Here is a 72,089-nt window from a genome sequence, read left to right on the forward strand (position 1 = left end):
AAAGTTAGGTAATTGTCAATGCTGTAAAATTACCCATGCATATAACTTGTAAATAAAAAGCTATAATAAAAAAAAGTAGTGTCACTATTTTGGCACATATTCATATTGTTTAGTTATGAGTACTGAATATTGCTCCAGATATTTGCTCTAGCCCACTTGGTTTAAAATCTTGAATTGAGTAAAATGCTCATGATGTGGACCAAAGAAATATTGCTTGCCTGTCTCTATTGCTGTCACTAAGAACATCTCTTACAATAATCCTGCTTCCTTCTTTTTTCTTCCTTTTCTCTTCTCTGGCAGAAAAATGGATGTTCTCATATTCTGTCTGAACTTTCCAAGGTCATATATCAAAAGTTTCTGCCTGCCTGGCATAGTCCTTCTCTTCCATAGTCCTCTTCTTCTTCCTCTTCCTCTTCCATAGTTCTGGTCCATCTATGTCCATTCCTTGAGAGACCCAGGAACCAGCCTGGATGGGAGCAGCTTGAGGAAGGTAAAAGGGATCTTTGAACATTAGGATAGTTACAGGCTTTTGGTATGAGATTGGGCCTTAGATTGGGGGAAGGGAGTGAAGGGGACATAGGGGCAACAGGGTTCCAGGTAGCTAGGCTTGGATGGAACCTCAAGGGTCAATTAGTTCAACCCAAGCAAGCTTCACACATATAATCTATATCAAATTTCTTGCTTCTTCAAGAATAAGGAAGAGGACAAAGGGTAGAAGGAAATTTGGAACAGTTTTTTTTTTTTAATGAATGTTGAAAATTATGACATGTAATTGAAAAAAACAAAAACAAAATTCATTCTCCTAATACTCATGATGTCCACTCGAGACTTGGACTGCCACCTGGTGGTTTGGACTCCTGTTGCATAAAAATTGAACATGAAGCTGCTTGCCTTCTCAGAATGAGGAGTTTCTTTTCACTCTGAAATTATTGATGGTTTTGGAATAAGGAAGGGATAATCAAACATATACCCTAGGAAAACTTTATTAGCAGAGTTTTGTATTGGCAGAAGTTGGAAGACTAAATAGTAGAATGATCTTTATCCATATGAGAGAGGATGCAAGCTTGAATTAGGGTATCGGTCTCAAGAGTCAAGAAAGGATGACATGACAGAATCACAAAACTCTCCAGTTGGAAAGGACTTCAGTGACTAACTACCATGTGCGGAAGACCTTCAATAACTTCCCAGGCAAATGGCTATTCAGCTTCTGTGTTCAGATATCTGAGTGCTTCTCAAAGAGACCCATTCTGTTTTGGACTAGCTTTCATGGGAAGAAACTCTTTTCTGCCATCAAAATTAAATTCACACTTTCCATCCATTGTTCTTATGTCTGCCCTCTGAGATCAGAATGTAACTAATCTGAACCCTCTTCCACATGATAGCCTTTCCAAGACTTAACTCTCAAGTCCTTCCTGAGTTTTCTTTTCTCTAGCTTAAACTTTCCTCAGATCCTTCAGCCAGTGTTCTTATGACATAGACAAGACTCTCCACAACTTAGATGTGAATATTCTCTAGCTTATCAGTGTCCTGCTTACCATAAAATTTACAAGTGACTACATTATTCCATAGACTTTCACCTCCCTATTCCTAGGGAGCCATGAGGCTCCTAAGTTAGCCCAATAATCCATCAACTTTTTTGCTGTCACATTAAACTACTGCTGCCTCATTGGGCTTGCTGTCTACTAAAATCCCCAGATTTTTTTTCCTATCAATTGCTGTTTACCTATCCTTTCTCTATCTTACACCTAGTAAGTTGATTTTAGTCCCCAAAAAAACTTCATTTTAATACTTTAAAATTTGCAAACCTCTATCTATCTATCTATTCACTGTATATACATATCCACCACTCTATGCCCCTACATATCTTTTTTCTTCCCTTCCTTCTTTCCTTGGTTCCTCCCTCTTTCTTCCTTTTTATCCATCCACTTATTCACCTATCTATCCTTGCATCTAGCTACAGATCTATATATCACTTCTGATACAATAACTCTTTGAAGTAGGTGCTATGTTTATTCCTATTTTAAGGATTTAAAATTTTTGACTAAGAAAAGTTAATATAGCTAATAAAGATCCAATGATTTATCCACTGCACCACCTAGTGGGTAAAAGATTATACAGTCATCTAGAAAATTGAAGCTAATATCTCTACAATTGAGGAAATTCCTGTTGAATTTTGTCTAATTAGATTCAGCCCAATATTCTAGTCCCAAAGTTCTTCACTTTTGTATGTGTCATGAGTCCCTTTGGAAGTCAATCTGATGAAGACTCCATTCCTTAAAACAATGTTTTTAAATGCAAAACATAAAATGTATGATTACCAAGGGAATCAATTATATTAATATATAATCAAAAAAATAAAGCAACCCTGGGTAAAAAAAGAACTCCACTCTAATCTGTAAAGACTTTTTGAAATCCTGACTCAAGTCATTCAGTGTTAAGTGGATCCTTCCCTCCTTTGTGTCTTGAGGAAATCTGATGACAATGCCATCAATCTGTATCTAAGTCATTAAGGACAAAGATAAATAAGTCAGGGCTAAGCACAGACCCATGGGCACTCCTCTGGAGACATCCCACCATGCTTTCATGGAATCATCACCAACTACTCTTTGAAACTAGTCATCCTGTCATTTCCTTGTTCACAAATCATCTTGGGCTCCCTGTTGTCTCCACAATAAAATACCAACTTCTCATCAGGGCTTTCTAGGCACTCTGCACTCTGGGACCAACCTGCCTTTCCAGCTTTATTTCATTTTTCTACTTTTTATGAATTCCACCTTCAATCCAATTGAAAATAATCCATTCAATTCAACAAATATTTTTAATTGTGTGTCATATGCAAGAAACTGTGCTTGCTATTCCAGCAAAATTGGATTATTCGCAATGGCCCAACTTTGACATTTCATTTCCTTCCTCCAGACTTGTGCACACACTGCCTCCCATGCCTGGAATGGACTCCTCTGTCATCTTCACCTCTCAGAATTATTGATCCTTCAAGGCTCAGATTATGTGCCATTTCTAACAAAAAAAAATCTTTACTGAACCTCAGTAGTTTTCTCTCTTTTTCCTCTCCTCTCTGTACTCCTCCCTCTCTTTCATTCCATCCCTCTCCCTCTCTCTCCTCTCTCCTTTTCTTTACATCCTCCTCTTACATTTTCTTTTCTTCCATCTTCCTCTCTTTCCTCAAATTAGCTTGAATTATACATTTTTATACTAAATTGTGTCCCCCTCATCCAATATAATCCAAACTCTTTAAAAGTAGAAATTTTCCATACAAACAAGATTAAAAGAAAAGCACAACGCAGGAGAAAAAAATACAGCCAGTGTTTCTTATAAAGGTCTCATCTCTAAAATAAAAGAACTGTGTCAAACTTATAAGAATACAAATCATTCCCCAATTGATGAAAGATCAAAGGATATGAACAGAATTTTCAGATGAACAAATTAAGACCATCTATAGTCATATGAAAAAAATATTCTAACTCACTCTTGAATTACAGAAATGCAAATTAAAACAACTCTGAGGTACAACCTCATACCTCTCAGATTATAGGAAAAAGATTATAATAAATGTTGGAGGGGATGTGGGAAAACTGGGACACTAACATTGCTGATGGAGTTGTGAAATGATCCAACCATTCTGAATAACAATCTGAAACTATGCCCAAAGGGTTATAAAACTATACATACTCTTTGAACCATTAGTGCCATTGCTGAGTCTGTATCCCAGGGAAATCATAAATGAGGAAAAAGAATTCACATGTGCAAAAATGTTTGTAGCAGCTTTTTTGTGGTGAAAAAGAATTGGAAAATGAGTAAATGTCCATCAACTAAGAAATGGCTGAATAAATTATGGAATATTGGTCTATAAAAATGATAAACAAGTTAATTTTGGAAAGGCATGAAAAGATTTATATATGCTGAGCAAAACAAGCAGAACCAGGAACACATTGTACCCAGTAACGACATTGTACAATGATCAACAATGAAAGATTTGGTTCTTCTCAGCAGTTCAGTGATCCAAAGCAATCTCAATAATCTTTGGATAAAAAACTATCTGCATCCACAGAGAGAACTATGGAGGCTGAATGTAAATCAATACATATTTTGTTCACTATTTTTTTATTTTTCTTCTGCCTTTTTTTTCCCTCTCATTTTTTCCCTTTTGTTTTGATTTTTTCCTCCCAATATGATTCATAATATGTGAAATTAATTGAGTGAAGACATTCTCTTAGGAATATAGTCTTAAACTATAGCCTTAATTGTGACTTGAGACTTTATAATGACAAATAAGAGCTACAACTAAAAGTTGCAAGTGTTTGTCCCGTCCTGTTTCCCATCACCTCTTAATTAACATTTAAATACTTCTTTTAAAGGTGATGATGGCTTTGAATTCTATTTTCCAAGGATATCTGCTTGTATTGCAGTTCTCTATACAAATTTAAATTAAAAGCTTATTATTATTGTATTATTTTATTTCTGGGTAATATTTCCTTTATTAGAATGTAATCATGGACTCCCCAAAACAATGAGAGAAAAAGCTAGGCAAGGATGAGAGCTTCTGCATTTAAGTTATTTAAAAATCTTGGATTTTGCAGCTTTTACTTTGTACTCCTTTTGATGACAAATACCTTGTCAGATGGGAGATGCCCTTTCTCCCAAGATCATAATAAACTCTTTGTGCTTTTTCTTCCTCTGAGAATCTCTGATTGTTTTTTGTGTCAATACTGTCCCACACAATAAATTGTGTTTTTTTTTAAATGAATGTACATATATAGCTAGAAAAAAAAAGCAATTTTTTAAAAAAGAAAGTAGAAATTTCTTTTTTTTAATTTTGTATACTAGCATTTAGCACACTATCTGACTAAGTGCTTTAAAATGTGCATCTGAATTTAATGAAATGGCTGGGCAACAGTGTGTTACAGTAGAAAGAAGTTTTTTCCTATATTAGGAAAAAACCATAAAACTGAGAGTCAAGAGATGGACTACAATGACTTCCACAACAGCTACTAATCTTAGTGAAACAATGGAAGCATAGTCTAGGAGAACAGGTGGAAGGCCTAATGCCTTGTAAATTTCAGGCCCAGCATTTGAACCTAGGTTTTTTGACTCCTAGTCTGACTTTATTTGTGTGAAAAATGTTTTGTAACTGTGTGTCATATAGTTTCTGGCTTTGTCTTGGCAAGTAGAATCCCAAGTAGTTTATATTGTTTACATTTATTTTATTTTTAACAGTATTTTATTTTCCCCCAGTTACTGTCAAGAAAAATTTTAGCATTCATTTTAATAAAATTTTGAATTCCAAATTTTTCTTCCTCCTTCCCCCCTCTCTTAAAAGATGGTAGGCAGTTGGGCAAAATTTATACATGTGCTATCAATTTAGAGATGTTTTCAAAAGGGATTTTTCTTTCTATCTCTTGCTATGGGAGCTTTGTTGGTCACAAGAGAAATGTTGGTTATTATTATAAGCTTATTTTCTATCCCAAAACTTTGTTAAGGTTGTTGATTATTTCAAGTAGTTTTTTAAGTTGATTCTCTAGAGTTCTCTAAATAACTGTTATATCATTTGAAATGAATGATAGTTTTGATTCTTTGATGCCTATTCTAATTCTTTCAACTTCTTTTCCCTCTTCTTGCTATAGCTAACATTTCTAAAACAATATTAAATAATGGTGGTAATCATGAACATCCTTGCTTCACACTGATTTTAAGACTTCTAGCTTATCTCCGTTATAGAAAATGCTTCCTTATGGTTCTTAGATAGATATTGCTTATCATTTTAAGGTATACTCCTTTTACTCCTATGTTCTGTAGTCTTTTTAATAGGAATGGGTGTTGTATTTTGTGCAAAGTTTTTCAACATCTATTGATATAAACATATGATTTCTGTTGATATTATTGATTTGTCAATTATATTGATAGCTATCTGAACTAACCCTAAATTCATGGTATAAATTCTACTTGATCATAGTGCATGATCCTTAAGATACATTGTTATGACCTCTTTATTAGTATTTTATTTTTAAATTTTATATTGAAATTCATTAGAGAAATGTGTCTATAGTTTTCTTTCTCAGTTTTAATTCTTCCTTGTTTAGGTATAAGCACCATAGTTATGCCATAAAAGGAACTTGTGAAGACTCCTTCTTTGCCTATTTTTTTTTTCTAATAATTCTTATAATAATGGAATTCCTTGTCCTTTTAAAGTTTTGTAGAATTCACCTGTAAATTCATGTGGCCTTGGAGATTTTTTCCTAGGGAGTTCAATAATGTCTTGTTCAATTTCTTTTTCTAAGATGGTGTTATTTGAGCATTTTATTTCCTCATCTGTTAATCTAGATAACTTGTATTTTTGTAAATATTCTTCAATTTTGCTAATTATCAGATTTATTGGCAAATAATTGGATAAAATATTTTCTAATGGTTACTTCAGTTTCTTCTTTAATGGTGGTAATTTTATCTTTTTCATTTCTGATACTGAATATTTGGTTTTCTTCTTTCTTTTTTTAAATTAAATTTAACCAATGACTTATCTATCTCATTCTTTTTTTATAAAAATATCTCCTACCTTTATTTAGTGGCACAACAGTTTTCTTACTCTTATTTTTATTAATCTCACTTTTGGTTTTCTGGGTTTTCAATTTGGTGTCAATAGGCAAGGTTTTAATGTGTTCTTTTTTTTTTTTTTTGTTTAGTTGCATACTCCATTCATTGATTTGCTCTTTCTCTCTTTTAATGATATAAAAATTCAGAGAAATAAATTTTTTCCCTAAGTACTATTTTGGTTTCCTCCCACAAATTTTGTTATGTTGCCCCACTGTGGTAAATTTTTAAATGAAATTATTGATTGTTTCTATGAATTGTTCTTTGACCCAGATTCTTTTTTGTTGTTGTTGTTTTCTTATCTTTTACAGGCTTTTTCCTTACTTTCAAATTTGAGCTCTGCTCCTAGAGAGAAAGGGACACTGTCCAAGGTATTTGTGTCAAGTATTGCAGGCCCTGGCTATTTACCTGATGGTGCACTAGTGTTGCCCTGAGACACATGGAGACCCTCATGTCTGGTACTGCATTGAGGGAGTACAGTGGAGTGATTGGTTCTGCTAGAGATTGTGGGAGTCCAGCAGTTTACCAGTATTGACAACCAGCTGTCTGTCTGGTTATGTTGAGACATGTGAGGAGTGTCCTATTTTTAAGTTGCTGGCTTCGCTGCTCTGGGGCTCACTGCTGAGACAAGGCTGGCTGCTGGCTAGCTTAGATGCTTCCTGTCCTGCTTTTACCTGAGACAAACCTCCCCTGCCTACCTTCTAAGTTTCTTGGGCTAGAAGATTGTTTCATCCTGTCTTTTTGTTAGTTCTGCTGTTCCAAAATTCATTTTGTGGTACTATTTTATGGTGGTTTGGAGGTGAGCATGGGAGATTTTAGGCAATTTTCTGCTTACTCCATCATCTTGGCTTCTGGAATAAGGGATAGGCCTTTGAGGAAATAGCCAACCAACTTGTTTCTGAACTGTAAGAAGTGACAAGCACTTCTCTCCCTCTAGTAGAGAGATATTATAAAGCAATCAAGGACAAAACTTGTGGATTGTCTATACGGGGAGATTATCAATGAGGTGTTAAGGATGACACCAAGGTGGAGAAGCTGTAAAACTGTGAGCACAGGGTTGCCCTGGTCAATATGAAAAAAAGTTGGCAAGGAATACACTGCTTCCTTTTGTCAGGGCTGGGGGGGAAGGGAGGGTGGAGGAAATGAGTGATGATTTGGGCATGGTAAAATAGAGAAGTTTAGAATACCCCATTTGGAGAAGTTTCATCACCTGGCAATGTCAGAGAGAAGAATTTAGCTGGAAAAATACATCTGAGAAACATCTGCATAAAGATGATGATTGTCCCCAAGCTGATGCCTTATCTAATGGAACATCTTGAAACCTACAGCAAGTGATCTCCAAGGACCTGTGAATGTCTTATTTATATTCACTATATTTGAAGTCACATTTCTCTGGACTCTGAAAGTACTGGAAGGACTGAATGTCACAGATCTGAAAAGGGAAAATGTTCCTACCAGCTGTACAAAATCTGCCACTATAGTCACCAGCAACCCTTCCTGAAAGCTCAAAAAAAAAAAAAAAAAAAAAGAAAGAAAGAAAGAAAGAAAAGAAAATGGCCACAAAGCCGTGTTTCTGCTTCTCTCTTTGGAGAAAGTGATGCAAATTCTTACTCATGTAGCAGAGGTGGAGAGGAGACATATGGCATTACATAATGAGTGTTCCCCAGGGGTTGCCTCTTGACCAATTCCAATGGAACCCAGTCTTTTAGAGGAAGAGAGGAGCCTGTTTGCAGATTTAGCCTATAAAAGGAAGAAGGGTATTGTATATGTGGTCCTCAGAACTACTAAAGTCACAATAAGGAAAAGCCAGGATTCTGAATTTGTCCTTTCCTTTTTTGCATGCTTCTTTAGACAGGGTGGGTTTGATGGAAAGAGGATTGCCCCTCCAGAAGCCACAGATTTGTTTTTCTACTGCAGAAAGTTCAAAGCACAGGATGGAATCAAAGTCTAAGAAGTTACATGCATCCCTGCAGAAAAGTAAATTTACCTGAATTTGGAGAGTGGCTCCCAGATTACTATCATGCTCAGATTTCTTCTCAGTAGACCTCAACACAGGATGGCATTGGGAGTCTAGGGCTACATATATCCCTACAGAAAGGTGAGTCACTTAAATATCATGGGGTGTTCCCCAACTTGCCTCCAAATTTAGTTCTATTCCAGATGGGACCCAAAGCACATAATGGTTCTGGGAATTCTGAGGACTCTTTAAAAAAATGAAATGAAATCGTGTGAATTGTTTGTGGACTTTGGTGAATCCTGTGCATTCTCTATAGACTGGGGAAAAGCTTGTCCTGTAACTGTTATGTGTCAGAAGCTGTTTGAGGAAGAGAATATTTATGGTCTGCTGAAGCTGGTTTCGGTTCCCACCTCCCACATGGCCTTAAAATGGCTTTCCTTAAAAATGGCCAGTCTGCAACCAAAGATGGGAGCCAAGGAGAGTCCAGCATGAGGTGTATAACCACATTAACCCAGGATCTTGGGACTCTGTGATTGGATTTCTGGAATTATTTGAAAGGAACACTCTTTGTATGCTCTCACATAACCCTGGGCTACAAAGGGAATGCTGTGTTCCCATAGAGAGGATGAAGACGATCCCACCAGGGACAAAGGAAAATGGAGTTTCAAGGACAAGGAGAACCAACATCCCCTGAATTAACTGAGGGAGGAGGGGAAGAGTCAGAAATTCAAATGCAGAGAAAAGAAAGAGTTGAGACTGGGCACTGGCAGGGACAGTGTCACTGAAACTAATCCTGGGAGGATGCTAATTGAAAGAAAAGACCATATTGTTCTTCAGCTCAGTCCACAGCCTCAAAGAGGAGCATGGGACCTTATATATTTAGAGTTGCTTTTTGTGGTAATAAAGAACTGGAAATGTGGAAATTTCCCAACAATTGGGGAATGACTGAACAAGGTGTGATATATGACTGTGACAGGTGTTCAAGAAGCCTTTGTTGAATTGAATTGGAAGCTGCCAGGCCCAGATCTTCCCCTTGGGAAGAGGGTCTCACCAAATGCTGGGAGTCTATCCCAGTCTAACCAGAGGACTCCTCATGCAATAGGTGTTTAAATATTGTTTGTAAAATAGGATGAAATTGGCAATGGGATCAGCCCAAAGGACAAGTCAGAGGGAATGATGAAGGCATGGGTCAGACCTCTCTAGACACAAGAGGAAGTCGGAACAGCCAAATCCTCTGGAAAGATTTGGAAAACTGTTCATGGTTTCTGTGTGGGCATGGTTTTCACTCCTCCAGATAACTCACCCACTGGTCTCTGGAATATTGTCCATAATAAGGACTCAAGGACAGAAAATACTGTATGATTTCCCCAAAGTAGAAAGACATAAACACAAGAAAGAGGAAAGGGAGGAAAACTAGCTCTATCAATAAAGATAGAGAGGAGTTTATGACAAAATAGGGAAGAGAGGGTCACAGGAAGTAAAATGGATCATTTTAATGACATAAAACTGAAGAGTTTGTTTAAAACAAACATACTGAAAATAAGTAAAGTTTAATTTAGGGAAACATTTTATCTTTTTGACTGTATTTTCTTCTATGAGTGATAACAGAACTTAATTATTTAGGTAAACTAGAAGGAAAAACACCTAAAAGAAGTTTGTAGAGGACATGAATTTGTAAGCTCTTGCAAACCCTATTATTCAAAGTATAGCAATTAACTAATATAATAAGAACTTGTGTTAAAGTGCAAGAGAGAAATTAGATAGAGTGAAGATTTGTTTTATAGATGGCTGGGATAACATTGGGAAATAAAGATTAGAGGTACTGAGAAAGTAGAAGAAAGGAAGAGAAATAACGCATCAGAATATGCAAGAAAATAAGAAAGGAGCTATTTTGAAGTGTGAGGGGCTTGAATTAAAGTTCACTGGAAGGGAATTTTAAAAAGAAGGGGAGAGAAATTTCAAGCAATTAGGTATGAGAAGAGGATAGACAGAAAGTTATTGAGAAACTTTTAAGAGAAATATTTGTTAGTAATTTAAAATTCTATCTAGTTACACTTATAAAACTAAAATAATAAATTTAGAATATGAAATATTTGAGAGTAGCATACCAAAATTCTGTACCTGGAGAACCATTGGAAGGGTATGTTTTCATCCTGGTGAAAAGAATATAAATTGATAATTTAAGTATTGCACAACAGAGAGTATGTTGGAATTTCCATGTTTCAAAACATCCTCATGAACCCTAAAAGAGGAGGGAAAATATAGGACCATCACATCAAATTTATGGAAGTAGACTAAGTAAGAGTAGCAGGCCTTGCAATTAAAGTTCTGGCAGTAAGTGACTTGTAGGAAAACTCAGATTTGTATGATGCCATTTGTACATAGAGATCCAGGTATGACTGAGATTATTCTAATCTCATTTAATGTGAGATGTGTTCTCTTACTGGGAAAATTGTGATGTTTGACCTACTCCAAGTAGATCAGGATACAATGAAAAATTCACTTAATAATTAGCATTAAGGCAATAGATTTAGAAACTGTGAAAAGTATTGTGAGAAATATAATTGGATTTTAAATTATTCTAAACTTGTCTTGAATGCAACACATATAGAATGTCAAAATTAATAAGGTGAATGAAGTGATTTTCTATGTAAAATCATTTGAAAATTCATTCAACTGAACTTATCTTTTGACCTGGATGTTATAAAACTATGAAAGTAGCAGAGGCTGTTGTCATAATGTGATAAACTTCAAGTATTTAATTAGGTATGCCTGACTTAAAAGGAATAATAATCATTTATTGAATGTGAAAAGTACGAAAAGAAGGGAGTTGTATGTGAAGGGAAGAGAATGTGAAATCCTATCTGTAAACTTGGCAGGTTTTCTTGGGCAACATCATCAAATTTTATCAGATCTGGGGAAGAAAACCTTCTAAATGTTGTGAAATTCTATAGTGATTAATTAGTTTCCGGAGAAGATCTATTCTTCCATCACAAATATCACTACCAAAGTAATGATTGAGAATGGGAGGCTTATGTTTTTAATACCAAAGTGACTTGGATGATGGATAATTATGAAAATTATGAAATGATAATGATACTTATTGCTGCTACATCTCGAGATTTTTTTTTACCATGGGAGTTAATATACAATATCTAAAGAAATGGATAACTTAGTCTGCAGACTTCCACTAATTAGGCTTTTGAATGAACTATCAAATATTCATTATCTAGGTGGAATTCCAGAATATAATTATTTTCTTAATTGCTAATGATTGGTCTTAACACCAGCATGAGTTTAAACTAAAGAAGAAAAATGTTACTAACGCTAAATAATGTAACTTTTACTAATCCTAAATAAAGTAACTTTTTTGAAAGGCCTTGTAAACTTGTTATTATTGCAACAATGTGAGAAAAATAATAATTGTAACTAGCCTTAAACTGTGATTAGCAAAACTTGCTACTTGAGAAAAAATCTTTGGTTACTATAATTTGATATTGTTTTTAGTTTTGAATTCAATTAAGTTTTCTGAATTATCATCAAGTCAGTAGTGCAACATTCAAGGGAAATGCAATGAGCAGATCAAAGAGTGGATCGCAGATCTACTAAAAGTAAATGTTTGTGCTGGGAAAGTAAAAAGGACGGCCTTAATGTAATGACCCTTTTGTTCAGTTTCTGTTGTATGACTTCCTTTTGAAACAAGAACGTTTCCCAGCTGGTTAATTTAGATACCCTATGAATAAAGTGGTTGCTATAGGACTGGCTATTCAAAGAGGTTAATTAGGACTTTTACCTAGAATCAAACAGAAGTTAGGATGTTTTATCCTGTTATATGATTTTTGCTAAGTCACTTTGTTCCCTCACTTAACATCAAGGGTGTTATTACCACCATATTTCTCCATTTCATAACAAATCGAACCATCACAGATAAAACTAAAATTTTGTAATATAAAACACCTTGTAATCGTGATGCTCATTTATGTCTGAAATGCTATCATGAGGTATAAGAATAAGGTACCTCAGTGGGTAGTTTACTCTGATGTTCTTCCTTTAGCTCTGTAGTTCATAAAGTTGACTTCCCAAGATCCAACCTGGTTTTCATCACATGAGCTAATTGCTGGAATGTTAATCTGACTAGATTTTGTCAAGTCTTACTACATTACAATAACTTAGATTATGATTTATAGTATATCATATTATATTATAAATTATACTGTCTTATCACTAGCAGCCATTGGGAACATTACCTAAAACAATCTTCACAACTGACCTAGGATGTAAATCATGGGGGCATCCTGATTGGAAGTGGGGGTCTTTCCTCAAAAGTTCACATTCAAATGTGGCCAGAACACAGGTGTTGAACTTTCTACCTTAGAGTTTGGCAGTTCAGCCCAAGAAGGAACCTCAAGGTGCCGTACAATTTATTTTGCCAGGTGATCTTCAAAATCTTCCCAAGACAATTCAAATGAAAGCAAGTCAGTTTCCTGGCATGGCACCGGCATACTATCCACCTTCACAGACATGCAACAATGAGGTCATAGCTTTTCTTTCCCACTTTCCTTCGGAGACTCCCAAACACCAAGCGCCAACCTCATCATCTGTATCAGTGTACACACTGGAAAGTATCTTGCCAAGGTAAGTCAACTTATCCACAGTATTCAAAATTTTATCCCTTTGCCTTAACCAATGGTCCCATGGAGGGGTTAGCATGTCGTTGGCTGGTGGAGAATGTTTCCTTGGTGTTCATTGTGAGCAAAATTAGCACATGTGGCAGAGAATTAATCCATACTTTGTGGCTTTTCAGCCTCAGAGGCTATACTATATCAATTGCTCCTTAGTCCTTTCTGAAGTCAGGTAGATGACCATCTTCAAGGTGAAGGATTTGTATTAAGAACTCTTCCAGGGATTTTGCTGGCCCTGGGGAAAGAACCCTGTGACTGTCACCCATTTCCTATCCCTTTACAGAGATGGACAATAAAAGCATCCTTGATCTCCTGATTATCATACTGACAACCGCTTCTTACCAAAATAACCCAAATTTCTGTTTTTTTTTAAACAGTGGACTCTCTGCCTTATATTTATTGAAACAGAATCAGCACTAAGCATTTTGCCACATAAGAGCAGCCAGTGTAATGGTTTTTAAAACCTCTTTTTCAGTTAGAAGTTTGACTAGGGAGGGATTGACTCCAACCTCAGGTTATTGCCAATGGCTTCAGCAATAGCATGACTGTTGAGAACACTATGGAAGTGTCCAGACCATCTCTCTAGGATCATGTCCTTACCACTGACCACTGTGACTCTATCAAGTACAAGCAGTTCAGATGCAGTATAGGTCTTAAGCCCAAAGCTTTCAGAACATCATAAAAGCATTTGGATTATTACTGCTATTTACAAAAGTCAATTTTATCTGCTTTCTTGCTGCACTAAGAATCGTATATCTAAGCTTCACTTTCACTTTGCTTTTGTGTTAAATGCTACCTTCTTAAGAGTGATGAACTATCCTACTGGCAAACCCTATGTTCTTATTTTAGCAGTTTTTGAATTTTTTTTTTCCAGTTGGAATTGGTCTTTAAATGTTACATAGAATTTGCTTCTAATTCCAACTGATTCATGGGATTTTTTTCCCTTAGGGTAGTTCATTCACGACTTCAGTTTACATTCGTAAGATTGTTTAAATACTTTATTTCCTTTCTATTAATCTAAACAGCTTACATTTTTGTAAATATTCATTTCATTTAGATCGAGTTAAACTGATTCCTAGTTGGGCAAAATGGTTCCTAATTGTTGCTTTAATTTCATCTTCATTGGTTGAACATTCACCTGTTTTATTTTTAATGAGTAATTACATTTTTAAATCAAACTAGCCAGTAATTCATGTATTTTCTAAGTTCTTGTTTATAATTTTTTTACTTTCAATTTTATAAATTTTTGATTTCAAGATTTCCATTTTGGTGTTTAAAGATTTTTAATTTATTGTTTATATAGTTGCATACCCAAGTCATTGATCAATTATTTCTCCATTTTAAAGTCTTCCTTGCATTATTTTTTCTGTTTCCCCATTCTTTCTTTACTGTCCCCTCCCTGTGCATCCTTCTTTCACTTGTCTATTTTTTTGAGATTATCCCAAAAAAATAAACTCATACACAAAATCTTTGTATCGTCTCTTCCCAACTACCCTCATCATCATAAGGTTCTTAAAAGGATACATTTATCATCTTCCCACATAAGAATGGAAGTGGTTTATTATATTATTTTTATGCTTCTCTTGAATTTTGTGTTTACATGTCATTCTTTCTATTCAGTTCTAGACCCTAAAAACGTTTAACAGTTAAGTTCTCTCAGAAAGTATTCATTTTTTTCCTTGACATATCACACTGAATTTTGCTGAGGTTACTCCTAGTTTTAATCCTTTTTTTTTTTTTAAACTGAGGCAATTGGGGTTGAATGACTTGCCCAGGGTCACACAGTAGGATGTGTTAAGTGTCTGAGACCAGATTTAAATTCAGGTCCTCCTGACTTCAGGGCTGAAGCCTGCCTGCACCATTTAGCTGCACCTGTTTTAGTCCTATCTTGTTTGTCATCCAGAATAACATTACAAGTGTTCTTACAAGTAGCTGCTAAATCTTATATAATTCTTTTTGTGGCTTCATGGTATTTAAATTGGCTTTCTAATTGCTTATACTTTCTCCTTTACCTGACACTTCTGGGTTTTGTTCAAAATAAGCCTGAGTTTGCATTTGGAAACTTTTTCTAGGAGTTGGTCAGTGCAGCCTTTGAATTTCTACTTTGCCCTTGAATTACTAGGTATCTAGTTAGTTTTCCTTTATAATTTTTTGATATACATTTCTTGATAAACACTTAAAAAAAAAATTATGGCTTTCAGATCATCCAGGAATTTTTTAAATCTCTCCTTAATCTCTTTTCCAAATAACTTTTTTTCTGAGATATTTCATATTTATAACTTTTTTTTTTTTTTGACTTTATCATTTTTTTGAGGCAATTGGGGTTATGACTTTGCCCAGGATCACACAGCCAGGAAGTATCTAGCTGTCCTTGACTTCATCATTTCTTAATGTCTCGTAGATATATTAGCTTTCATTTAATAATTCTGTTTAATAATTATTTTCTTTACTGAAATTTTGTACCTCTTTTACCATTTGGCCAATTCTTATTTTTAAGAATTTTTCTTCTGTATCCTTTGTACCTCTTTTACTACTTGTTCTACTGCCATAATTTTTGTTTGTTTTTTTTTTTTCTCAAAGTTTCTTCTGCCATTTTTTAAACTTTTGCTTTTTTCTTTCTTTAAGTCTTCAAGGAATTCTAATTGGACATGTGTTCAATCTGCATTTTCTTTTGAGGCTCAAAGATGTTTTGTATTTGGGTCTTGAATTTCCCTGTCACCACAGTAGCTACTTAAGGCCAGATCATTTTTTGCTCATTTTCCCAGTCTACTTCTTGACTTTGTCTCCATGTTTATATAGTTGCATACCCAATTCATTGATTGTTATTTCTCCATTATAAAACTCTGCTCACAACTGGGGGGGGGGGGGAGGAGAGGAGTGGGGAAGTGAGGAGAGAAGAGATCTGGCCTGATTTTCTGCCTTAAATGTTCTGCCACTTTTACTGCTAGGTCTACAAGCTTGTAAGTTTTTAGTGATTCCAAAGTGATATGACAAGCACAGATTTGGTCACGTCTCTTTACACAGATAGGGCAACTGCCCCCTATGTGACTGAATCTTCAATCTGAAATTCAGACAGGAAACTGGGTAATGGATGACAGAGCTGCCAAATTCTCCTGTGCACAGCAGTAGCTCTGGGATCCCAAGATATTTCTTTATAACCAAGCTTATAGCCCCATTGCCATTCCAGTGCTTCTGCCTCTGCTGCTGTCAGCTCCAAAGCCCCTAGGTCAATGCCAATTCCACTGCCCCAGGTTACCAGCTAGTGCCCACCCCTGCATCCACAAATGTCTCTTTATATCCTCCTAAACTTCCTTGAACAGCAAAAACAATTCACTGACATTTCTGTTGTTTCTTTTTGTTCAATATTTAGACACATTTGTTTAAATCGTTAAAAAGAAGTGGATTGCAAGAGCTAGATAAGCATGCTGGCCACCTTGGATCGAATTCCCATTTCCTTTTGTATATTATGCACCTGATTCATCTCAAATTCTCCATTTCTATTTTTAAGTACTACAGAATAGTTATGCTATAATTTCATATTCATTAGAACAGAAACTGTCGATAGGGACATATAAATATGGGAATAAATACTTTGAGTTGGAAGGAACTATACAAACTACTAAGGCTGACTTCCTTGTTTTAGATAAGAAAAATGAGGCAAAAAGAAGTTGTTACTTGTCCAGTGTTACACAGTAGAGAACACCTAAGGTGTACCCATCTTCCTGATGCTAAACCCAGCACCCTGTCATTACAACATACTGCCTTCCTTTACAGTTTAGAATGTCAATTTAAATTACAAATGACTAAAATGTCAGTATCTTTAAGCCAATGACTTCAGCAGTCCAAAGAATAACAACAGCTAACATTTAAATAGTGATTTAATACTTACAAAGTAATATACAAGTATTATTTCATTTGATCCTCACATCACTCCTTGGAGGCAAGTATCATTAGTATATACATTCTACAGATGAGGAACATTGAGGCAGTAATAGATTAAGTGACTTGTAGGGTCCCGTAGCGAGTAAGTGTCTAAGAATGAATTTCAACTCAGGTCTTGAGGCTAGAGCAACACTATCCACTGCCTCACTTAGTGCCAAAAGAAATCATTACAGAAACAAATATCCAACAGTTACCAAAATATTTCCATTAGAATTTTTTGTGTACAAAAACAGTCAGACAACAAGTAGGTATTAATCAATCGGCATTTGCTTGATGAAGTTATGTGCATATGAATGATATGGACTATTTTTGAATAGTAATTTTTAAAAATCCACAGAAAAATTATATTTGTAGGGCTTTCTGCACAGTACAAAAATTGGGGTGTCTAATTAGGTCTGTACTGAAGCAGGAGATCTTCCCTTATTAATTAGATCCTTAAGTTTTATCTCCAGCATCATTTCTCCAATGTCCATTCAAGTATGGGCTATAGGTCAAGACTTTCCCTCAATCATGGCTTCTATAAATCTTGCTTTCTGATGTCTAGTGTTTCTCTCCACTATGAATGAATGTAAAGAGATAATCTGACTGAAGATTTTTCCATCATGAATTTATATTGAGCTTGTGGACAGAATGAAACTTCTGACATCTAACGCTATATGCTCCATTTGAATGCTTTTCCTCATGAATGACAGTGATACAGTTTCTATTGAGTATGAATTCTCTTATGGGAAATAAGAGATGACTGTTGTTGAAAGGTTTTACTTCACTGAGTACATTCGTAAGTTTTCTCTCTAATGTGGATTTTCTGATGTTTACCCAGACTGGAGCTGCATCTGAAAATCTTCCCACACCGATTGCATTCGTAAGGTTTTTTCCAGTGTGGATTCTCTCATGTTCAACAAGGTGGAGCTGGAGCTGAAAGTCTTCCCACACTGATTACATTCATAAGGTTTCTCTCCAGTGTGGGTTCTTCGATGGCGAGCAAGATTGGAAGTTTGTGTGAAAGTCTTTCCACACTGATTACATTAGTAAGGTTTCTTCCCAGTGTGGATTCTCTGATGTTTACCCAGACTAGAACTACATCTGAAAGATTTCCCACACTGATTACATTCATATGGTTTTTCTCCAGTGTGGATTCTCTGATGTTCAACAAGACTGAAGGTCTGTGTGAAAGTCTTCCCACACTGATTACATTCATAAGGTTTCTCTCCAGTGTGGGTTCTTCGATGGCGAGCAAGATTGGAGCTGCGTCTAAAAGCCTTTCCACACTGATTACATTCGTAAGGTTTCTCTCCAGTGTGGATTCTCTCATGTTCAACAAGGCTGGTGCTGCATCTGAAAGCCCTTCCACAATGATTACATTCATATGGTTTTTCTCCAGTGTGGATTCTCTGATGTTCAACAAGATTGAAGGGCTGTGCAAAAGTCTTCCCACATTGATTACATTTGTAAGGTTTCTTACCAGTGTGAATTCTCTGATGTTTACCCAGACTGGAGCTGCATCTGAAAGTCTTTCCACAACGATTGCATTCATAAGGTTTCTCTCCAGTGTGGATTCTCTCATGCCGAGCAAGATTGAAGGTGCGTCTGAAAACTTTTCCACACTGATTACATTCATAAGGTTTCTCTCCAGTGTGGATTGTCTGGTGTACGAGGGAGGAGTGTTCAACAAAAGCTTTACCACCTTCATGACACTCATGAGGCTTCTTGCCACCCTGGACTCTCTGATACAAAGCAAGACTAGACTTGCATCTGAAAACCTTCCCACTTTGATTACAGTCATAAGGTTTCTCTCCAGTATGGATTCTCTCATGATCAGCAAGATCAGAGCTCTGTCTGAAATTCTTCCCACACTGGTTACATTTATAAGGTTTTTTTTCATTGTGAATTCTCTGATGTAGAGCAATACTGGACTTGCATCTGAAAGTCTTTCCACATTGATTACAGCCATAAGGTTTCTCTCCAGTGTGGATTCTCTGATGCTCAGCAAAGCTGGCATTATGTCTGAAAGTCTTTCCACACTGATAACATTCAAAAGGTTTTTCTCCATTGTGGATTCTCTGATGTTTAGCAAGACTAGAACTCCATCTGAAAGTCTTTTCACATTGAAGACAGTTATAAGGTTTCTCTCCACTGTGGATTCTCTGATGTACAGCAAGACTGGAGCTCTGTCTGAAAGTCTTTCCACATTTATTACATATATAAGGTTTCTCTCCACTGTGGATTCTCTGATGTTTCGCAAGATTCGAATTGCACCTGAAAGCCTTGCCACAATGATTACACTCATAAGGCTTCTCTCCGGTGTGGATTCTCTGATGTACAATAAGGGATGAGTGTTCAATGAAAGCTTTCCCACATTCATTACACTCATGAGGCTTCTCTCCACTGTGGATTCTCTGATGCACAGCAAGGTTGTAACTCTGTCTGAAAGTCTTCCTACACTGAATACATTCATAAGATTTCTCTCCCGTGTGGATTCTGGTATGTGCAAGAGACGAGTTTTCACAACTTTCACCATACTCCGGAGGTTTCACTCTAGTGTGGATTCTCTGATTGTGTACAGTAAGACTGGATCTGTATCTGAAAGTCTTTCCACATTGATCACAGTCATAAGGTTTAACTATAGTGTGGGATCTCTGATGAAAAGCAAGACTAAAGCTCTTACTGAAAGACTTTCCACAAGTCTCACATTCATAAAGTTTCTTTCCATTGTGGGTTCTCTGATTTCCAATAAGGGATGACTTCTCTGTTTTACCACATTGATAAGACTCAAGAGATTTCTCTCTAGAATGAATTCTCTGATGGGATACGAGGGATGACTGCTGCCTGAAGGCCTTTCCACACTGCATACATTTATATAGCTTTTCACCAGTATGAAATTTCTGGTGGTGAACAAGGCAAGACTGTCGCTTAAAGGTTTTACCGCATTCATTATAGCCATGTTTCTTTCCATCAGGAATTTTCTGATGGCTAATGAGGTCTGAATTACAACTGAAGGCCTTGTCACCTTCATCACATATATAAACCATTTCTCTACTATGACTTTTTTGATGTTTAATTAGGTCTTCATTCAAGCTGAAAGTCTTTTCACATTGATCACACTGATAAGTCTGCACTTCAGGAGGCTTCTCTTGAGCCTCGACAAGCTCTACTTGTTCAGAAAAGCATTCCTTATCCTGGGAGCAGTCATTCCCTGAGGTCATTTTCTTAGAGCGCATTAGGCCTAAACATTGTCTAAAACTCTTTCCATCTTGGTCAAATTCAAAGTGACTCTTTTGTTTTTTCTCTATCTTGATATCGGAGTCACCTATTTCTCCCAAACTGAGGTTGCAGTGACCATCCTTCATGAATCTCTGCTGCTGTGATCGTTCCACAGAAATACTCAGCGGGGCAGTAGTCTTCCTGGTTTCAAGCCTCATCTTTCCATCTAAGGGAAACAAATAAACATTTATAGGTTATATACTCTCTTCCCTCCATTAATATAAAGTTAAGTGATTTATTATCTATTTCCTTAGGGAAGAAGATTCTTCAAACTCAACTAGATAAGATTCAATCGTTAGCTCACCTCTCCAAGATCACTTAATCTACAGAGAACTTCACATATAATGATACTGAATCCTGGTACAAACCTGAGACACGATCAGGCCCAGCATCCTGATTATATTCACACCTCGGGCCAGGAGCTCAGAATGGTTGAGTGACTTAACCAACATCAGCTGAGACTAGAATTTTACACCATAGTAGCGGATGACCTTTCTCTACTGTACTTTTTTTTTTTAAAGAAAAACTTTTCTTACTATATGCTCACCTGTTTGTAAGTGTGCATACAGACCACCAGCTAAGCAAAAGTTTAACAACTGCCCAGTGGAAGTAATACACTTGGCGCCCAGAAGCAGTACAACTCTACAACTAGTGTAACTCTACAACTTGGTTATTCAGTAACTATGTCAGCTTAATATGATGCACTGCCTGCTGGCTTAAGTAGAGAAGTCTTAGACCTTTGTCCCAGGTTCACATAAGGTACACAACTCCTAAGTGCTAGGGCAATTTGACTGCCATTCTTCCAAATATGTACTCTCCACACCCAGACAAGTAGTCTAATGTCAGGGTGTGCAGCCCAGCTACCAGGTATAGATGCTACCGCCCCAGGGGAGTCCCTCCTGCCCTTCAGAACATCCCAGAAATGGGCAGGAAATCTCACTGGGGAGCAAGTAGAAATGGGGCATGTCTTCTCCCACAGATGGCTGGTAGCTGCTGGGTTCCACCGAAAGACCCTCAACCATCAAAGATCCTGAATCCCAAGACTCACCAAGGAAAGAGCTCTGCAGTGCCTGGAAGTCCACAATTCCCTAGTCCAGCCTCTCCCCTCTCCCCACCCTTTTGCGGAGCCTCAATTGTACTTTCATTCTTTTCTTCAAATGCCAGTTTTCTTTATATTTTTAAGAGGGTTTGTAGTCCTTCCTGTTTCTTTTTAATCAATCAGTTCTGATGCACTATCACAGTCATTCTGTGTAAATTTAATAGGATAAACTGAGAAAGAGTTCTATGGTTGTGTAATGGTACATTAGTACTCATCATTAATTAGTTCCAGAAGGCATAATGAGTGGCAAAAACAAATTTTTCCCATAAGGAGTCCATCGCCAATCCACAGCCTAACTATGCATTCCCACCCAATTCCCCAAAGGCGCAAGTAAGGCTGCCAACTGCAGAGAAGCCAGCCCAGCCCAGCCCAGCCCAGCCCAGCGCAGCCGCGGTCCTTTCTTCTTAGCCCAGTTCACTTTCTGAGAGGAATCATATTCAGCATCCACCCCACACCAGCCAAACTTCTTTGGGGCTGGAGACCCTGGATGTGGAGGCAGAAGCTATGGTCCTGTGCACTCCACTGCTTAGGGCCTCCCCCTGGGGTCCAAGGCTGCCAGGAGTTCTGGGTGCTCCACAGCCATTACCATGCCATCTCCACCACTGCTGCTGATCACGCCAATTCTCCCGCTCCTTCTCCTCCTGCTGAGTACGACAGCCACTCCATGCCCCTTCCAGTCCTACTGTTTGGGGAGCCAGGAGACTATCGGCTTGGGTCACATTGTCTAATAGGAACAGCCTCTCAACCTGCCCACCAACAGTCACCACCTCAGGCCTGTGGGCTCCAACCTGCCCACCAAGGCCCCCAAGGCCAAGAGCAACAGCAGCAGCAGGGCAAACTCCTGGCCAACTCACATCCCTCCTTCTCAACCAAGCCAACAACCAAGGGCAACAAAAGCCCAGCATCAAGTGCTGAAGCACAGTTCCTGTTGAAATTACCAAATTTGATGTGTTTTGAAGCAGAGGAATGCCAACATATAACTATATCATTTTCGGATTCATAGACTGTGTAAAACCGAAAATTATTTTGAATTATTTAATTATTGTGGATTGTATCCAATTTTATATTTGCTTCATATTGGATTATATTTTACACTTCTTGTGTCATTATATTTTTTTATTTTTGATTGAAAATTATATCTTAAGGGGCAGCTAAATGGCGCAGTAGATAGAGCACCAGCTGAAGTCAAGAGGGCCTGAGTTCAAATCTGGCCTCAGACACTTAACACTTCCTAGCTGTGTGACCCTGGGCAAGTCACTTAACCCCAACTGCCTCAGCAAAAAAAAAAGAAAGAAAAGAAAAGAAAACTATCTAATCACTGAAATCAATTTTTGTGGATCAAATGTAAACTTGATTATATGGATCTTGGGTGGAATCTGTAGAAGTTCCCTATGAGAAAGATAATGCGGAATGCTGGAGGGGATGTGGGAAAACAGGGGCACTGATACATTGTTGTTGAAATTGTGAATACAACCAGCCATTCTGGAGAGCAATTTGGAACTAGGCTCAAAAAGGGATCAAATTGTGCATATCCTTTGATCCAGCAGTGTTTCTACCGGGCTTATACCCCAAAGAGATACTAAAGAAGGGAAAGGGACACACATGTGCACAAATGTTTGTGGCAGATCTCTTCATAGTGGCCAGAAACTGGAAACTGAGTGGATGCCCATCCATTGGAGAATGGCTGAATAAATTGTGGTATATGAAAATTATGGGATATTATTGTTCTGTAAGAAATGACCAGCAGGAGGATTTCAGAGAGGCCTGGAGAGACTTACACAAACTGATGCTGAGTGAAATGAGCAGGGCCAGGAGATCATTATATACGTCAACAACAATACTATAGGATGATCAATTCTGATGGACGTGGCCCTCTTCAGTAATGAGATGAACCAAATCAGTTCCAATAGAGCAGTAATGAACTCAACCAGCTACACCCAGGGAAAGAACTCTGGGAGATGACTATAAACCACTACACAGAATTCCCAATCTCTCTATTTTTGTTTGCCTGCATTTTTGATTTCCTTCACAGGCTAACTGTACATTATTTCAAAGTCTGACTCTTTTTATACAGCAAATTAACTGTTTGGACATGTATATATATATATATTGTATTTAATTTATACTTTAGCATATTTAAACATGTATTGGTCAACCTGCCATCTGGGGGAAGGGCAAAGGGGAAGGAGAGAAAAAGTTGGAACAAAAGGATTTGCAACTGTCAATGCTGAAAAATTACCCATGCATCTATCTTGTAAATAAAAAGCTATGATAAAAAAAAAAAAAAAAGAAAAAAAAAAAAAAGAAGTTCCCTATGAGTTACATCCTAACCACAAAGACTCAGAATCTGTTGAGATTTTGCCCACTGCAAAAGGGGGAAGGAGGAAAGGAAAGATGAAAATGTTTGTCCACCACAAGTATTTCCAGCAGCTGTTAGTTAGCTGTGGTTTTCCTCTTGCTTTGAGTTCTAGAAATCCCCTTTGTGAGTCAAATCAAAGCCATCCTCATGTCACAATAATAACGATCTGAACTTAGTTTGCATCACTGGTACCTTGTGTAACCAACCTCTCTGACTACCTGATGTGTTGGAATCCTTACAAAGTGTTAACTCATTAGAGTTGATAGAGACAATAATTATCTAGTTTGGATGGTTCAGTATGATTGATCTGATCCTACAAGGAGATGCTATGGGCCAGAAGAAACAAGGTACTAAGTAGAACTGATAGAAATAATGCTTGTGTTCACACCTTTAGAGAGCTCATATAAGCAAGAAGCTTTTAGGGCCAGCGAGTACTCTGGGAGGAAACCCATAATCCCACTCTCGGATCCCACAATCCCACTCTCGGAGAAGGAGCATAAAGAGAGCTTCAGTGAGCCAGTCAAGTCAGCTCAGGAGAAGCCCTCTGTCAGAGGCGCAACCAGATTCATTCATCCCCCCAGGGTGGCTGGCCTCCTGCACTTCCCCCACTGAGACCAAGGCTGGTCTGAAAGGCTCTCCAGAAAGCTGCCCAGCCTCAGGCAAGGAGACAAGATTCAGAAGGAGCACTCTGGGAGATGGAGAGCCAGAAGCCCTCTCTCGGAGACAGGAGAGATTCATTCTATCTTCTACCTTTGTGCTGGCTGGAGGCTGAAGAAAGCAGAGGCAAAGGACAACTGCAAGAGCTCTTGGAACCAAGCAGAGAGAGAGGCCTCTAAGAAAAACTAACTGGGCTATTTTGAAGGACACAATATAAGATTTAAACTTTTAGCACCTGGCTGCATTTGGGTGATTATTACTTTTAACTGAAACTAAGGCTGCCTCCAGAAAACCTCCCCAAGAAGCCTGCTCCCAGAGAGAACCATTATATTTTAAAGAAGAGAACATTCTTTAGAGATGGATCCCCAGCTACTGGAGAACTTAGGATCCTATTTACTAACAATTGCTCATAAATTGATTGTACTCAGACCTTTGTGTCTCAGTTTCTCCTTATCACAAATTTTTATCATGACAGATGTACTCTTTGTGGGACATACACTACTACTTCCTTAGCTGTCATATCCATGAACATATTTCATTTCCCTGTGATCCCTTATATCTTACTCTTTCCTCATGTCTAAAACCACATCCTGAGTGCCAATCTTTTTTTTTTTTATTATTCACCTGAAGTACACTACATTCTCCAATGGCATCAGGACGACATCAAATTCTCTTTTTGTACTCTTGGAGCCCTTCTCCCTTTCCAGTCCTCTTTCTGGCCCCTCTCGCCTCCTCATATCCTATAATCTGGTAGTAAAGGCCTCCTTTCTGTGCCTTGAACAGTACAAACCATATCCATGGGTTTTCCCTGGCTGTCCTTCACACCTGGAATGCTTCTCTGAAGCACACCTTCCACAACGAGCCTTTTCCACTCCTCAATCTTCTCTCCTGACTAAACATCTGTTTAGTAAGTTCTACGTAGTTGTGTCCATCTAACTCCCCGACTGCTCTGTGAGCTCCTTGATAGCAAGGGATGTTCCTTACTTTTCTTTGAATCTCCAGGACTTAGGCAAAAGGTCTGGCACAGAGGAGGCACTTCATGCTTGTGGACTTTAAGGTCCAGGAAAAAGCTTGAATTAGAAAAATCATTTTGAAATTTTTTTCAGGAGACTTTCATGAGCCAAACCTCCAAACAATGGATATTATAGACTCATAGTTTTATCACCAGAAAGGAAGTGAAGGGGCGTGGTGTCCAACCCCTTCATTTCATAGATGGGGAAACTGAGGATTAGTATTTATTTGCTATTTTTATTTCCATGCCCAGATTCCCCCTGCCAAAAAGTCTCTGAAAAAATCAAGATCTTCCTGCCTCCAAGTCCAGTTCACTGTGTCACGGAGGCTATCTCTTGTGATAACCTCACTCACCTTGACAAAAGTTTCTTGGGCCTTTTCTTTCCAGCATCCATGGTACTTCCCCTTGCTCAAAATGGGAGATCAAATCTTCTCTGGGAACTGGAAGACCTGGGCACGGAGATAAAGAAAAGATGAAGAGAAATTTGTGATTCTTTAGGAAAAGGGGACATGTTAAGCAGATCACAGGTCACAGGAGGTTCCCACGATGCCTCAAGGATGGTTTCCATGGTATTTTATTATTGGGAACTTTGCTGGGGAATGGGAAGAGCATCTGGAAACCACTTTGGAATCAAAAAATTTTGTTTTCTCAACTTTCTTCACAGAAGGATGATTCCATAGATTTAGACATTATTTAGACAGTAAGAGGCATCTGGTAGTGCAATGAAGAGACACTTGGGCCAGAATCCACGAAGTTCTGAGTCCAAACCCAGTCTTAGAAACGTATTAGCTAAGTGCTCCAGCAAATCACATAGCCTGTTTCCCTCAGTTTCTTCAAGTGTAAAATGGGAATAATATCATCTACCTCACAAGCTTTTTATGATAATCAAATTAGCTAATATTTCTTTTTAACATTTAAAATTCTGAATTCCAAATTCTAGCCTTCTTCCCCTCCTCTAATCTCTTCCTGAGATGTTTAGCAGATACAGGTTATTCATGTGCAATTACACTAAATATTTCTATTAATCCTTCTGTACAAAAATACTTGAATAAAAGAAAACTCAAAGAAATAAAGTGAAATATGGCATGCTGCAGTCTATATTCAATCAATAGCAATAATTTCTCAGAAGGTATCAAGTGTGTTTCATCATTAGTCCTTTGGGATTGTCTTGGATCATTATATTGTTGAGAATAGCTGCCATTCACAGTTCTTCATCAATAATATTGCTATTGCTATATACAATATTCTCCTGGTCCTATTTACTTCAGGATGCATCAATTCATATAAGTCTTTTCAGCTATTTCTGAAATCATTCTGCTTGTCATTTCTCATAGCATAATAATAATATTCATTACAATCATATACCACAAAATATATATAGAAGAATTGCACATGTTTAACAAATTGCATTACATTAGAAGAGAGAGTGGGGTGGAAAGAAGGGAAAAAAATTTGGAACACAAGGTTTTTGCAAGAGTGAATGTTGAAAATTATCTAAGCATATGTTTTGAAAATAAAAAAAAAATTTCATTAAAAAAAAAAAAAAAGCAAAAACAGAAACAATCATATAGCAGAACTTGTTTAGCTGTTCCCCAATTGATGGGCATGCCTTTTATTTTCAATTCTTAAGCCACCACAAAAAGAGGTGCTAGAAATATTTTTGTACAAACAGGTCCTTTGCCTTTTTTTGGATGTCTTTGGGATAGATACCTAGCAGTGGCATTTCTGGATGAAGGAGTACACACAGTTTGATAGTCCTATGGGCATAGTTCCAAGATGCTATCCAGAATAGTTGCATCAATTCACAACTCTACCAACAGAGCATGTGTCCTAGTTTTCCCAGATCCCCTCCTGTTGGAATCCTTACTAACTGCTAAGTAATTAGAGTTGATCTAATCTTACAAGAAGTTGTTTTGGCCAGAACCTGAAACAAGGTACTAAGTAGAACTAATCAAGACAAGGCTTGTGTTCCCACCTTTACTCATTGGACTCCACAAGTATGCTAGCTTCACAAAGTACACTTTCTAACTTCAAGAGAGTTCACACCTCCCTTAAAGTCATTGGGCCAGAGAGCACTATGGGAGAAAACCCATAATCCCATTCTCTCAGAAGAGGCAGATAAAAAGCCAGCGATGAAGGATCTATGGCAGAATACATTTTTTCCTCTTGGCTGGCTGATCGCGCTAGACTCGAGAGAAACGACTCTGCTGCAGAGAACACTTTTGACGGACTTCAGTGGAGCTACGCCAGAAGCCCTCTCTCCGCGGCAAATTGGTGCCTGGGCCCCCCAGAAGGAGATAAGAGAGATCTTCCATCTCTGTTGGAGGCAGAAGAAGGCAGAGGCAGAGGCTGAAGGACAGAACCTTTGGATTTAGAGACATCCGAAGGGCTCTAAGCCTCTAAACCGGCTGTCCTCTGAGAACAAACTCCAACATTTGAACTCTAACATTTGGCGCCCGAACAGGGACCCTACTTTCACAAGAAGTCTCCAGTGACCAGGAACTGAGTGAGTACAACCTTTTTTGGCTGAAATGGGACAGATCCTAGGTAAAGATTCTCCATCATGCTAGCTCTCACTTATTACCCAGGCGACATAAATATAATATCTGATTCAGCCTATTCAGTAGGTGTGGTACAAAGAATTGCCACAGCCCAAATAAAATTTGCAGCTTCTAATATATATCAGCTCTTTAAGGAACTTCAAGAGCAAGTGAGAAAGCATCCAGGAAAGATTTATATCCTGCATGTCCATTCACATAGTGGACTTCCAGGTCCTATTTTTGATGGAAATTCAAAGGCAGATAGCCTTTTAACTATGTTGGCCAGTACGCCTTTATTTCAGGAGGCCCAGGAATCCCATTCTAAATACCATCAGGCTGCTCGAGCTTTGCGTTTACAGTTTGGGATTACAAAAGAAGAAGCTAGGAGCATAGTGAAAAGCTGTACAGCTTGCCTTCCCTTCCACGCTCCTACACTGCCTCCAGGGAAGAACCCTCGTGGTTTGAGACCCAATGAAATCTGGCAAATGGATGTGACTCATTATAAATCTTTTGGTCGTCTGTCTTTTATCCACGTTGTGGTAGACACCTTTTCAGGATTCACTTTTGCCATACCAGCAGCAAAAGAGACAGCCCGAGTGGTCACTGAATTCCTCATTCAAGCATTCGCAATTATGGGTGTGCCACAAGAAATAAAAACAGATAATGGACCGGCATATACCTCCAAACATTTTGAACACTTTTGTGCACAATATAAGATTCTACACACTACTGGCATACCCTTCAATCCTCAAGGTCAAGCAATAGTAGAAAGAAGAAACAGAGACATTAAGACACTCCTCCAAAAAACAAAAGAAAGGAGGAGCCACGGGTAACCCTAGAGAACTTCTAAATTTAGTTCTCTATACCATTAATTTTTTAATCTTTGATAAAGATGCACTGGCTCCAGCAGACAGGTTTTATAACCCACCAGAAGAGCAGTGTCCAGTGCGAGCAGCTCCACTATCTTTAGATAATCGCCAGGTGATGTGGAGAGACCCAGAAAGTGGTGAATGGAAGGGACCAGATAGACTAACTGCTTGGGGGAGAGGATTTGCTTGCATCTCTACAGGTGGAGAAGGAATCAGATGGGTGCCTACGAGCCACATTCGCCTTGTCCATCGCAGAAAGATGGAGCAGACCCTTGAAACAAAGGAGAAGACCCAAGAAATATCGTGTGGTTCTGTTGCTGATTGTGCTCATAAGAATTATTAGATTCCTGGCACATGAACTAATGGACAATGGAATCCTATTGGACTGTTTCTAGGATTTATGGACATGTGTAAATTTTCAGATTGATTCTTGTTATTTGTTACATTACTACTAGCCTGTGTTATATTGCTATGTGCTCATGTAAATTATGTATAATGCCTCCCATATTGATGGATTTATGTATACCATGTATATCTGTTACAAAGTTCTGGCCCATGTTGATGGATTTATGTGTACCCCCTCAGAAACCCCCTATGTTTTAAAACAAAAGAAAGGGGGAGATGTTGGAATCCTTACTAACTGCTAAGTAATTAGAGTTGATCTAATCTTACAAGAAGTTGTTTTGGCCAGAACCTGAAACAAGGTACTAAGTAGAACTAATCAAGACAAGGCTTGTGTTCCCACCTTTACTCATTGGACTCCACAAGTATGCTAGCTTCACAAAGTACACTTTCTAACTTCAAGAGAGTTCACACCTCCCTTAAAGTCATTGGGCCAGAGAGCACTATGGGAGAAAACCCATAATCCCATTCTCTCAGAAGAGGCAGATAAAAAGCCAGCGATGAAGGATCTATGGCAGAATACATTTTTTCCTCTTGGCTGGCTGATCGCGCTAGACTCGAGAGAAACGACTCTGCTGCAGAGAACACTTTTGACGGACTTCAGTGGAGCTACGCCAGAAGCCCTCTCTCCGCGGCAAATTGGTGCCTGGGCCCCCCAGAAGGAGATAAGAGAGATCTTCCATCTCTGTTGGAGGCAGAAGAAGGCAGAGGCAGAGGCTGAAGGACAGAACCTTTGGATTTAGAGACATCCGAAGGGCTCTAAGCCTCTAAACCGGCTGTCCTCTGAGAACAAACTCCAACATTTGAACTCTAACACCCTCCAACATCTAACATTTTAACTTTCGTCACATTAGTCACGCTAATGAGTATAAGGTGGTACTTCAGAGTTGTTTTAATTTTCTCTGATCAATAGTGATTTAGAACATTTTTCATGATTATAATTTTGATTTTGTTCTCTGAAAACTACTTGTTCTTATCCTTTGACCATCTGTCAATTGTATTTTTATAAATTTGACTAAATTTGACAAAGTTCTCTATGTATTTGGGACATGAGGCCTTTTAGAGATACTTGTTGCAAACTTTTTTCTCACTTTTCTGCTTTCCTTACAATTTTGGCTGCATTATTTTTGTTTGTGGAAAAACATTTTAATTTTATATAACCAAAAGTATCTATTTTACAATTTGTGATGTTCTCTATATCTTCTTTGGTTTTAAATTCTTTCCTTTTCCACAAATCTGACATAAACTATTCCATGCTCTCTTAAAAATTTCTCAATTTGCTTATTTTATCACTCTTTATGTGTAAATCACATACCCAATTTGGCCTTACTTTGGTATACAGTGTAATATGTTAGCCCATGCCTAATTTCTGCCATTTTTACAGTTTTCCCAGAAGCTTTTGTCAAATAATGACTTTTTATTCCAAAAGCATGCATCCTTGAATTTATCATATACTAGATAACTGTGGTCATTTACTATCCCACTGAGTTATTTCTAATCTATTCCACTGATCTACTAATCTACTTCTTCACAAATACCAAATTGTTTTGATAATTACCATTTTTTAATACAGTTTGAGATCTGATATAAGTAGAACCCCTTCTTTCATATTTTTTTACTGATTCCTTGTTATTGAGTTCTTATTTTTCCAGATGAATTTTGTTACTATTTTTCTGACTCTATAAAATAATTTTTTGATAGTCAGATTGGCCTGGCACTGAATAAATATAATAACTTAGGTGGAATTATCATTTTTGTTATACTGGTTCAGTCTACCTATAAGCAATTAATATTTTCCCAATTGTTTAGATCTAACCTTATTTGTGTGACAAATGTTTTATGATTGTGTTCATATAATTCCTAGGTTTGTTTTGGTAGTTAAGCTCTTAAATATTTTATATTTCTACAGTTATTTTAAATGGAATTTCTTTATCTCTTGCTATCGGACTTACTGGTGATTGATATGGGATTATTTTGTAGCCTGCAATTTTGCTAAAATTGCTGATTATTTCAAGTAGTTTTTAGTTGATTCTCTAGGATTTTTTAAGTATAATATCATTACCATCTGCAAAGAATAACAGCTTTGTTTCCTCACTTACTCTAATTTCTTTAATTTCTTTTTTTTCTTATTACTTTATTATTATAGCTAAGTTCTTATTACTTCTTATTACTATATTTAACATTTTTAGTACAATATTAAATAACAGAGGTCATTTGCTTCACCCCTGATTGTATTGGGAAGATTTCTAGTTTATTTCTATTACAGATATTGCTTCCTGATAGTTTAAGATAAATATGACTTATTATTTTAAGGTAAGCTCCATTTATTCCAATGCTCTCTAGTATTTTTCATAAGAATGAGTGCTGTATTTTGTCAAAGGCGCTTTCTGCATCTATTGAGATAATCACATGGTTTCTGTTGCTTTTGTCACTGATATGGTCAATTATGCTGAAAACTTTCCTAATATTTAACCAGCCCTGCATTGCTGGTATAACTCCCATTTGGTCTTTATATTAACCTGGCAATAAATTGTTTAAATTTCTATGTTAATATTTTATTTAAAATTTTTGCATCAATACACCTTAAGAAAACTGATGTATAATTTTCTTTCTCTTTGTTGGGTCATCCTGATTTGGGTATCAGCACCATATTTGTGTTGAAAAAGGAATTTGGTAGGACTCCTTGCTTGCTTATTTTTTCAAATAATTTACATAGTATTGGAATTAGTTGTTTACTAAATGTTTAGTAAAATTCACTTGTGAATCCATTTTGTCCTGAGGATTTTTTCTTAGAAAGTTTCATTGATGGCTAGTTCAATTTGTTAGGTATTTTATTTCTTCTGATAATCTGGGGAATTGATAATTGTATAGGTATTCCTCCATTGCAATTAGATTAGCACTGGCATATAATTGAGCAATATAGTTCCTGGAAATTGTCTTAATTTCCTCTTCACTGGTGGTGAATTCACACCATTCATCTTACCTAGTAATATGGTTTTTTTCTTACCTTCTTTAATCAAATTAGCCAATGATTTATCTATTTTATTTTTTTCTTTTGCATAAAACCAGCTCAGTTTTATTTATTAATTCATGGTTTTCTTTCTTTCCATTTTATATAAATCTCCTGATTTTCAGGATCTCTAATTTGGTCTTTAAAAGGAGATTTTTAATTTGTTCTTTTTCTAGTTCTTTTAGTTGCATGGCCAATTCATTAGTCTCCTCTTTCTCTATTTTATTAATGTAAGAAATTAGACATATGAATTTTTCTCTAAGTACTGCTTTGATTGCACCCCATAAATTTTGGTATGTGTTTCATTTGTCATTTTCTTTAATGAAATTATTGATTATTATATTTGTTCTTTAACCCATTTGTTTTTAAATTTTAAATTAATTGGAAAAGAAATAATATAATTCTTGTTTTTAAGAATTTCTTTTCCAATTGATTAATTAAAAATAATCTTTCAATTATTCATTATTGCATATAGTTTTTATTGCATTATGATCTGAAGAGTATACTTTTACTATTTCTACTTTTCTGCATTTAGTTGTGAAGTTTTTATGTCCTAATACATGATCAATTTTTGTGTCGGTGCCATGTACTGATGAGAAAAAGATATATTCTTTACTCTTTCCTCTCAATTTTCTTCAGAGATTTACCATATCTAAATTTTCCAGAATTTTATTCACTTCCTTAACTTCTTTCTTATTTTTTTAGTTATAGTTATCTAGTTCTGGAAGGAAAAAGTTGAGGTCTTCCACCAGTATAGTTTTATTACTTATTTCCTCCTATAACTTATTCAACTTCTTCAAAAATTTAGATACCAATCCATTTTTGGTACATATTATGTTTAGTACTGATATGACTTGTCTGTGATACCATTCAGTAAAAAATAATTTCCTTCTTTCTCTCTTTCAATTAGATCTGTTTTTGCTTTTGCTTTGTCTGAAATCATGATTATTACCATGCAAAGGTCTACTTTGGAAGAAAGGAAGTGCTTTTCACTGCCCATCTCCAAGAAAAAGCTTCCTATAGATTTGATAAAATCTCCTTACAAAATAGATATGAAAAAGAAAACAGAATATGTGAAATGAAAAAAAAAAATGCAATGAACAAAACACTTCATTTCAAAGTTCAGTAGGCCAAATGCAAAAGGAGATAAAAGAGCTAACTGAAGAAAATAATTCACTAAAAATTAGAATTGAAGAAAAAGTTTCCTGAGGAGTGTGCAGATATTTGACAGTAAAAATTCATGTTCAACAGAATTAAGAGAGTGTTGTATATAGTAACAACATTATTGTATGCTGAACTGTGAATGACTTAGCTATTCCCAAAGAACTTATAATGAAAGATGCTATCTGCCTCCCAAGAACTAATGTTATATGAATATATTAAAAAAAAATTCATGTTCAAGTAGACATTAGACTAGAATCTCTGAGAGTATTTCCTAATGTGAAATTCTTCACTAGTTTGATCTCTAACTTCAGGCTCCCTAGAACCAGTAAGGGACAGCTTCAGGAGCAACAAAGGAAACCCCCAGCTTCTTATCACACAATACCTTTTACAGGAAAACGAGGAAGACCCTGTCTTGGACACAAGAGATCAGCACTTTGGTCTCACTCATCATTGATAAATGTCAGAAACCCTGCACACAGGATACAGTGCTCCTTACCCAGAGACAGCAGGTTCCGGGCATTCTCCACCATGACCTCCTTGTGCAGTTCTTTCTGAGAATGGTCCAAGAGGGCCCACTCCTCTGGGGTGAAATCCACAGCCACATCTTTGAATCTCAACAACTTCTAAACCATCAAAAATGATAGGAATTAGAACTGAAAGAGACTTCAGAATTCATCTAGTCCAAATTCACTGATTTACACTGATTTACAGGAAGAGACAGAAGATTTATACCTTGAATAAGTATCAAAGCCAACATTTAGAACCAGTCATGAAAAGCCCAATGGAATATTGACAAATCGCAGTTTATATTTACAGTTGGAATAAAACTAAGAAACATGTTAGTGGGAACTGCTTCTACCTGTGGAATCAGAAAAATGTTTTCTCAGAGATATATGAGGATCTCTGAAGGAGAAATGGAGAAGATAAAGTGAAATTTCTTTTTCATAAGAACAGACTTAAGTGATGTCATTAAGAAAATGCCATGAAGGGACTGCGTATTCTGCGAGAGGAGAAGTTTCCTGTGATATCCTCCATTTGGGGGACAAAGTAATTTTCCTAAATCAAAGTTCGGATCATGTGACTCCTCTACTTAACTCCACTGAGTCCCTCTATTTCCAGAATCAAATACAAATTCTCTCACATTCAAAGCCCATCATGACCTACACATCACCTGGTATTCTAGTTCTAGCTTCCTACTCCCAATGACCCAATGACATCCTCATTCCTACTCCAGAAGGAGACAGCTCATCTCTATTTTCAGGGCATTTTCTCTAGTTCTCCTCCATCATTCTCTCTCTACATTTGTCTCCTGGCTTCCAGGAAGTTCCAACTAAAAGTTTCCATTCTCTAAGATGTCTTTAGCCATCGTCTTAACTTGGATGCCTTCTCTCTTTCAAACAGATTCTTTTATCTGTTTATAGCTTATTGAGGACTAACTATACTTTGTATAGCGGACAATTGGTTCAGATTAGGAACCCCATTACATCAGCCAAGCATCTGCAGAGCTCTCTGTGGCTGCTAGTCCTCCAGAGACCAGCAAGTAAAATCAGCAGCCTGAGCCTCCAGTCTGCTAGGCCAATCAATGCCCGAGGATGGTCTCAGTTCTTCCTAAGGAAAAACTATCCAACTTCTGGTGTTAGATGCTAAGAAAGGGGCACCTACATGGCCAAGTGGACAAAGTCGGGCTGGCCCCAGAGTCAGTAAAACCTGAATTCAAATCCAGTCTGAGAAAATGACTAGCCACATGAACCTCGCCATATCGCTTAACCTGTCAGCCTAAGTCTCCTTAAATGCACAGAGGGCCCCAAGGATGTGGGGAAGGAATCAAAAGACCTCACGTTTGTAAAGCATTTAGTATATTGCCCAACACATGGTGGGTACTCGATAAATGTTAGTTCCCTTCTCTTCCTGTTCTTCCATACCATTGCCCCACTCCAATACTCCTCACTCTTGCCAAACTCATTTATTTTCCTTAAGCTCAGATTTAACTATTAACCAATGGGCTCTGCCCTTTAGGATCAATACAAACCCTCTCCCAAGGCTGGAAAACCCCTCCCAAGCTGTCCCCAAGGTCTCCTTCCAGCCTCATAAGATACTTCTCTCCCTCCTGTCTTCTGAGCTACAGCCACAAAAGCCTTCACTTGGGTTCTCAAAAAAAAAAAAGCCTTCTACTTCTCACTTCTCTAAGGAACTCCCTGTCCTTGACTCCACCCTGAAATCCCCTTTTCACACCTCAAGCACCATTTGCAGCAGGAAGCCAGAGTGCAGCTCCCAACTACCCTCCCTAACCCTAACCCTTATGCATGGAGCCCCTTTGTATAGCCCTGAATTTAATCACTCATTACATAGATGCTACTATCTACTTTGATGTGAACTTGTAATCTCCTCCATTACACTATAAACTCATTTGACTAGGGATAATTTCATTCTTTATAGCTTTATTCCTCACCCCTAGGACAGTACCTGGCACAGAGTGGGCACTTGAATAAACTGCTGATAATAAACTTTTTTCCTAGATGTTTGCTTCCTTTTTCAATCTTTATCTAACTCTGACAAGTTGACTTTCTTGACCTCTGGTCCTACTTCAATGATTGGGCCATTTTCTTATAAGCGGTCTTGGTATTTTCCAACCCTTTCAAAGACATTTGGCTTATCTATGTATCTTTCCCAAAGTCCTTCTGTTCCTTCCTGAAAAATTTTTTAAATGCTTTAAAGATTCTCTTTTCTTTCTTTTCTTAGGGAGAATAGAAGAGAATCTGAGAAATGGATATACGGAAGATTATTCCTAGTTAGAGGAAGCTGATGACTCAATCGATACTGGTCTGGAGTCAGGAAGATCTGAGTTGAAATTCAGACTCAGACACTTACTAGCTGTATGGTCTTAGGCAGCCCACTCTGTGTCTCAACTTCTTTAACTGTGAAATAAAAATAACCAAAGCACCTAGCTCATGGGGTGATTATGAGGGCTGCCCACAGTGGATCTGGAGGGAAATATAAAATTATTCAATTTCTTTGCCTTTCTGATTGATACAGAATCTTCAGGATCTCCCTTGACTCAGTTCCAAAAGAAACTTGTAGGACTTTGAAAAGTTCCACAAACTATTCATTCTTTTCCCTTCCTCCTATCAGAGAAGGCAAACAGGAGTTTAACATATAACAGATGAAGACAACACTATTGTCTTTGATCTCCTGCAAACACTGTGCTAAAGTCCTCCTTTTTCAAAAAAAAAAAAAAAGTCTGCCTTAGTTTACTTATCAACTAATGACAACAAACTTATAAAAAAGTTTAATTTTACTTATGATTCAGTTTACTTAAAATGAGAAAAATGAGACAAACCCCCAGGGTTGTCATGAGGATTAAATTAAATGGTGTATCCTATAAATGGTGTATCCTACAGGTCAGCTAGCCATGATTCCTGGGATACAGGCACAGGGTCACACATACACAAACGTACATAAGCCCCCATAGTGACACATGGAGACCCAGAGACACAGTGACCCCTCCTCTGTAGGAGTAAAGGACGGTCCTGCTTGTCCCCTCATGATAAAGTGAATAGATAAGAAAGTGCAGTGTCCCTGTCTGGCACATCCTGTGCTGCCATATTCAGGCTGTCTCTACCAAGGACCCAGACAATTCTTTCTACAGGAGCCTTTGCTCGTGGCACACAGCAGGCACCATATAACAGCCCCAACCCCTTTCCAGACTTCTCCCTCCTTTCTCCCTTCTCTGACCCTCTCCGACCCATGGACACTGGCCTCCCAGCTGGTCCTTGGCCAGGAACTTCTACCCCCTGACTCTGTGCCTTTCCAATGGCTCTGAACGTCCTCGTCCTCCCTGCTCACCTGGGCCTCCTGGCTTCTTTCCAGGCTCCACTAAAATATGCCCTCTGAAAACAAGCTTTTCCTGCTCTCCAAATGTGAGGACCTTCGTTGGGGAGTATGAGGACCTTCCTTGGGAGAGTGTGAGGACCTTCGTTGGGGAGTATGAGGACCTTCCTTGGGAGAGTGTGAGGACCTTCCTTGGGGGAGTGTGAAGACCTTCCTTGGGAGAGTGTGAGGACCTTCCTTGGGAGAGTGTGAGGACCTTCCTTGGGGGAGTGTGAAGACCTTCCTTGGGAGAGTGTGAGGACCTTCCTTGGGAGAGTGTGAGGACCTTCCTTGGGAGAGTGTGAGGACCTTCGTTGGGAGAGTGTGAGGACCTTCCTTGGGGGAGTGTGAGGACCTTCCTTGGGAGAGTGTGAGGACCTTCCTTCTGAGAGTGTGAGGACCTTCCTTCTGAGAGTGTGAGGACCTTCTTTCTGAGAGTGTGAGGACCTTCCTTGGGGGAGTGTGAGGACCTTCCTTGGGAGAGTGTGAGGACCTTCCTTGGGAGAGTGTGAGGACCTTCCTTGGGGGAGTGTGAGGACCTTCCTTGGGAGAGTGTGAGGACCTTCGCTGGGAGAGTGCCTCCCTTCTGCACTACAGGAGCTTGCCTGGACACAGCTGCTGACATGACGTCTCCCCATTAGACTGGAAGCTCCTTGAGGAGGGACTGGTTTTTCCTTCCTTTGTGTGTGAGGAAAGTTGAACAGTGCTCGGCACCCAGTAGGGCCTTTCTAAAAGCTGACTTGGCCAAAGAAATGGCAAAGGGAAGGGTTCGGAGAGACCTGGGAAGACATCTGTGCACAGACTGACTCACCTGGGCCGGGGGTCTGCGGCTCCCGGGGGCCATCTCCTCGGGCTTCAGCTCCCTCCTTGGGCCAGGCCTTGGTCCTCTGCGGGCTGAGTGGGGGCTCCAGAAGGACTCCAGAGGCTGACAGGCCTTCCCTTCTCTTCCAGGCCTAAGGGACAGACAGGGAGTGAGTCCCACGGGAGTCAGAAAGACCCGGGCCCTGCCCTCGGACCGGAGCCTCCAGCAGGGGAGGGAGCAGGGGGGTCAGGCTTGGAATGAGGATGGTCTGGACAGGAAGCCTCCCCCACTCCTCTGCTGCCCCCTCCTTCCACAGAGACCCCGGAGGCAGGAGGGGGCTGTGCCAGAGGGGATGAGAGGAGTGGGAGCTCTCCCTCCTGCTGGGACCCTGCCCTCCCTGCACCCCCTCACCAAACTCTCCTCCGACACAATCCAGACAACACTCCCTGCTGGGTCTGGGGGGAGGGCAGCCCGAGCAGGCTGGGGCGGGGAGGGCCGTGGGATGGGGCTGCCAGCAATGACCCAGGAGCCTGGGGCAGACACAGGCCTGCCTGGAGTTCAGCTGCCTCGCAGGGCCCGAGGACTCTGAACAAAGCAGGGCCAGGGAAGCAGGAGGTGGGAGGCAGGACGCGGGGAGAGGGGAGAGGGGACATGGGAGCGACACAGGAATCCCAGGAGGGAAAGCAGGAAGCCTGTCCCGGGCTCTAACCAGGGGCCGGGGAGGCTCCTCCTGGAGGCTGGAAGGAAACGAGAGCGGGGCAAAGGCCTGTGGCCTGCCAGGGAGCCGGCCCGAGAGCCAGGCAGGAGCCTTGGGGTCTGGGTCCTGGGGCAATGAAGCAGGACTCCTGGGTCCTTAAAAGAGCCCGGCTGTTGGTCGGACAATTCAATCTCTGAACAGGAGCTGGGGGCAGAGAGACACACACGTGGGCCCTGGTGGGGAGCTGACGGCAGGACTCCCGGGTCCCTCTGAGGGAGGCCGGATGGGTGGGCAACTGGGACCTAGTGGTCAAGCTGGGGATGGAGTCCCAGGACACTTAAGACACTGAGCCTTCACACACGCAGGACCAGGGAGCCAGCTTAGCAGGGAAGGAGGCTCCTGATGGACCTGCAAGACACTCACCATGAGGTCAGACAGGGAGAATAACTTGAGAACAAAAAGGGAAAGTTGGGGAGCCCAGCACCACGTGGCTTCCTGGAACAGACCTACCTGGGAATTGCAAGCACAGCTAGCTACCTTCCGGAAGGCAGAGGGATCAGCAGAAGGATCCCGGGTCCCAACGTTCCTGCTTCCAATCAGCCCGCTGTGGGTGGGCCCTCCCAGTGCCCAAAGTCCCACCCTATCCAATCGGTCAGAGAGCCCCAGACCTTCCCTTTCCTCCAATGGCAACTAGAGCCAGGCCCCAGAGCCTGCCTAGCTCTCCTCCCAGAGCCCTGCCCTTCGTCACATGGAGAGCCTGGGCCACTCCATACTCCTCTCAGGCCTCCAAACCCCACCTTAGGGCTCAAATTCCAGCAGTTCCACCACTCAGCAGGCGGCAGTGCTCCTCCCGCCACCTCCACCCTCCCCTTCCCTCCAGCCTTTCCTGTCCTGATCCCATCTCCTGGCCTTCTCCCACTCTGTCCCCACTGCCCTTATCTTCTTCCACACTAGGACATCCAAAGTCTTACAGATTTTTCTCCCTTTGATTTCTTTGGGATATAGACCTAGCATGGACACGGTTGGTTTATCCATTCTCTACTTGAAGGGCTCCACTTTTTTCCAATTCTTTTTCTAATTCTTAACAATTACCAAAAAATGCTGCTCCAGATATTTCAGATGATTTAAGAACTTTTTTTTTATATCAATGGCTAATAAACCAATAACAGAGTCTCTATGGAAATTTTAATCACTTTATTGGAAATTCATGGACTACATTAAAAAATGTGCCTAATGATAGAAAACCATCACATGAAGTTTAGCCGGTACTTTATGCCATTAAATATACATATATAACTATGGGCTTGGACTCTAAACTGTTTTCAAATTTCAACAAACTTTTAATTCCAGGAAAACACAAACATGTTCAAAATTTTTTTAAATTTTAAATTTTAATTTTAAATTTTAAAAAAAATTTGCTCTTTCACAATGGAAGAAATGGGGAGGGAATGAGAATCACAAAATCTAACTATATATATTTATATATAATCTATATAAAGATTATTATCTACATATAATCTATATATAGATTATTATATGTAATCTAACTATATATATACACACATATATATTTTAAATGTTGGCTTTTCCCTATTAAGTCTGTTCATGAATATGAATTCTCTGATGTAAAATAAGAGATGATCTGTGACTGAAGGCCTTCCCACACTGAATCCATCCAGGTCTTGTTCCCAGAATGAATTTTCTATTATATTCTATTATATTAATGTCATAATTTTCTCAGCCATCAGGGCCACTCATGGGTATTTCCTTTTTCCAGTTCTTTCCTCTTACAAACAGAGCCATTAAAAGCATTTTCTTTCCCTGTTTCTTTGGTCTTGCTAGTGCATAGGGCTAATAGTTATTCCTTAATCAAAGAATATGAATAGATTAGAACTTTCAGTGCACAGTTCCACCTTGTTTTATTCATAGGAGTGGTCCCGTTTACTGTTCCAAAGTATCAAATTTAATACTCCTCAGGTCTGCCAACATTTGTCATTTTTCTAGTTATTGGTATCTTGGATAAGTGGTTACAAATTTGGAACTTGTTTTCAGATTGTTGTTGATAGTATGAATTTCTTGTAGTTTTCAAAGAAATTGAAACCTACGTTATGATTATTCGTGCACTAAATCACTAACAGAGAAATGCAAATGTAAACAAATCTGAGGAACAACCTCAAACCCCTCATATTGGCCGACATGAAAGAAAAGGGAAAAAATTGCTGGAGAGGACATGGAATAATGGGTTATTACTTGTACTGTTAGTGGATTCGTAAAGCTGGTTCATCTATTCTGGAGGACAATTTGGAACTATACCCAAAAGGCTATCAGACTGTTGTTATAAACCAACTCCCAAGAGAAAAATCCCTTTCCTGTATTTAAAAAGACAGTTTTTTTCAATATTTCATAGTGATTTCTATATTTGAGGCCTTTGAGTTTGTTGAACCAGTTATTATGCTCCTTTACTTTTGTACATTATGCATTCACCCTCTTAAATTTATCAACTTGCATTTAGCTTCATTTGTACTCCAAGGCCAAACTTGCCAGTTATTTCAATTATCTTTTGATTTTCCACTTCGGCTTTCCAGTTCCCTATGGTGAATGTGACATCTTCTTTGTATTATTTCTAGAACACATTATAGTCTTCACTGTATTGATCAACTATAATCATTTCAGCATTATTGATTGGATCACAAGCTGGTACTATCGTGATGCTGAATGGTATCGAAATAATCTACATCTATCCATCACAAGAAATTCTCAAACTTCCAGAAATGTCTTAAGACTTGAACAGATATGATTCCATCATTTTTTTAGCTCATACCCTAGTACTGCTTTTCTCATGTTTTCATTGATTATGAGAACTACTCTACTACTTAGAGATTTTTCCCCACAGGAGTATATGTAATGATCACTTAAATCAAATTCACCCATCTACAGAATAGGAATAATTACAGCACCTAGCTGTAGAGGCTATAGCAGGGTTATTAGAATCAAATGATATTTATTAAGTGCTTTGCAAATGTTACATCACTATATGAGCAAGTTTTTATTTTTCCTAGGATCACAAATCTCAGGAAATCAGTGAGCTAATAAATAGTCATTTTAAAATTAATATTCAAAACAATGTAGAGGAAGGCAGTCTGCTGTAATGGAAGGGGCACTGGGTCTCATGCCAGGCATAAAGCATTAGTCACAGAAATAATTTTGTACGTTAAAAAATTTGGAGGTTGATAAATTTAAGAGAGGGAAAGCATAATATACAAAAGTAAATGAGCATAATAACTGGTTCAACAAACTCAAAGGCCTCAAATATAGAAATCACTACAAAATACTGGAAAAACTGGAAAACAAAATGGCAGAAAGCAGGTATAGACAGACCAGCATCTCATATGAAAAAACAAAATCAGATCTAAATGAATACATGACTTACAAAGCTCACCCAGGAAAAAGAACTGCACTGGAAGAAGATGAAAAGTAAGGTAAAATGGGGTAAATTAGATCACTGAAAAAGCACAGATGAGCTATGATAGTAATGGGAAAGAAGGAGAGAAGATAAGCATTATCTGGAGCTTAATCTCATCAGTTTTGGCTCAAAGAGGGAATAATATACCCTTTCAGTTGGATATAGAAATTTATCTTATCTTACAGGGAAGCAGGAGGGAAAAGGGGAAAGAAAAGGAAAAGGCTGGTTAGAAGGGAGGATAGAAAGGAAAAGGGGGAAACGGATGGGAGAAGGGATGATAGAAGGAAAAGCAGGTTAAGGAAAAGGTTGATCATAAAACACTAGTGAGGATGGACAGGGTACAAAAAGAGAATATATACAACAAGAAAATAGATTAGAAGGAAATACACAGCTGCTTATTACAACTGTGAAAGTGAATGGAATGAATTCCCATAAAACAGAAGCAGAAAGAAGAGTGGATAAGAAAATAACCCTACAATATGCTTTTTACAAAAAATACATTTGAAACAGAGAGATACACACATAATAAACGTTAACACTGAAGCAAAATATATTATGCTTCAACTGAAGCAAAAAAAAAAGCAGGGGTAACACTTCTGATCTCAGATAAAGCAGAACTGAACGAGATGAGGTGAGATCCTTTCAAGACAGTTGTGAAAATCGAGTAAGGCTTCATCTACTTCAGAGTTGGAGTAGGCCTGAAGGACTTTGAGCATTGATCCAAGGGCATACCTAAGTCCCCGGCCTACTATACCCCCATGACATCATTTTCTCCCTATTTCAGTCAAATATGGGCAACTAAGTACTTATTGGTCAAGTTCAATTTCTTGAGTAATTTCCATTTAGAATGTAAGATCCTCAGCCAATGAGGATGAGGATCAGTGGTTGGAGGGGGTATTTGTGTTAGGGATTAAAAATGTGGACCCTGCCCCAGAAGGGGCTTCCTCCCTTCAATTGTCTGCTCATCGGGTGGGATGCCCTTCTCAGGAGAATGTATAATAAACTTTGCTTTGCTTCTAAGCTCTCTCCAGCTTTTTTTATTAAATGGTGACCCCTCACCATTTCTGAAGCATACAGAACTAATTAAAAGAAATACCAAAATAAATGTGATAGAAGTATCCAACTATTATTGATGAATCAAGTGATGGATGATTATGCACAGGATAAGGAAAATAAATCTTATTTCTTTAAAAAAAAAAAAAAAAAAAAAAGGAAGAGAAGGGAAAACTTACAAATTAAAAGAACTTGGAGACAATTCATTTTTTAAAAGTACTAATAAAAGAATGCATCACCAAATGTTAGAAGGGAATCACAGAAAAATAAAATGAGCAATTTTTATCACATAAAAAATACTTATGCATCTAAAATTGAATGGGAATCAACTGGAGAAGTTGATTATTATTATTATTATTAGAGTTTCTCTGATAAAAGCCTCAAGCACAAAATATAGTCATTTCAATTATGCCCATTCTCTGTGACCCCATTTGGGAAAATCCCAAATAGCAAAGATCTTGGCAGATTCAGTTGTATCCAAATCCAATATCCAACTCATTTTGCAGATGAGGAACTGAGATAAACAAGTGAAATGACTTGCCCAGGTTCATAATACAGCTAGTAAGTATATGAAGTTACATTTGAACTCAGGTCTTCCTGACTCTAGAGCTGGCATTCTATCAATTGCACTATTAGTTGCCCATTCTCCAACATACTTATAGTCAAAAGCTCTCAGGTAGTTCTCTTCTTTTTTTTCTTTTTTTTAATTTTTTGAGTTCCAAATTCTATCCCTCCCCCACTCATTGAGAAGGCTAGAAATACGTGAGCCATTATGTGTATGAAGTCAGGTAAAACATTTTCACATTTCCATTAGCCACCGTGAAGAAAAATAAAAGAAAAAGAAATACACTTCAGTCTACACTCAAAGTCCATCATTTCTCTCGACAGAGGTAAATGATCTTTCTCATCATGAGTACTTCTTTGTAATGATAAGAGTTGCTAAGTTTTTCATAGTCAACTATCCGTATAATATTTGCTATTACTGTGTATAATATTCTCTTAGTTCTGCTCACTTCCCTTTGCATCAGTTCAGACAAGTCTTCAAAATTTTTCTGACTCATCTTCTTTTTTAATTTTTTTGTATTCATTTTGAACTTAAACACAAAAAGAACTAAAACAAAAGGAACATTTCCATGTTCACAAAACAACATAAAAAGAAGATGGAATATGAAACCATGTATTTCCATTTCACATTATTTACTTTTTTTGGAAAACTATATAATAAATTCTACATAACATTTTCAAAGCTACCCTGCTTTTCTGTGCTTCTTTCTAAGTTTTCTTTTTATTCTGTTGTTCACTTTTTGTTTATTTCTCCCCACCCTGTCTTAGAAAAGGCTACCTAGAAAAGACACAAATACATATATATATTTGTAAAAGCATAGTACTTCTATTTATCGGTTTTTCCTTTAGGGATGGAGAGCATCTTCCTTCATAGATTTGTTATATCTGATTGGAATATTTATATGATATTCAAATGACTTAGTCATTCAAAGTTGTTCTTAGAACCATATTGCTGTTACTGAGTGCAATGTTCTGTTAGTTCTAGTCTTTTCACTTTTCATTAGTTATTTCATACAAGCTTTTCCATGATTTTTCTAAAATCTACAACTCATTATTTCTTACAACACAATAACATGCCATCATGTAGCACAACACAACTTATTTAGCCATTCCCCAAATGATGGGCGTACCCTTGTTTTCCTTTCTTAGTTCTTTGCCACAACAAAGAGAGCTGCTATTTGAGCAGCTCTATTTGAGAATATATACGTTCTTTTCCTTTTTCCCTGGTAACTTTGGGAAACAGATTTAATAGTGCTATTGCTGGGTTTCATAACTCTTTGGGCACAATTCCAGATTGTTCTCCAAAATGGCTGGCTCAGTTCCCCATTCCACAGTAGGAAATTAGTGTCCCAATTTTTCTATATTTACTTCAACATTTATCATTTTCTCTTCTATTATTGTAGCCAATCTGATAGGTATGAAATGACATCTCAAAGTTGCTTTAATTTGTTTCTCTAATCAATAACTGAGAGCACTTTTCTCCTAACTATATAGTTTTGATATCTTCACTGAAAAAGTACCTGTTCATATCCTTTGACCATTTATCCATTGGGAAATGATACATATTCTTATGAATTTGACAAAGTTCTTTATATACTTAAGATATGAAATTTTTATCTGAGAAACTGTGGATAAAAATTTTTTCCCCAATTTTCGGTTTTCCCTCTCCAATCTTGTCTACATTGATTTTATTTGTAGCACACCTTTTTTTTTAATACAACCCTTTTAAAATTTAATATAATCAAGATTATTGATGTTACACTTCACAATGTTCTCTATATCTCCTTGCTATTATTACTCAGCAATTGTTCTCCTATCCATATGCCTTGACAGGTAATATCTTCTAATTATAATTATTATTATAATATATCATATATATTACATAATATATAATAATTATAATATTTCCTTATATCTAGATCATGTATCCTATTTTGATCTTATCTTGGCAAAGGGTTTAAGATAGAGCAGTCTGACTCTCCAGCTAGCCTATTTTTACCAAATACTGAATTCTTATCTCAAAAGTTTCAATCTCTTTGTTTGTCAAACACATATACTGTTTCAGTGATTCATTTTTCTATTTCTAATTTGTACCAAATGCCTTCAATAATTATTGCCTTACAACATAGTTTAAGGTCTGGTACTGCTAAACCTCCGTCCTTTACATTTCTTTTCATTAATGTATCTGAACTAACTGACCTTTTGTTCTTCCTAGTGAGTTGCATTCTTTTTTCTAAATTCAAATAATTTTGGAGTCATTTAATTGGGATGGCATTAAATAGATTAAAGCAAAATTGTCATTTTTATTATATTGGCTTCATCTATCCAGGAACAATTACTGCTCCTCCAATTATTTCAACCTGATTTTAGACAAAAAGGGCTTTATTTAGGTGCACATAGCCCCTCGGTTGGCTTTTTGGCAGGTATGATGCCAGGTATTTTACGCTGTCTGCAATTATTTTCAGTGAGGTATCTTTTACTACCTCCTCTTGCAGGATTCTGTTGGTGACACATGGAGTCCTGATGATTTTTGTGGCTAAGTCACAGGTGGCTATTTGCTAAAATTAATCGCTTCTAACGTTTTAGCTGAATCTCTAGGATTTTCCAGGTATGTCCTCAATAGCATCTGACAAATTCCCTCATTTTGTATTCCCTCATGGTCCTTTCTGATCTTTTCCATTGCTTTTTCTTCTCCTCCGGCTACTGCCGGCACTCCTAACTACTCTATAGTGGGGGTGGCAACGGACCAACTTGTTTTACTCCTGATCTTACGGGGAAGGCTTCCAGCTTATCCTCGTCGCAAAGAACGCGGCCTGGCAGTTTCAGTCAGTTTTAGGTAGAGGCGTCTTTTTTTCATTTTAAGACTCCTTTATAACTATGTTTTTTTAGATAGGAATCAGTGCTGCATTTTGCCAAAAGGGTTTCTGCCTTTTTTGACGCATTCATGATTTCTGTCACTTCTGTTAATTGATATAAATAATTATATGAATTTTAACTGTTATCTTAATTTAACTTAATAATGGCTCATTTTCCTCCTATTAAGCCCGCGTGCCTCCCCGGTACACATCCCATTGGGTCACAGGTACCGACCACGTGACACATTGTTGCGCCGCTCTTCCTTCCTCCCGGTCGGAAAACTAAGAGCGACGTTATCTTTCTGCCAGACGAGGGCGGCCCGGCGCCTCCCGCTGGGGCCGAGGGCAACCTCCTTACCTTTGCAGCTCGCCCTACACCCCCACTGCGGAGGAACTTTGCCCCCACTCGGGACCCAGGTCTCTCGTGGAGAGCTCCACCTCGCACTGTCCGCCTCGATCGCCTCGCCCACCCTCCCCGCTTCGCCCCAGTTCCCCGGGATGCAGTCGGGCCGCTGCAGAGCCGGACCGGGCCGGTCTGGGCCGGGGGCTCCCTGGGTCAGCGCCCGTCCACGCCCTCAGCCCCTCGATTATCCGGAAAATGGACAATTTTGCAAAGAGGAGACCCCCGCCTCCCGCTCCTTATACAATAAGCCCCCCGAGGAGTCGCAGGAAGAGAGCAGACCCAAGTCCAAGCTGGGCTCCAAGGGCGAGGGGGCCTTACTTGTGATGAACTGCCTCCAGGGCGCGCGATGGAGACAAGGCAGCTGGGGGGGGCCGGAGAAGAAGAGCACCACAGGAGCCCGCCCCCAGCCCCGCCCCCGTCTCCTCCCCCAGCCTTTGATCTTGGGCATGCGCAGCCGCGAGAACTACATTTCCCAGAAGGCCGCGCAAACGCTTTTTTCCGCTTCCTCCTCGTTCTTTTGCGCTTTCCCCCAACAGTGATGCAGAGGCAGCTCTAGTGATTCTGAGTGGTCCTAGGAATGCGGACTAGCCGTAAATCCAGAGCCCTCAAACACCCCGCGGGACCCCTGCCCGCTTCCGGGTGGAAGAACCCTGAGTCGCCCAAAGTCCCCTCCGTCTTATCTTGGGAGTGAGGAGCCCCATTCCCCCTCGCCCACCTCTGGCCCCGGAGAAGTTTCCCCAGTAAGGCTGAGATCCCCCACCCGGGAGAACCGGAGAACTCCCCTCGCGGGCCCCCCCCCCACCTTGATCACTAGGAGTTCCAGCCCACACGACCCCTGACCCAGGAATCCTGTGTCTCCCCGCCCCGCCCCCCGCAGTTGCCCCTCCCTCTCCTCTCCCGGTTCTCCTGCTTGTCTGGCCCTCCACGCCCTCTGGTCGCCCCTTCTCTGCGATCAGGGAGCCCCCCACACTCCCCTCTGGGCCTCTTGCTCCTCTTCTGCTTCTCTCGGGATTGGCTGAACTCCCAAGGACGCAGTGACCCTCTCTGAGCGGGGGATCCCCAGGTCTCCTCGTGCAGCTCTTCCCTCCCTGCTGACTGCAGCCTCGCACGAGCTGCCTCTGGGACATCTCCCGCTGCATGGCCTGTGGCAGTCTTCTTCTCGGTGGGTCCCACTGGCGCCAACTGGAGCGAATCCTAGTCTGTGCCGTGAGGTGTTGGTCTCTGCCTGCCAGTTTTCCCAGTATTTTGTAGTAAATCCAGTCCCAGAAAGTGGCGTCTTTGCCTGTGTAGGACGCAGACTTGAAATGCTCGTTTTCTTTTGTATGTTACACATTAATGGGCACAAACTCTTTTAAGGAACATTTACACGGTAACTTAATGCCTGCAAAGCACTTTAAAATCCTGTCTCCTTTGATCCTTGGCGTAAGATGCTATGATTATCCCCATTTTACAGACGGGGATATTCAGGCAGTAAAAGTTTAAATGACTTACCCAGGTTTACACAGCTGGTCAGTATCTGAGACTGAATTTGAACTTGGGTCTGGTGGTTTCAGGAAGCTGGGCAGTGCAGGGGACAGAGCACAGGACTTGAAGTCAGGAAGACGCCTTTTCCTGAGCAACAATCTGCCCTCCAACACTTAGTAACTTTGAGACTCTGCTTGCCTCAGTTTCCTGACAGTGGCGGCTGGAGCTCCAACCCAGACCTGAGGATGGCTCTCCTCCTGTGAGAGGATGATACAAGGAGACGGAGAGGCCGTTGTTGCTGTTCTCTGACCTCTCTGACCGGGAGGCCTTGCGTTGTCCGACCTCCCTCCTCTTCCTCTGCCTCCAGTTTATCTCATTCCCAGCCCCCAACCCCTGTGTCGGCAAAGGCTGCCCTGCAGCTCCTTCAGATGCTGTGATCCGCAGCTGGGGAGGCTCTCGGGGAATTGGCCTGCCCCTTAACAGTTTCCTTATCTGTAAAATGAACTGGAAAAGGAAGTAGCAAATCACTCCAATAGCTTTGCCAGAAAAATTACAATTGAACCACAATGGAACAACTTATAAATTAAACTAACCATTGTGCCCAAAAAAATGATTACAAAAACGTCCAACATATATTTGACAAAAATTGCTGGAAAATTTGGAAAATAATATGGCAGAAACTAGGCATTGATCAACATCTAACACTCCTATACCAAGGCAGGGTCAAAATGGGCTCATGATTTAGACATAATGGTTGATACTAAGAGTAATATCTCTCACATCTGTGGAGAAGGAAGGAATTTATGACCAAAGAAGAACTAGAGAACATTGTGAAATGCGATATGCATAATTTTGATTATATTAAATTAAAAAGCTATTGTACAAACAAAACCAATGCAGCCAAGATTAAAAGGCAAGCAGAAAACCAGGAAGAATTTTTTTTTACATTCAAGGGCTCTGATAAAGACCTCATTTCTAAAATATGCAGAGAATTGATTCAAATTTATAAGAATTCAAGCCATTCACCAATTGATAAATGATCAAAGGATATGAACAATTTTCAGATGAAATTAAAGCTGTTTTGTCATATTAAAAAAATGTTCTAAGGGGCAGCTAGTGGAACAGTGGATAGAGCAGCAGCCCTGCAGTCAGGAGGACCTGAGTTCAAATGTGATCTCAGACACTTAACACTCGCTAGCTGTGTGACCCTCGGTAAATCACTTAATCCCAATTGTCTTGGGGGAGAGAGGGGGGGAGTCTAAATCACTACTGTTTAGAGGAATGCAAATTAAAACAATTCTGGGATACCACTACATACTTCTTAGGTTGGTTAAAATGACAGGAAAAAGTGATAAATGCTATAGGGGATGTGGGAAAACTGGTTACACTAATGCATTGTTAGTAGAGTTGTAAATAGATCCAATGACTCTGGAGAGCAATTTGGAACTATGTCTAAAGGGCAGTCAAATTGGTATGGAATTTGGAATAAAGAGCATGCCCTTTGATCCAGCATTTTCTTTACTGGGTCTGTATTCCTTTGTGGGAAAGGACCCTCAAAATGTACAAAAATGTTTGTAACAGCCGTTTTTGTAATGGCAAGGAACCGGAAAGTGAGTAGATGCTCAGCAGCTGGAGAGCAGCTGAGTAAGTTATGGTATATGAATGTTATGGAATATTATTATTCTATAAGCAAGGATCAGCCAGGATGATTTCAGAAAAGCCTGGAGTGATTCATAAAGAAATGTGTATTTTCTTGTGGTATATGAGTGTGATGGAATATTATTGTTCTGTAAGAAATGACCAGCAGGATGATTTCAGAAAGGCCTAGAGAGACTTACATGAATTTATGCTGAGTGAAATGAGCAGAATCAAGAGATTCTGATTATACACGGCAACAACAAAATTATCCGATGATCAATTCTGATGGATGTGGCCCTCTTCAACACTGAAGATGATCCAAAATAGTTCCAAATGTTTAATAATGAAGAGAGTCAGCTCCATTCAGAGAGAGTACTATGGGAAATGAGTGTATACCACAACATATCATTCCCACTCTTTCTGTTATGGCTTGCTTGAATTTTTCTTTTCCTTCTGAAGTTTTTTTCTTTCTTTCTAGATCTGATTTTTCTTGTGTAGCAAGATAACTGTATAAATATGTATTCCTCTGTTGGATTTAACATATACTTTAATATATTTAACATGTATTAGACTACCTGCCATCTAGGGGAAGGGTTGGAGGAAAGGAGGAGAAAAGTCGGAACAGAAGGTTTTGCAAGGGTCAATGTTGAAAAATTACCCATGCATATGTTTTGTAAATAAAAAGTTATAATAAAAAAATAAAAAGAATGACAGGAAAAAAATGCTAAATGCCAGAGGGGATATGGGAAAACTGTTACACTAATGTATTGTTAGTAGAGTTGTAAACAGATCCAATGACTCTGGAGAGCAATTTGGAACTATGTGTAAAGGGCGGTCAAATTGCATGTGGAATTTGGAGTAAAGAGCATAAATTTAATAAAGGAAAAATGTGTGTTTTCAAAGTTAATATAGGTGTATAATCAGAAAAAATAAAACAACTTAAAAAACTAAAAAAAAAAAAGTTATGGTATAGGAATGCTAAGGCTTATTGTAGAGGAGTAATGAGAAATCTCAAAATTTTAGAGAAAAATTCAATCCATTCTTAAGGCTTTATGCACATTATGAGATTTTTGATTCTTCTGAAATCTATACAGCAGAAAGGGCCTTTCCCTCATCATATCCACAAGTTTTATCTCCAACAACATTACAAATATAAACTCCAGATAAATTCCCACAATGAATATCATATCTGGTCCATCATCCAACAAAAGACAATTCTTCATCGAACACATTCATAAGTCTTCTCTCCACTCTAATCTTCTGATGTAAATTAAGAGATGTTCTCAGACTGAAGGCCCTCCCACATCAAATCTAAATAGACCTATTCCCAATATGAAATTTCTGCTGTCTAAGAAGCTCTATATTCCAATGCCTTTTCACATTCATTACAGATTTCCATCTTGTGAATTTTCTGATGGAAAATAAGGGATGACTTTCCATGATTATATTAATTAATACATTAATGATATATTAATGACTATATAATTAATTTAATAAATTAAATTTTTCTTCTAGTGTAAATTTTCTGATGTTTAGTACCAGAAAAATATACATTAAAAACTTTACCAAATTTCAAACACTCATAAGGTTTCTCTCCAATATACATCATCTGATGATGCTGTGTAAAAACCTTCCCACATCCATTACATTCATAAGCTTTCTCTCTGGTGTGGATTCTCTGATGTACAAAACAGCAAAAAAGGGGAACTATAAATTTTATTATATTCATAATATTTCCGTTTCTTTCCTCTATGTATTCTCTTGCATGCAGTAAGATCATAGCTCCTTCTGAGCAGCTTTCAACATTGATTACACTCATAATGTTTTTCTCCAAACCCATGAAGAGATAGAAAGAATGAACTATAAAACAGTCCTCCTAGAAAACCCTAGGACTACATATAGGACTACAATCAGGCACCTGACTCTCCCTTCAGGTCCCAGTTTCTTTAAAATTCAAGGTAGGCATCCCCTTGAAGAAAAATCCAGTATATATTTGTCTTGGGGTGCTAGTTTTGTGTAATGTGACAATTTAGTAATAATTGGAAATACAAAACCCTGGATCCCCCAATTGTTGATGACACTTGTTTGATGCCTTTTTAGGAAAGTAATTTCTCAGCCCCTCAAAACATTTTCTTCAAGAAGTAGCCTCCAGCTTTACATTGGAAAGGTTACTTTTCTTTCTTTTTTTTTTATTTAATACTTTATTTTTCTCCAATTACAAGTAAAACATTTTTTTACATTTGTTTTTAAAACTTTGAGTTCCAGATTCTCTCCTCTCCTTCTTTCTCATCTCACATTGAGAAGGCACATGTGAAATTAAGCAAAACATTTCCATGAAAGTCATATTATGAAAGAAAACATAGCTCTCCCCTGCAAAAAAAAAAAAATCATTAAAAATTAAGAGAAAAAAGTATGCTTCAATCTGTATTCAACCACAATCAGTTCTTTCTCTTAATATGGACAGCATTTTTCATCATAGGTCCTTCAGTGTTGCTGAGAATAGCTGAGTCACTCACAGCTGATCATCCTATAACATTGCTATTACTTTGTACACAGTATATTTCACTTTGTATGATTTTCTGAGAAAATCCCATTTATCATTTCTCATAAAGACGTACCACAATTTATCCAGGCATTCCCCAATTGATGGACATCCTCTCAATTTCCAATTCTTTGCCCTGAGAAAAGAGGTGCTACAAATATTTTTGTACATCTAGCTCCTTTTCATTTTTTAAAACCTCTTTTGGGATATTTGGGTAATAATACCATTGGCTGGCTAGTGGTATTATTAGGTCAATGGACATGCATGATTTTATAGCCTTTTGGGCTAGTTCATATCTTCAGTCATTTATCAATTAAGGAATGAGTGTTATTTTTATAAATTTGATTCAATTTCCTAAATATCTGAAAAATGAGACCTTCATCAGAGAAACTTGCTTCAAAATTATTTTCACAATCACTATTGCCAAACTGTATTCCTCTCTCTTATTCCCCCCACCCTGTTTCTTTATTCTGTTCTCTCCTTCTTTTCACCCTGTCCCTCCTCAAAAGTGTTTTGCTTTGGACTACCCCCTTCTAATATGCCCTCTCTTCTATCACCCTTTTACCTTATCTATCCCCTTCTCCTCCTACTTTCCTGCAGGGTAAAATAGATTTCTATGCCCACATTGAGTATATATATTATTTCCTTTTTGAGTCACTTCTGATAAGAGTAAGGTTCACTTATTCCCCTTCCCTTCCCCCCATTTGTTTCCACTGCAAAAGCTTTTTCTTGCTGTTTTTATGGCAGATGATTTAAGCCATTCCACTGGAGAAGTTACTTTTCAAAAGGGATTGAGGACTCCTAGAAGAACAGAGAAACATTCTTAGTCAGGATATAAACAGGAAATTTGGAACTTAAACTCTTGGAGAATTTCCTCTCTAAAGGATTTCTCAGTTTATAGATCTTCAGAGTCGAGAGGAGCAACTAAAATTCTAAAAAAACTAATCAAAGAACCCTGAAAATTGTCCTCGAGAGGGGACATTGTGTACATTGCACATCTTCATCTGTTATCTGAATCTGTGTATATGGAAAATTGGACCCATAGAGATGAGAAGGAAACATTTTTCCAACAAGTGCTTAGGTCTGTTTTGTGACAGATTATGGTCGATTGATATCAGTTTTTCCAAGCCATTTGTGCTTTAACTACCCTTTCCCCATTGCCTGAGGGAAAGGAATGTTCACATTATTTAAAAGTATAGTCTTGTTTTTTCTACTTTTCTAATATTGGCCATCTTGGTGGATGCAGAGAGCAAGATAGAAGGGCATTTTCCCCCTGACTACAGACTTTTAGGGCTTCATAAACCAATTAGAAGTTAACCAGAGAATAAAATGCATTTTCTCTACTGTGAATTTCCAAATTGGGTTTCCAGTTGAGTTTCAGGGTAACTTTCTGTAGAAATTTATTTTAAGGAAAAGTAAGATTAGGAGGAGATACAGATTTGAGACCAACCTTGGTATGTCTTTGACCAAGGGTTTTCCTTCCCCAGATAGATTTAAGAAGTCAAAGAAAATTCCTGGGTCTTTGAATCGCTTCCCTTAGCAGAGGTTTAACAAGTACTAGTTAAATTTGTGATTATTTGGTCTTTCTGTCTAGTTCAACTCTTCTTTTTTTTTTTTTGAGAATTCAGCAGATAAACTTTAATGGATTGGGATTTTTATACTTAGAACTATTGCCTATAATCACTTTGATGTAATACTAATCTGTAAACATTTAAGTCCAATTTTTCTTGACCCTATTTGGGGTTTTCTTGGCAAAGATGCTGCAATACTTTGCCATTTTTTTCTCTTGTTCTTTTTACAGATGAGAAACTGAAACAAAAAAAAAAAAAAACTAATTGACTTATCCAGAGTAACTAGGAAGTGTCTGTGGCCAGATTTGAACACATAAAGATGAGTCTTCCTGCTTCCGAACCCAATGTTCTATCCACTATGGGGCCACCTAGCTAATTTGAAAGAAATGTATTTAACTCAAGAAAAGCAACTAAAAAGTAAGTGAAGCTCAATTCCAGGTTAAATTTTTTCTCCCTGCTTTCAAATGCAGGCTACCTCAGACATACTGGGGGCTCTATATCAGAACCACAGCAATAAAGTAAACTTCACAATAAACCAAGTCACATGAATTTTTCTTATTTTTGTTGTTTGTCCTTCACTCTGGACGAGGACCGTGACATCAGGGAGCTGATGCCAGGACATGCAAGTGAATTGGATTTAATTGAGAGTACTGTGGCCAGATAGCCTGGGACTTGGTTATAGGCCTGAAAATAGCCCATTGGGCTTCTTCCTGACAGATGAGGAGAGTAAGCTCAAAGTCCACATCAGCATCACTTGCTACTGAGAAATCTTTCATGAAAGGAAGGTTCAATCACTGAGGCAAAACTTCTTTGTCTTATTTTATGAAAGTTCCACAGCCACCCCAATCTTCAGCAATCACTCCCCTGAGCAGTCAGCTGCCATCCACATCGAGGCAAGACCCTCCACTAGCAAAAAGATTTAATGTATTTAAGACTCATATTATGGTTAGCATTTTTTTTGCAATAAAGTTTTTAATACTTAATGGATTACAAGTTAATTGTGATTCTTACCTGAAATAAAACAGAGCTCAGGATGCTTTATCATATAATAACTATGTTAAATCATTCTGTCCCCTAAATCCAAGTTACAGCAAGACCCTGAGATTAAATTTTCTCTATAAAACCTATAATGGACCATCAATTGGCTGCTACCTTCCTTTGGCTATATATTGGTCTACCAGAAGGCCATGACCAAAAAGAGCCTGAGAAATACAGAGAAATAAAAATTAAATTAGAAAATTGAAATCTAAGAAATGGAAGGCTCTGGTTCCTCCACTCGGAATCTTCCCCCAAGAGAATGTAAGCTCCTTTAGGACAGGGACTGGCTTTCTTTTTGCTTGCATTTGTATTCCCATGTGTGCCAGGTTTGTTTGGCACAGTGCTTGGTGATGTAATGAGAGATGGAGATTCATATTCTGTAACCTCTGAAACATCCAATTAATAGGGAATCAGAGGAGGGACTTGCTCTTCAGGATAGGAAATAAAAGATTATCTTCCTGTCTACTAGCCTAGACAGCTACTCTTGCAGGAACATAAAATAAAATCCAGGAACAATAAAGTTCTTGTTAAAATATTTTGTTTCTTACACAGTGGATAGATCACCAGGCCTGCAGTTGGAAGGACCTTAATCCAAATCCATTTTCAGACACTTGACACTTACGAGCTGTGTGATCCTGAAGAAGTCACTTAACCCCAATTGCCTAGCCAAGAAAAAAAAAAAAAAAAAGAATAAGGTACCCTATTGGATAGCTTATCCTGATGTTCTTCCTCTAGTTCTGTTGCTCATAAGGTTAGCTCCATAAGACCTAAACTTGTTTTCTTCACACTAACTAATTACTGGAAGGCAATTTTTGCCAAGTTTTATTAAATGGTACTAAAGCTTATCACACACAGCTGTTAGCGGCATAACCTAGAGAGTCTCCACAAGTGACCTGGAGCATAGATGGTTGAAAGGGAGTAGTGGCATCTTGACTGAAATGGTGGACCTTTGTCAGAACAGTCAGTCAGGAAATGGCGAGATGTGACATGCACAGATGCTGGAGGGAGGCCCAGGAGGTGCTCGCCAGGGACAGCTAAAGAACAGCTCATAGGCACACCTAAAGCTACAGTTATAGTGGATCTCTCACTTCACCCTGTTGTGATATTGTTTGTTTTATTAGGTCTCTGTATTAGAGACCTGTTAGCTATTCTGTAAGCTGTGTATTACTTCTGTTCAGACACAGAATTATTAAAAAAATAATGATTATGAGACTATTAGTCTCAAAGGGTTGAGAAGCTGAAGGGTTAAATTGTATGCTGAAAGGGGGAAGAACAAATTATGATCCTCTCTCGCCCCTTCTCCATACACACATACAAATTTACAAATCAGAAACAATATCAGAACATAGAAATGATCACTGAAGCAATCAGTCCTAACCCAATCTTCTGGAGATTACATAACTTTTTAATGATTGCATATACTTCTATAACATTGTTCTTCAGTGTCCATATCAGCATATTTTGGGAGATTCTCAGAGCTTAAAAAATTATTGGGGGAATGATCTGATTGCTGTTCTTCTAATTGTGTCATGTACTCTCCACAATCGCAGCATGTGCAACCCAGCCACCAAGCATAGATGGTACAGTCTCATAGGATCCCTTCAGCTCTGCAGGACCACCTATGGTCTAGAGCAGGGAATCTCGAGGGGGAAAGGTCAAGTGGGAATGGGGTACTTTTTATTGGATTGTGGTTCTTTTTGCTTCTCTTAATTGATTAGGTTTATTACATTATCACAGTCATTCTTTGTAAATTTAATATATTAAACTGAGAAATAGTTCTGTTGTGGTGCAGTAGTTTTCAGTGTTGCACCCAACATTTATTATAATGTATTCAGATCCATAGATTACATGAAATTGAGAATTATATCATTTACTGATTGAGAATTGTATCTAATTTTATATTTATTTTGTATTATTGCTTATGCTACTTAATTTTTATTATTGATTATTGGCTGAGAACTATTGATTGAGAATTGTATCTAATCACTGGAACAATATTCATGGATCAAATGTAGCCTTGATTGTATGGGGCCCATCGGTGGAATTCATACTTTCCTTTCCTATGGGTATAGCCTGATCACAAGGACTCAGAATCTGTTGAGATTTTGCCCACCATAATAGTGAGAAGGGGGAAAGAAAAGATGAATCAATTTATTCATAAGTTGTTTGTCCACTACAAGACTTTCCAGAAGATGTTAGCTGTATTTTTCCCATTGCTGTGTGTTCTGGAGATCCTTTCTCTGAGTCAAGCCAAATCCATCCTCATGTTAGAACAATCACAATCAGAATTTAGCTTGCATCACTGGTACCTGATGTAACAAGCTGCTATAAAAGAGCTACTCTGACTGCAAGATAGATCCTCAGTTACTGAAGACCCTTGTATCCTATTTACAGTTGTTAGCCTTGCTCATAAATTGTGCTCAGACCTTTGTGTCTCAGTTTCTCCTTATCACAGATTTTTATCATGACAGATGTACTATTTGTGTATTCATATTATTTCATTAACTATTGTGTCTATAAACACAGTCTGATTTCTCTGGTGATCCCTTTATCTTACTTTTTCTTTTCTCATGTCTAAGAAAGACCATTCAGGACTGCCTACCTTGATTTTTGTATTCACCCAAAATATACTATATTATATTCTGTCTTCGTCCATCTCTATTTTAGAATAACCATTATCTATGTTTATAAAATTAATCTTTGAATTGTTTCTGGTCCACAACTAAAAAAAGAAAAACTGAAATACTTGTAATGAACATGATAAAAAAAAATCCATCCATTTCCTATATCTAAAAATTTTATGTGTTATGGACCTTGACTCTATCATCCTTCTGTCAGGAAATGAACAGCATCCTTCACTATTAGTCCTATAGCAGCCCCTGATATTTTGTAGTTAGCAAACTTTTTGGGATTTCACAGCAATGATCTAAGGGACTTCAGTTAAAAATTCCCTAACGGAACACTGAGCAGAAAATAATTGTTTTATAAATATTTTAAAATAAAATAAATGTAAGTATAAAAATGTTCCTATGGAACAACAAATATGTACATGTTTCAAGTATAAGGGTTTTTTTGCAATAATTTCAAACTTTTCCAATGCTTTTCAAGGTCAGGGAGTGATTACATCAAACTCTGATCATTTCTAATTAAGTTTCTCAACCTGATATCAAATTGTTTCCCAAAAGTCAGAAAGATTTGAAATTCATGTGGAAATCAAGTCCCAGTTGATGGTCACAGGCAAGCCCATTTGCTTCCCATCACTGCACCAGAGTAGTTCCCTCATTCCTAGGGTATTTTGTAAGCATATCTCATCAGCAGAATAAACACCAGACAATGAGTTACAAATATTTGCACAGATGGCAGGCTCTCTGAAAACCAGGAATGCTCTACAAGCCATCTTTAACCCTTCATGGATCAATTCAACTCTTCAACAAAAACAGTTCTTCTAGTGCCTCTCATTCTAGTCTTAAAGCTATTTTCTGCACTGAATTTATTCTCCACTTAGAAAGAGCGCCGAGTCAGAAGTCAAGAAGACCTGAATTCCAGAGCCATTTCAAAAGTTTGCTACTCGCCTTGGTTTCCTTATTTGTGAAAAGAGGATAATCACAGAACCTCTTTGCTAGGATTATTGCAAGGATAAAATGAGAAAATATTTGTAAGATTTTAGGCACATATGAGACACTATGTAACTATGTTATTGTTATTATTATTATTATTGAACTGCCATTCTCCTTCCTCTCATTTTTTTAGTTGTATTCCTATGGAATTTAATGTATTTCATACCAAAATACTTTCTTATACCTAGATCAACTAAGATTGAAGCTCACAATTTGTTGCTTCTTCTGACTTGTATATACTAGGTAGCTCTTCAACAAGAACTATCTTTTGCATTTCTTCATATCCCCAGAGATCAGCAAATGCCTAGAATATAACTGTTGCTTTCTTTGTTTTTAAAGAGGACCAATAACATCACAAAGCGATGGCTTCACTTGTAAATGATTTGGATTTAAGGGAGGCAAAGTTGTACAAAGTCATCAGCCTCAGTCTCTCTCTGAGAGTCAAGATCCATTAGCAGGACAAAAGCCAAGATGACTGACAGTGGTCCAGGATGCCACAGGTGACCTAGGCATTTTCAATGTCTGGATAAGCTCAAAGTGTTCCACAGCACGTGCTTCAGCCACTTTCATGGCTGTTGGAGCATCAGCCCACTCCACAGAGGGACATTAGGGGCAGATAGTCCTTTAACTCACTCACGAGGCCCATTAATTACCTTCAGCCTCGTTTAGCCCATCTGGCAAGACAGTTTCCTAGGGTATGGCCACTGTGCCTGTTACAGCTTCTTGGTGCCACAGAGGAGAGCTGAGTACCAAAGGTGAATGAGCCAGCCTGAAAAAGACTTGGTAAGCATTTGCACCAGAAGTGCTAGCCCTCCCTGAATACCTGATACAGCTCTAGAACATAATTGTCACTTAATTAATGTTTCCTGATTGATGTTCCTGGCAATTGGTCGAATGAAGGTTCTGTTTTGGGGCTTCCTTTCACCTTACAATCTACAAGGACTTAGATTTGTCCCAAACCCGACAGATGGGATCTGGGAATGGGATCAGACCAAATAGGGAGATCACAAAGATTGTTGGAGGGTCTACTGTTACAGAATACCTGAAAATCTCTGCCTCCTATATCTCTAAATTGAGGGTGGCAGCCACCTACATAATTTTGGCAAAAAATGATTCTCCAAGAATGGGGACAAAGATTGGACCACAAAGATAAAGAAAGGCAATGACTTAAGCAAGCCTCAGCTTTGGATTACTCCCAAGTAAGACAATGGCCTTCACTCCTACTCATGTGCTGCTGAATGGGGTGAGAGAAAAATCTTGAAATCAGGTTGCTTGGATACAAATGTAGGTAGCATCAATCTAACTGGCCGGTATGGCCAGGTGATCCACTGACAAGTCTCTGGCTGACTCCCTGTTTCATTCATCGCAGCAGCTTTTCCAGTCTCTTCATTCCTCCTCATCCCTCCCATAGAGCTCACTCCAACCAACCCTCTCAGCTGAGAACCTGGCCTCTTATTTCACTGAAACAACTGGATATTTAGCAAGCGCTCCCTCACCTCCTCCTCACCTCACATAAATCAGACACAGCTTCAGAGAAGCATTCCAGCTAGGGAAAACCCATGGATATATGGTTTGTGCCTCCTTTCTGTGCCTTGATCAGCACAAACTATATCCATGGGTTTTCCCTGGCTGTCCTTCACACCTGAAATGCTTCTCTGAAGCGCACCTTCCACAATGAGCCTTTTCCATTCCTCAATCTAAGGGTCTTCCCTCTCCTGACTAAACTTCTGTTTAGTGAGTTCTACGTAGCTGTGTCCATGCTAACTCCCCCACTGCTCTGTGAGCTCCGTGACAGCAGGGGATGTTCCTTACTTTTCTTTGAATCTCCAGCCCTTAGCAAGAGGTCTGGCACAGAGGAGGCACTTAATAAATGCTTGTTGATTGGAAGAAGGTAGGAAAGCTAGTATTGGATAGTCCAAATCCTTTTGAAATTTTTTTCAGGAGACTTCCATGACCCAAAAGTCCAAACAAGGGATATTACAGAAAGTGATAAAATTATTTTTATCACCAAAAGGGAAATGAAAGGCCATGGTGTCCAATCCATTCATTTCACATGTGAGGAAATTGAGGATCATGAGTTCTTTATTCATTTATTATGTATTTGTTATCCTTTATTTCCATGCCCAGGATCCCCCTGCCAAAAAGTCTCTGAAAAAACAAGGTCTTCCTGCCTCCAAGTCCAGCATTCTTCACTGTGTCACAGAGCTATCTCTTGTGATAACCTTACTCACCTTGACAAAAATTTCTTGGGCCTTCTCTCTCCAGCATCCAGGACACTTCCCCTTGCTCAAAATGGGAGATCAAATATTCTCTGGGAACTGGAAGACCTGGACATAGAAATAAAAGATGAGGATGAAGAGAAACTTGTAATTCTTTAGGGAAAGGGGACATGTTAAGTAAGACACAGGTGACAGGAAGTTTTCAAGATGCCTCAAGGATGATTTCCCTGGTATTTCAAAGACCAGAACCAATCAAAAAGGAAGAGGATACTGTCAATAAAAAGTTATTTAAAAAAAAAAAAAGGAAGAGGATACTACTTTGGGAAGTAGGAGGTTCTTTTCATTGCCCATTTTCTTTTATATATAACTAATTTATTTAAAATTTAAATACAAAATAAAGGTAGAAAAAACAAATTCCTATGTGCATAACAGAACATTAGAGAGAATTCAAAATATAAGAGAATGAATTTTCATTTCAAGAAATCCTTTACTATAAATACTACACATTGTATTTAGACCTGTCCATCTTTTCTTGCTTCTTTATTGGTTTTCTTTTGTTCTCTGCTGTGTATTTTTTACTTTATTCTTTTTTTTCTCTTTCCCCTCACCCCCTGACCCAACTCACTCAAGAAGGCTATAACAAAGTGTGGATCTATACATACACACACACACAAACACATACACATACATATACATGTACACACATGCATGTGTATTATGTGGGAGCATCCCTGACCCACTGTTTCTGCATTCATTGGACATGTGTTGGTTACTTCTTGTACAAGACTATGTCTCAACAGCATAACTGGTTCTGGAATTCCTATCAACAGGGAATCCCGCACTGATTCAGACACCCAACTCCCCTCACCATCTAGGAGATAGAAATTGCTGTAGTCAAGGTTACCTCCCAAACCATGGAATATTTACAGAGATTTGACAGACAAAATTCATATTCAGGTAGACATTAGACTAGAATCTCTGAGGTTATTTCTAAGTCTGAGGTTATTGACTGGTTTGATTTTTCAGGCCCCCTAGAACCAGTAAGGGACAGCTTCAGGAACAACAAAGGAAACCCCCAGCTCCCTATCATACAACACAAAGACCTTTTACAGGAAAACCAGGAAGGCTCTGTCTTGAGTACAAGGGATCAGCACTTTGGTCTCAATCATCATTGATAAATGCTGGAAACCCTGCCCAAGAAAGGAAATGAAGGCAGTGCCTTTGTTCCTGGATTCAGTGCTCCCTACCCAGGGAGAACAGGTTCTGGTATTCTCCACCATGACCTCTTTGTACAGCTCTTTCTGAGAATGGTCCAAAAGGGCCCACTCCTCTGAGATGAAGTCCACAATCACATTCTTCAATCTCACCAACTTCTAAATCATCAAAAACAATAGGAATTAGTACTGGAAAAGACTTCAGAATTCATCTAGTCCAAACTCACTGATTTACAGGAAGAGACAGAAGCACAGAGAAGGGAATTTTCCAAAGGTCATATCCCTGATGAATGTTAGAGACTGAGAGGTTCTTGAAAAGTGGCAAAATACTGAAAGATGAGTAAACAAAAACAACAAAATTGTTATATTGAAGGCTTCAGGTGGTTCTGGATATCATGTGTCATAGCCAAAGCAATATGCCTTTGCTTTATGATTGCTTTCATTTGTTAATGGCCTATATTCATTAATTTTGAAATTTAGTTATATAAAAATAAGAGTAACCAAGAAGAGGAAAGAAAGTTTCCTTCCTTCATTAATAAAGGTAATATTCTAAACTGAAGTTGGCATTTGATCTGATTCCTGAGGAAGATATGGCCAGTCTAAACATACCTCTATGAACTCAAGAAATTGGGAAGACAAGAGTCACAACAATGAGTTAATGCAGAAGGATGAAAAACATACAGGAGAGATCAATCAGATCTGAAAATGTGTTGATAGTTGGGATAGGTCATTTATTTCTCCAACCTGCTAAGTGTAGACATGTATTTGGCGAATGTGCTAGGAATCTCTTGGTTTTCTGTGTCATCTTCTTCCATTCCATTATAATAACAAGGCGTAGTTATTTTTTAGAGTTCCTATTATGTGGGAGCAATTCTGTATGTAGCATGTGGGTAAAATTCTTTTTACTTTTTCATCATTTTGATCTCTTACATAATAAATTTATGCTTTATTTGAAAACCATATTTCATCTTTAACATCCTATCTTTCTATTATTTCTCTTCTGAATAACTAAGAAATTGATTGATCTCTTCCCACTTTTTGAGATTCCCAAGAATTTTAGGGAAATTATTATTTCTTTCTAACAGTCTCTGGAGTCACTGTTCTATGTTTCATAGCATTTATTCACTTCATGGACTCCGCTGCAATAATACTGTTGATTGATAATTGATTACCTAACTCACTACCAACAGAAACTCCCAGACTTCTTTCCTTCTTTACCTTCCCATATTCATCCTTCACCACTGTTGGTGGAGCCATGAACACTAAACGTCCACTTTAAGGAGAGGGTTTAGCTGATACCTCTCATTTCTCACCACGCTACACTATCTTTGGGGCTACTTCGACTAACTTCTTCATCATGCACTCTGAAGCTTATTAGAGAAATCACCCCATCAGTTGTAGCACTGCACCTTATTATCACCCTCTGCCTCTTTGACTTCTCCACCATGCCCCAGTATCTGATACCTTCTCCCATCCTTCTCTATATTTCTAGTTCTTTTTATATCTTATCTTCCCACGTTAGATTATATGCCCTGGGATAGAAGGAATGCTTTCATGTTAAATTTGAATTTCTAGTTCCCAGCACATAACCTGGCACACAGTAGGTCCTTAATACTGATTGACTAATGACTACCTAATCATTCTCATTCCAACACTCTGGTCCTTATTTTGACTTAAAAAATGAATCCCTTCAACCAAAACTATCTGTGTTCCCAGCCCTTTTCAGATGCCTCCAACACAATGTCCAGTAGCTATCCTAAAGTCCCCATGTCTAACAGACAATTTATTACCTTCCTTCTTATTGTCAAAGGCAACATTATAGTCTCAGCTACCTGTATATCATTCTCCATTCCCATTTCTCTCCCCTCTTAGCTAATCCCTTGCCAAGGCCTGTGAATTTTACCTTCTAGCACCTTTCAAAAGCACCTGCTTCTCTCTGACTTTCCAACCATCATCTCCCCCTTAGGCAGTTGCAGGATCCTGCCAATTTAGGTCAACTGGCCTTAAGATTCTCTCCACTCCAATGGATTGTCCAATTGATAGCAAAATAATTTTCCTAAATTGCAGGTCTGATCGTGTAACTCCTCTATTCAGTGAACTCCAGTGGCTCCCCACTAGCTCCAAGAATAAATACAAATTCTTTTACATTCAAAGCCCATCATGACATTACCCTGTATTCCATCTTTCTTACACCTTATTTCCTGCTACCTCCTCACTGATCCAATGTCACTGGCCTCCTTCTTAGCCCAGAAGACATTTCATCTCTACTTTCAGGGCACTTTCTCTGACTGTCTTCCATCATTCAAAGCATCTCTTCTCATCTCCACCTACTGGTTTCCAGCAAGCTTTCTGCAACTTCTCTTAATGCTAATATGATTCTTTTAATTATATTTTATTTATCTGTCCATAGCTTGTAGAGGACACTGATAATTACTTCAGATCAGTGAGGCTGCACTGGGCCCACTCACATCACCCAAAAATCAGGGCACATAGGGGGCTCTTTCTGGCAGTGTACCTGTCTGATTGCATCCTGTGCCATCATATTCTGGCTGTCTCTATCAAAGACCCTGACAATTCTTTCTACAGGATCAAAGGAAACCATATTTATAAGGCCCATGGCACACACCAGACACCATATAATAGCCCCAATCCCCTTTCCAGTCTTCTCCCTCCTTACTCCCTTCACCTCTTCTCTGACCCATGGACACTGGAGACATTGAGCTCCTGATTGATCCTTGGCCAGAATCCTCCACCCCCTGAGTCTGTGCCTTTCCAATGTCTTCTCTCATGCTCTAAATGTCCTCCCTGTTCACCTGGGCCTCCTGGCTTCCTTCCAGGTTCTACTAAAATCAACCCTCTGAAAACAAGCTTTTCCTGCTCTCCAAAAGACCTTCTTTCTGAGAGTGTTTCCCTTCTGCACTGTAAGAACTTGCTTTGACACAGCTGTCTCCCCATTAGGCTGGGAGCTCCTTTTTTCCTTCCTTTGTATGCAAGGAAAGTTGAACAGTGCTTGGCACACAGTAGGGTCTTTCTAAAAGTTTGCTAACTTGACCAAAGAAATGGTAAAGGGAAAGAGTTCAGAGAGAAGACCTGTGTTTGTAGAGGCAGAAGAAGGGCACAGAAGCAGGAGGACAATTTCTGCTCTGAGACAAGACTGGGAAGCCCTAGGACCCTGCTCCAGACCTATCCACACAAGACTCAAGAGGGAAGGGTTTTCCTTGACCTTCAGTTGCTGCAAGGGAGTGTAAGGGGGTGGGGGGGGGGGGGGGGGGCGGTAGCTATGTGTGATGGGAGGTGGGTTAGGAGTGTAAAAAGGGAGCAAAGCCTATAGACAGGGACCGATGAGGGAAGGGGTGGCCTTGGTCAGTCACTTGTAATGAGGGAGAATCTCAAAATGACCAGATCTCTCTGCAGCTGCTGGGACGCCACAGAGCCATCAATCAGCTCAAAGGCCGAAGGAGAGAGCAGAGCAGAGTTGTTACTACTGCATTCACTTTCAGGCTAAAGAAGCCGGACAATCCTCTAGGCCCATGAAAGGACCTAGATTAGCTGATGTTGATCAAGTCTGTGCACAGACTGCACTCACCTGGGCTGGGGGTCTACAGCTCCCGGGGGCCATCTCCTTCGGCTCCAGGCTCCCTCCTTGGGCCAGGCCTTGGTCCTCTGCAGGCTGAGACTCCAGAGGCTGACAGGCTTTCCCTTCTCTTCCAGGCCTACAGGGATAGACAGGGAGTGAGTCCCACAGGAGTCAGAAAGACCCCGGCCCTGCCCTCGGACCACAGCCTCCAGCAGGGAAGGGAGCAGGTGGGATCAGGCTTGGAATGAGGACAGTCTCCTTAGAGAATCCTAGAGAATCAACTAAAAACTACTTGAAACAATTCTCAACTTCAGCAAAGTAGCAAGAGATAAAATAAATCCAATAAATCATCAGTATTTCTCTATATTGCCAACAAAGTCTAGCAGCAAGAGATAGAAATCCATTTAAAATAACTGTAGATAATATAAACTATTTGGGAGTCTACCTGCCAAGACAAAGCCGGAAAGTATATGGAACAAAATTACAAAGCCCTTTCACACAAATAAAATTAGATCTAAACAACTGGAAGAATATCAAGTGCTCTTCAGTAGGCCAAACTAATATAGTAAAAGTGACCATTTTACAACTAAATTAATCTACTTATTCGATGTCATATCATTAAACTGTCAAGAAATTACTTTATAGAGCTAGGAAAAATAACAAATTCATCGAAGAACAAAAGGTCAAGGATTTCAAGGGAACTAATGGTGGGGAGGGGGATGCAAAGCAAAGTATCCTAACTGTACCAGACCTAAAACTATATTAGAAAGCAGTGGTCAACAAAACCAAATGGATTAATGAAATAGGTTAGGTTCACAAGACACTGTAGTTAATGACTATATTAATCTAGTGTTTGAGAAACCCAAAGGCTCCAGCTTCTGGGATAAGAACTCACTATTTAACAAAAATTGTTGGGAAAACTGGAAAATTGTATGATAAAAATTAGGCTTTGACTAACACCTAGTACCCTATACCAAGATAAGATTGAAATGGGTTCATGATTTAGACGTAAAGAATGATACTATAAGCAAATTAGTAGAACAAGGGCCTACTTGTCAGCTCTGTGAAGAAGGGAGGAATTTGTGGCCAAAGAAGGACTAGAGAACATTATGAAATGAAAAATGGATAATTTTGATTTCATGAAATTAAAGAGTTTTGCACAAACAAAGCCAATGCAGCCAAAATTAGAAAGGAAGCAGAAAGCCGGGGGAAATGTTTACAGCCAGTGTTTTTGATAAAGGCCTCATTCCTAAAATATATAGAGAAGTGACTCAAATTCATAAGAATACAAGTCATTCCCCAGTTGATATATAGTCAAAAGATATGAACAGACAATTTTCAGATGAAGAAATTAAAGCCATTTCTAATCATATGAAAAAATGCTCTAAATCATTATTGATTAGGAAAAAATGCAAATTAAGACAACTCTGAGGTACCACTACACACCTTTCAGATTGGCTACAATGACAGGAAAAGAAAATGATGAATGTTGGAGGAGATGTGGGAAAACTGGGACACTAATACATTATTAGTGGAGTCATTCTGAAAAGCAATTTGGAACTATGCCCAAAGGGCTATCAAAATGTGCATATTCTTTGATTCAGCAGTGTCTCTACTGAGCCTGTGTCCCAAAGAAACGATTAAAAAGGGGAAAGGACCCACATGTGCAAAAATCTTTGTAGCAGCCCTTTTTGGGGGGCAAAAAAATTGAAAAATGAGTGGATGTGCATCAGTTGGAGAATGACTGAATATGTTATGGTATATGAATGGAATGAAATTTTACTGTTCTATAAGAAATGAGGACCAGGTTGATTTCAGAAAAGCCTGGAAAGACTTCTATGAGCTGATATTAAGTGAGGTGACTAGAACCAAGAGAACATCATACACAGAAAGAACAAGATTTTATGTTGATACTGTGATGGAGTTGGCTCTTTTCAACAATGAGGTGACTCAAGACAATTCCAACAGACTTGGGATGGAGAGAGCCATTCGCATCCAGACTGAATGTGAACCAAAGCATTGTATTTTCACCATTTCTGTTGTTGTTTGGTTGGTTATTTTGTTCTTTCTCATGTTTTTTTTTTTTTCCCCCTTTTCATCTGATTGTACAGCATAACAAATTTGGAAATATATTTAGAAGAATTGCACAGAGGGGCAGCTAGTTGGTATAGTGGTATAGTGGATAGAGCCCCAGCCCTGATATCAGGAGGGCCTGTGTTCAAATTTAGCCTCAGACACTTAACACTTCCTAGCTGTGTGACCCTGGGCAAGTCATTGAACCCCAATTGCCTCAGCAAAGAAGAAGAAGAAGAAAAAGAACAACAACAAGAACAAGGAGAATTGCACATGTTTAACCTATAGTAAACCAATTTATCATTAACCCAGGACCTGGCACTAAAGCTCCTGACTGGCTTCTCTTAACTGCCCACGTGACTCTAGAACCAGCTCCCTGTCAGATCACAAGTATTTGGTCCCCTCTCTCCACTTTCCTTCCAGGGATCCAGGGAAGCAGCCTCTGTCTAGGGGAGGGGAGAAATTTGCAATACAAGGGTGAATGTTAAAAACTATCTTTGCATATATTTTGAAAAATAAAAAAATTATTATAAAATAAAAAAGGAAATGAAAATGGTCTGAACAGGATATCTCCCTCCCTCTCTTACTCTTTCTCTTGTGCCTCTCCTTCCACAGAGATTCAGGAGGCAGAAGGCGGACTGTGGTATCCCAGATGGGATGAGAGGAGTCAGAGTTCTCCCTCCCACTGGGGTCCTGTCCTCCCTGCATCTCCTCACCCAAACTCTCCCCCACACACAATCCAGACAACACTCACTTCTTGATCTAAGAGGGAGGGTAGCTAGAGAGTAGCTGGGGAGGTGAGGGCTCTGGGATGGGGCTGCTAGGAATGACCAAGGGGAGCTTACATTGGCAGACACAGTCCTGTCTAGGGTTCAGTTGTTGGGAAGGGGGCCTGAGGACTCTGAACAAAGTGGGGGCAGGAAGGCAGGAGATGGGAGGAGACACTGCCAGAAAGCTGGGAGAAGGGAGAGGGGACTTCTGAGTGACACAAGAGTCCTAGGAGGGAAAGCAGGAAGCCTGTCCTGGGCTCTAACTAGGAGCTGGAGAGGGCTCCTGGGCCCTTCTTGGGAGCTTAGGCCTAGAGGCTGCTTATCTGAATCCCTGGAAGGAAAGTGGAGAGAGGGGACCAAATACTTGTGATCTGACAGGGAGCTGCTTCTAGAGTCACGTGGGCAGTTAAGAGAGGCCGGTCAGGAGCTTTAGTGTCTGGGTCGTGGGTTAATGAAGCAGGACTCCTGGGTCCTTAAAAGAGCCAGGGCTATTGGCAAGACACTTCAATTTCTGAACAAGAGCTGGGGGCAGGGAGACAACACATGGGTTCTGCTAGCAAGGCAGAAGGTGGAAGGCAGGATTCCTGGGTCCCTCTGAGGGAGGTTTGATAGTTGCATTCTAACTCAATGGTAAAGCTAGGGATGGCATCCTAGGACATTTGGGATGCCATGGGGAACCCTGACAAAGAACTAGTAAGGGATCCAGCCTGGGGATGGAAGAGGGTTCCTGGTGTTCCCGGAGCACCCTCAGGGTGAGGTCAGACAGGGATGAGACCCAAAGAAAAAGCTGAGCAACAGAAACCAAGGGACTCATAGCCTCCTGGCTCATTCCACCTAGAACTCATACTAGACTTGACATAGGAGAAATTGTGCTGGACTTAACCTGGATCTCTTTAATGAGGGTAGGTCTCATGCAACACAAACTAGATTAGACATCTGGAATTTCCTGACATAAATATAATGAATTTTTTTTCTGAAACACTAATATTGGGCACTATTCCTCGATAATATTCAATAGCATTCCTATTCCATCACTTCTTTAGCCATTCCTCAAATGACTCACTTTGCTTCCAGTTCTCTGTTGGCACAAAAAGCCCTGGGTATTTGTATCTTGGAATCCACTGGATGCTTATTTTGGGAATGATTTCTTCAGGCAATCAGGTGACTTTGTGGACAGAATTAGGTGTATGGAGACAGAACTAAATTCAAATAAATTCTTATACGACTAGCTGTATAGTTCCCAGTGATCCGATTAACATATTCTTGTCTGAATCTCCCCATCCATTTGCTGCTATGGTGGTGGTTCAGCTGTTTAATCATGTCTGATTCTTCATAACCCCATGAACCTTTTGATCCTCCCCTATCTCTCAAAATCTGCCCAAGGTCATGTTTGTGGTTTGCATGTCACTATCTACTCATTTCATCCTCCATCCCCTTTTCTTTTTTCTTTCAATCTTCCCCAACACCATTGTCCTTTCCCATGAGTCCTGCCTTCTTCTTATGTGGCCAAAATATTTAATCTTCAGCTTTAGTATTTGGCCTCCCAGTGAATAGCCTGGATTAATTTCTTTAAGTACTGACTGATTTGACCTCCTATGTAACCAAGGGATTCTAAAAAATCTTCTCTAAAGCCACAGTTCAAAAGTGTTGATTCTGTGGCACTCAGCTCTCCACATAGTCCACGTCTCACAACCATCCATTACTAATGGAAGACCATAGCTTTACCTATAGAGACATTTGTCAACAAGGTGATGTCTCTGCTTTTTCGTATGCTGTGCAGATTTGCCATAACTTTTCTTACAAGGAGAAAACATCAATTAATTCCATGGCTGCAGTCACTATCTGCAATGATCATTGAGCTTAAGAATATAAAACCCAACACTATTCCATTTGCTTCTCTATTTGCCAAAAAATGACCAGATCCTCAGACCTTTGTTTGTTTTATGTTAAGCTTCAAGCCAGTTTTTCCACTCTCCCCTTTCACCCTCATCAAGCGGTTTCCTAATTCCTCTTCACTTCCTGCCACCAGAGTTATATCATCTGCATATCTCAGATAATTGATATTTCTCCCAGCAACCATAATTCTGGTTTTGATTTTCAAACTGGCATTTCACATAATGTACTCTGCACATGTCAAGTAAATTAGGTAACAATATATAGCCTTGCCATACTCTTTTTTCCAATTTTAAAACAACTGTTTGTTCCATCTTCAGTTCTAACTCTTGCTAATGTTCCTCAAGAGACAAGTAAAATATGATCCTCTCATCTCTTTGTGGACTTGCCATATTTTGTCGTGATCCAGGAAAAAAAGATTTTTAGTATAGTCAATGAAGCAGAAGTAGGTGTATTTCTGAAACTTCCTTGCTTTCTCCATAATCCAACAAATGCTGGCAATTTGGTCTGGTTCCTCTCTACCTCTTCAAAAACAGCCTGCTCTAGGACCAGGAGATGATTATATACTTCAACAACAATACTATATGATGATCAATTCTGATGGACGTGACCCTCTTCAGCAATGAGATGAACCAAATCAGTTCCAATAGAGCAGTAATGAACTGAACCAGCCTCACCCAGCGAAAGAACTCTGGGAGATGACTATGAACCACTACATAGAATTCCCAATCCCTCTATTTTTGTCCTCCTGTATTTTTAATTTCATTCACAGGCTAATTGGACACTATCTCAGAGTCCAATTCATTTTGTGCAGCAAAATAACTGTTTGGACATGTATACTTATTTTGTGTTTAATTTATACTTTAACATATTTAACATGTATTGGTCAACCTGCCATCTGGGGGAGGGGGTGGGGAAAAGGAGGGGAAAAATTGGAACAAAAGGTTTGGCGACTGTCGATGCTGTAAAATTACCCATGCATATAACTTGTAAATAAAAAGCTATAATAAATAAAGAAAGAAAGAAATAAACAGCCTGCTCTTCTCAGCTCATATACTGCTGAAGCCACAGGCTGCAGAATTTTAAGTAAAATCTTGCTCACGTGTAAAATGAAGACACTATTCAATAATCTGAACATTCCTTGACACTGTCTTCATTAGGATTAGGATGTAAAACTGATCTTTTCCCATCCACTGGCTACTGTTGAGCTTTCCA

The 72,089-nt window shown here is 38.9% G+C and overlaps 1 pseudogene; it reads right to left on the bottom strand.

The window, feature by feature from the left end:
• Positions 1 to 17,099: 17,099 nt before the first annotated feature.
• On the bottom strand, positions 17,100 to 51,256 carry LOC127556487 (zinc finger protein 665-like; annotated as a pseudogene).
• Positions 51,257 to 72,089: the final 20,833 nt, after the last annotated feature.

The sequence above is a fragment of the Antechinus flavipes genome, chromosome 3, assembly GCF_016432865.1.
Source record: "Antechinus flavipes isolate AdamAnt ecotype Samford, QLD, Australia chromosome 3, AdamAnt_v2, whole genome shotgun sequence".
Classification (NCBI taxonomy): Eukaryota; Metazoa; Chordata; class Mammalia; order Dasyuromorphia; family Dasyuridae; genus Antechinus; species Antechinus flavipes.